Below are 70,479 nucleotides of genomic sequence, written 5' to 3'. Positions count from 1 at the left end.
CATCTCTCCATTCCTCTGCCAGGACAAAGACTTGCAACCCCCCGGGATCTCAGGGTCAGCCTCCAGGAGATCATGTGCTTCAAGCAAGAGACCCTCCGGAGTGCAACTTCCAAGAGGAGAGAGTAAGGCAGGGCACTCCATGTTAGGCCCCACACATCCCCACGCCTTTCCTGGGGGAACCATGTGATTCCTCCCACAGCCCGGCTTGTCCCCAGTGGAGGTCAGTCCATCTGCTCATGGATGCCCTTGAAGGGTGGAAACTGCCCCATCCAGAGGCTCCCCAGGCCCCTGCCCACCTGTATGCCTTTTGAGAGGTGAAGACGGAAGAGACTAACTCTCTGAGAGGAAGAAAGGAGGAGACATCAGAATACAATTTCCACTGACTCTATTTCCCCAGCCCCACCCCTCTCAGGGATCTCAACTTGAACTCAGATCCGAGGGACACCTAGCTTTTGCTTATTTCCAAAAAGCAATTCAGATTTTAAAGGCCGCCTTCCTGCCCGCTTACCACCAGTTGAGAACCACTGATCCTGTCTCCAGCGACAACTTCCCTCCCTAGGGTTTTCTTTCCTTCCTGAAATAGAACTAATAAGCCAAGAGCATAAGAGAAGAGCCCCCAGGAGCTGAGATTGCAGGTTGGAGGGAGATGGATACCCAGGAGGGGTGATGGGTGATGGAGACTGCTGGGGATGGGTAGAGCTGGGACTAGTGGCAGTCGTGTAGATCAATGTCAAACCCTGGCTGTGAGTGGAAAACACCTGCTGTCCCTACAGCTGGTGAAGCAGGGGGCTCTCTCCATTGGGCAAGGAGCCCCTGCCATGGTGGTCACCTATATGGGCAAGGGCAGCCCCACTGAAATGAGTTATCTCCCAGCAAACTTGCCTACAGCAACAGTATTGTGTAGGGCCTCTGGGACCCATCCTGTCACCAAAGGAAAAGCCCCAGCAATAATTTCTGGGGTTGTCGTGGTAACAATACCATGCAGGGAGCCTTGGGCCAGGTGCCACCTGGATCTGAGTTCAAACTGGGACCCCTGAGAGGGGTGTGGCTGGGGAAATGGAGCCAATGGAAATTATGTTGTGTGCCTCCCCCAGCCGCACCGTGGCCATAGTGTCTATGGAGTCTGGCCACTTGAGTCCAGGGATGTGACCTGTGTGTGTGGTCCTCTAAGATACAAAGGGCTCCTGTGTGGCCACCTCCTTTGAGCTCACAGCACTCCTGGAAGGACAGGGCAGGGGTAACCATCAGCCCCATTTGGCAAGGGAAGAAACTGAGGTCCAGAGCCAGGTGGGAGAGTTGCCTTGAGAGGCAGGTCTTGGCTAAGTCATGGCTGGTGGCAGGACTCAGACCTCTGGCTCCAGTTCACAGTTTCTCTTGGTCCGATCTGGGGCCTCCTATTTCTCTCAACTGTGCTCCCTGTCCCCTTCTGTCTTGAGCCCACCAAACACCACCCTGACCAGCCCTGTGTCTCTCCTATAGTCTAGTGCGGCAAGAGGTGCTGGGGATTCAGCTTTTCAATCTGCTGAACTCTGGGCATTGACAGGCTGGACTAGGGGTGCCCTTCTGCCCTGTGCTACCTCCAACTCTCTTCCTTCCCCTCCAGGCTGTACCCCTGCTCCTCTGGCTGCTTAAGACCAGGAACAAAGACTCTAGGGAGACTCTGGGCAAGTATGGAGGGAAATACGTTCCTCACAGAATGGCCTCCAGGAGCCCCTTCCTGTGTTGTTGGGAGTGTGGAGCCACTATTGCCAGGACTGGCTACATAATTTGCAGCACCCAATGCAAAATGAAAATGTGGGGCCCTTTGTTCAAAAATCATAAAGAATTTCAAGACCTCAAAAACAGAGCATTGAACTAAGTACAGGGCCCTTCTGAGTGCAGGGGCCCTGTATGACCGCACAGGTCACATGGCCATAGCTCTGCCACCAGCACCAGAAAACAGTCATAGCAGGAAGGAGTTCAAGAAGTGGCTTCAGGAATTCCTCAAATCACAGAGATTTAAATCATCTGGGAAACATAACAACATGCACTTAAGACTTTATTTATTGGTTTGGTAAAGTCTTCTTTAAGAAATTAAGGGCTGGGCGCAGTGGCTCACGCCTTCAATCCCAGCACTTTGGGAGGCCGAGGTGGGCAGATCACGAGGTCAGGAGATCGAGACCATCCTAGCTAAGACGATGAAACCCCATCTCTACTAAAAAATAAAAAAACTTAGCCAGGCGTGGTGGCAGGAGCCTGTAGTCCCAGCTACTTGGGAGGCTGAGGCAGGAGAATGGTGTGAACCCGGGAGGTGGAGCTTGCAGTGAGCCGAGATCGCGCCACTGCACTCCAGCCTGGGCGACACAGCGAGACTCTGTCTCAAAAAAAAAAAAAAAAGAAATTAAGAAAGAGCTCTAAACCCATACATTCAAGCGTGTGACCAACAACACTGACTATTGCAACTTTCCATTGTCCAGAAGGGGTAACTGAGGCCCTCAGAGAACAAGGAGAAAAGGGCTTGGCAAAGCCCCAGGTGGGGCGTGGCCATGCTGGGGTTCAACCCCATGCCAGTGCTCCTTCTGCCTGCTGCAGAATTAGGAGCACCCCCAGCCACCCGAACCTAGCGGGCAACTGGGAACTTGGAGAGCTGGCCTGTGCCCTCCTCTCCAGCCCAGTGCCCTTGGAACCCATGCAGGCATAGAAACTTGCCTTCCCTGGGGCCTACACACAACAGGCTGGAACTTCCCTTGGCTGGAACACCCTCCTTCCACCCTCATCCCAGCCTCTTTGACAAGGACCCCCTCTTCAGGAAAGCCTAGCTCAGTTGGCCTAGGGCTCCTGGGCCCTGCGCCATTGTTTCAGCACTTTCCCTGCAGTAGAATAGCTGTGGAAGTCACGAAGAGCAAACAGTGTGAGAATATTGTGACTGCAAAGCAAGTACTCAATGTCTCTTGGGGGATTCTGCGGAAATCCTCAATAAGCTGCTGCTGCGGGAGTCAAAATGAGACTTTGTTTTGGTCCTGAGAGGGCAAGGCAGAGAAGGATGGGGGAAGGAGCAGCAGGAGGACCCAAGGCAGGAAAAAGGGGTTTGAGGCTGGGGCTGGGAGACCCCAAGTGACATGGAGTCATGTCCATTTGCTTGTCTGTCTTCCTGCAGACTGTGGGTTCTCCAGGTTCTGAGTGTGCCCTGGACCACAGAGGCACACAGCATGGGGTGGATAGATGGGCACTCGGCCCTGTGAGCTCAGAAGGGACACTCGGGATTTCCTCAAGCCCACCCCTCAGAGAGGGCCCCGGAAGTTGAGCCAGGAAAGACACAAGCATCCCAGACTCCAAAAATATCTTTCTCAGCTTTCCCATGAGGCAATGTCCCTGAGGAGAAACTGGGAAAATTTCTGAAGGAAGTGGATGAGCCTTCTGCTCTCCCGGGGTGGGACAGATGGGACAGGCTCTAAGGAGGTTGATTCTGATGAAGTCCATGCTATAAAATGCGCAAGAGCATGGACACCGGAGCCAAAGGGCCGGAGTTCAAGTCCCAGCTCTGACACTTTCTTGCTTTGTAACTTCGGACAAGTAGCTATGCAACCTCTCTGTGCCTCCATCTCCCCCTCTGCAAAACTGGCCTTGGAAAGCACAGATGTCGGGTGAGTTTTGATAAAGGATGACGTCTAATAAATAAGTCAGTGTGAGTAAAGAACTTGGGACATGGCTGTTCCGTAATGGATGCTACAGAAACAGCAGGTGTTCTTAACAGCAGGTTTTCTCAACAGGGCAGGAAGCCATCCCCAAGGGCTAGTTGGGACCTTAGACCCTGGAAGTCAGGCAGACATGGGTTTGAATCATTGGTTTGCCTCTTTGCCTCTCACACTCTGTGACTTCTTTAAGCAATTTGTTTGTCTTCTCCATCACATTTGAAATAAAGAGAAAAGTTTTGGCAGGCAGGGCACGGTGGCTTCCGCTTGTGATCCCAACACTTTGGGAGGCCAAGGAGAGTGGATCACTTGAGCCCAGGAGTTCAGGACCAGCCTGGGTAACATAGGGAGACACCATCTCTACAAAAAATACAAAAGATTAGCTGGGCGTTATGGCGTGCACCTGTAGTCCTGTTACAGGAAAGGGGTCCCGATCCAGAGCCCAAGAGAGAGTTCTTGGATTTTGCACAAAAAAGAATTCAGGGCGAGTCCACAGTGCAAAGCAAAAGCAAGTTTCTTAGGAAAGTAAAGGAATAAAAGAATGGCTACTCTATAGACAGAGCAGCCCCAAGGACTGCTGGTTGCCCATTGTTAGGGTTATTTCTTGGTGATATGCTAAGCAAGGGGTGGATTATTCATGCCTCCCCTTTTTACACTATATAGGGTAACTTCCTGATGTTGCCATGGCATCTGTAAACTGTCATGGCGCTGGTGGGAGTGTAGCAGTGAAAATAACCAGAGGTCACTCTCATGGCCATCTTGGTTTTGGTGGGATTTAGCCCGCTTCTTTGCTGCAGCCTGTTTTATCAGCAAGGTCTTTATGACCTGTATCCTGTGCTGACCTCCCATCTTATTCTGTGACTTAGAATGCCTTAACAGTCTGGGAATGCAGCCAAGTAGGTCTTAGCCTTATTTTACCTAGCTCCTATTCAAGATGGAGCTGCTCTGGTTTAAACACCTCTGACATTTCCCCCCATCCTTTTATAAGAGAACCCTTAATCCTAAGGGTTGCAGAGGCATGAAGATCCATCTTCTCTAACTTCTTCAGGCTGCATAGGGGCAATGATATTCCTGCCTAACTATGAGGGTCTCTTGTATTCAGGGTAGAGAGGAGCTTAGTCAGAAAGCACCAGTATGGTGACGGCCATTCATAACTTTTGAGTTCTGACACAAGGTGACATCTGAAAGATTAATAAGTGTTCAATTTAAGAAAATGTTGAGGCTGGGCGCAGTGGCTCACTCCTGTAATCCCAGCACTTTGGGAGGCCGACGGGGGTGGATCACTTGAGGTCATGAGCTCGAGACCAGCCTGACCAACATGGTGAAACCCCATCTCTACTAAAAATAAAAAATTAGCTGTGTGTGGTGGCGCACGCCTGTAGTCCTAGCTACTCGGGAAGGCGAGGCAGGAGAAACTCTTGAACCCAGGAAGCGGAGGTTGCAGTGAGAGCTGATATTGCACCACTGCACTCCAAACTGGGAGATTGCAGTGAGCTGAGATCGTGCCATTGCACTCCAGCCTGGGCGACAAAGTGAGACTCCGTAACAAAAAAAAAAAACACACACACACACACAGAAAATGTTGAGTAAGGGGCCAGGCACAGTGGCTCATGGCTGTAATCCCAGCACTTTGGGAGGCAGAGGCGGGCGGATCACCTGAGGTCAGGAGTTCGAGACCAGCCTGGCTAACATAGTGAAACCCTGTTTCTACTAAAAATACAAAAATTAGCCAGGTGTGGTGCCACATGCCTGTAATCCCAGCTACTCGGGAGGCTGAAGCAGTGAAGCAGGAGAATTGCTTGAACCTGGGAGGCGGAGGTTGCAGTGAGCCGAGATTGCATCATTGCATTCCAGCTTGGGCAACAAGAGCAAAACTCTGTCTCAAAAAAAAAAAAAAAGAAAGAAAATGTTGAGTAAGCTTGTTCTGCATTCCTACACAAGGAGTACAACAGCAATATATTCCACAACAGTAAAACAAAATAAGTAAAATTATCCAAGTAAACTAAATTAGAAAGCTTTCCATGAACTGGGCAACTGTTGGAATCAAGTTGATATGGGGTTGCTAGCTCATTGCAATGTGCCTAATATGGGGTTGCTAGCTCATTGCAATGTGCACAGAATTAGAATATTGATCCAGATTTTTACATCATGCATCCCTCTTGTTTCTTCTGAGCAGCAGTTAGAGATCACCGGTTGGGTCACAGGAATAAGCAAGGTTAGCCTAAATTGCAGAAACAAACTTAAAAACAACTGATGAGACTAGAATTTACTAACAAGTGTACCATAGTTCTTGAAACATAATTTATTTCTCCAGTTTCCCATTTTTACTAAAGACAAATTGTGGTAAGACCAGTTTGTTTTATTATACTTGGCCTGATTATTTGTATAGTGCACCAAGGATAATTATTTTTCACATAAGCTCTTTTTAAATTGGCTTTGATGGAACTCTGATTCATAGAAGGAATTTTAGATAAGACTTTTTTAGAGCTGAGCACTGCCATGGGTTTGTTTCTATGAGTTGAGTAAATTCCTCTCTTCTTGGGGTCCCAAGATAACTTGGGGCTCCTGGACCTGTTAGAAAGTGACATTCTTTACTTATAGGCCAGAAACCTTATACAGAGGCTGTTGTAGACAAGGGATGAGACCACTTCCCTAAGAGGCTTTTACTGGCTTTACAAGTCAAGTCTGATTCCTTAAAGGAAAGCACACCATTCCAGTCAAAGCCTTGGTAAAATAATCAGTTGTTCCAAATGTGTCCTGTTGCAAAAGAAAACAGATTCTTACTGCACTTTTGCAAATAACTATATTGCCATAAGTTAAAAATACGCACAACTAGTTTCCAAATTCTGGAGAAATCGGGTAGAGAAAAACAAATATGCTCCAAATTTTGTTCACAGGAATATACTTTACTTAATTGCTACAAGCTGTAAATAGCACAAAAGAAGTTTCCTTGATTCTGAAAAACAAAATAAAGAATCACCAGCGTTTTAAGCAAAAAGTTAAAAAGATTATTTTAGACTTCTATTAGTTTAGTCCATTCAGTTAACATTTGTTTGACATTCATGAACATTTCAGTTCTCCATGAGAGTTCTGAAAGTTTTTTCCACTATTCTAATGTCACAATTTCCAAAGTTATCAGAAACCTGCATTTAAGAACACCTGTTGGCCGGGCGTGGTGGCTCACACCTGTAATCCCAGTAGTCTGGGAGGCCGAGGCGGGTGGATCACCTGAGGTCAGGAGTTTGAAACCAGGCTGGCCAACATGGCGAAACCCCGTCTCTACTAAAAATACAAAAATTAGTTGGGTGTGGTGGCATGCACCTGTAATCCCAGCTACTTGGGAGGCTGAGGCAGGAGAATGGCCTGAACTCAGAAGGCAGATAGAGCAATGACCAAAGATCATGCCATTGCACTCCAGCCCCAGTGACAGAGCGAGACTCCATCTGAAAAAACGAAAAATAATAAATAAAAGAAAACACCTGTTAGAGTGCCATAGTTGATTACAAAACCACCTTTTTTTCCCTTTTTTCTTTTTTTTATTTGAGATGGGGTTTCATTCTTGTTGCCCAGGCTGGAGTGCAATGGTGCAATCTCGGGTCACTGCAACCTCCACCTCCTGGACACAAGCAATTCTCCTGCCTCAGCCTTCCGAGTAACTGGGATTACAGGAATCTGCCACCATGCCTGGCTAATTTTTAACTTGTATGTTTAGTAGAGATGGGGTTTCACCGTGTTGGCCAGGCTGTTCTCAAACTCCTGACCTCAGGTGATCCATCAGCCTTGGCCTCCCAAAGTGAAGGGGTTAAACATGTGAGCTACCATGCCCAGCCTAAAACTACCTTTTTAGTTGTTGTTTTTCCGAGACGGAATCTTGCTCCGTCACACAGGCTGGAGTGCAGAGGCATCTCCTGGGCTCACTGCAACCTCCGCTTCTTGGGCCCAAGTAATTCTCCTGCCTCAGCCTCCTGAGTAACTGGGATTACAGGCGCACGCCACCATGCCTAGCTAATTTCTGTATTTTTAGTAGAGACGGGGTTTCACCACGTTGGCCAGGCTGGTCTTGAACTCGACCTCAAGTGATCCGGCCGCCTGGGCCTCCCAAAGGGCTGGGATTACAGGTGTGAGCCACTGCACCCAGCCAAAGCCACCTTTTAAAGAAGATTCAAACAAGACAATTGTTTGTGGATGACAAAACATCTTAGGACAGCCACTATTAAAAACACAATTGGGTCGGGCGCAGTGGCTCACGCCTGTAATCCCATCACTTTGGGAGGTCGAGGTGGGTGGATCACCTGAGGTCAGGAGTTCAAAATCAGCCTGGCCAACATGGTGAAACCCCATCTCTACTAAAAATACAAAAATTAGCTGGGCGTGGTGGCGGGTAATCTCATCTACTCAGGAGGCTGAGGCAGGAGAATCGCTTGAACCTGGGAGGCAGAGGTTGCAGTGAGCTGAGATCACGTCATTGCACTCTGGCCTAGGTGACAAGAGTAAGACTCTGTCTCAAAACAAAACAGGCCAGGCATGGTGGCTCATGCCTGTAATCCCAGCACTCTGGGGGGCAGAGGTGGGCGGATCACGAGGTCAGAAGTTCGAGACCAGCCTGACCAACATGGTGAAACCCCCATCTCTACTGAAAATACAAAAATTAGCCAGGCGTGGTGGAGCATGCATGTAATCCCAGCTACTCGGGAGGCTGAGGCAGGAGAATCGCTTGAATCCAGGAAGTGGAGGTTGCAGTGAGCTGAGATCGTGTCACGCCTGGGCAACAGGGAGAGACTCCATCTCAAAACAACAACAACAACAACAAAACAAAACAAAACAAAACAAAAAAATGCAATTGACAGGCAGGGCTTAGTGGCTCATGCCTGTAATCCCAGCACTTTGGGAGGCCAAGTTGGGTGGACCATGAGGTCAGGAGATGGAGACCATCCGGCCAACATGGTGAAACCCCATCTCTACTAAAAATACAAAAATTAGTTGGGCGTGGTGGTAGGTACCTGTAGTCCCAGCTACTCGGGAGGCTGAGGCAGGAGAATCACTTGAACCCGGGAGGCGGAGGTTGCAGTGAGCCAAGATCACACCACTGCACTCCAGCCAGGGGACAGAGCGAGACTCCGTCTCAAAAAAAAGAAATTTGGTTACCTCTGTGGCATACAATGATTTTATGTAACAATTATAATTATTAGTAACAAACACTAAGCCATATCAGAATTATAGGAGTATTCCATAATTTGGGAACACATACCAATAACATATTTATACAAATACAGCCCAAAGAAAACCAAACGCCATTTTATATTTGACAATGCTTTTGTATGACTTTCTTTTTTTTTTTTTGAGACAGAGTTTTGCTCTTGTTGCCCAGGCTGGAGTGCAATGGTATGATCTCAGCTCACCACAACCTCCACCTCCTGGGTTCAAGCAATTCTCCTGCCTCAGCCTCCTGAGTAGCTGGGATTAGAGGCATGCGGCACCACGCCCAGCTCATTTTTGTATTTTTAGTAGAGATGGGGTTTCTCCATGTTGGCCAGGCTGGTCTCAAACTTCCAACCTTAGGTGATCTGCCCACTTCGGCCTCCCAAAGTGTTGGGATTACAGGCGTGAGCCACTGCGCCCAGCCTTGTATGACTTTTAAACCAAATAAGCCAAATGTTACTGTTGCATTAATGCATTATTGATGTCAAATCCAATTTTTCTTTCTTTCTTTTTTTTTTTTTTTTTTGAGACGGAGTCTTGCTCTGTCACCAGGCTGGAGTGCAGTGGCGCAATCTCGGCTCACTGCAACCTCTGCCTCCCGGGTTCAAGCGATTCTCCTGCCTCACCCTCCCGAGTAGCTGGGATTATAGGCGCCTGCCACCATGCCTGGCTAATTTTTGTATTTTTAGTAAAAATGGGGTTTCACCATATTGGCCACTCTGGTCTTGAACTCCTGACCTCGTGATCTGCCCGCCTCGGCCTCCCAAAGTGCTGGAATTACAGACCGTGAGCCACCACACCCAGCAAACCCAATTCTTAATTAAACCTTATAGACAAATATATTTTAATCTTAGTCAGTTTGACCATAAGGTAAGATTTTCATAAACCTTTTATAGCCCTTTACAAATTTTTGTTAAAGAGCAGATCATCATGGCCAGGACCAGTGCCTCACACTTGTAATCCCAGCACTTTGGGAGGCCGAGTCGGGCAGATCACCTGAGGTCGGGAGTTCAAGACCAGCCTGACCAACAGCAAAGAGTGCAAGGCAGATCAATCCAAAGAGAATAGCAGTTAACATCCTGTAATGCTAAACCTGTTCTTAGCTGAAAGGGAGTTTACTGAGAGTAGCCTCCAACTCCCTTAATCTTAAAGGGACTCTAACCCTTCTAAATTGGGCCTCTAACCCAAGGTCAGTCAAGCATTCTTGCCTTTTATTTTTATTTATTTATTTATTTTTGAGACGGAGTCTCACTTTGTTGCCCAGGCTGGAGTACAGTGGCATGATCTCGGCTCCCTGCAACCTCCACCTCCTGGGTTCAAGTGATTCTCTTGCCTCAGGCTCTTGAGTAGCTGAGATTACAGCCTTGCACCACCACACCCAGTTACTTGTATTTTTAGTAGAGATGGGGTTTTGCCATGTTGGTCAGGCTGGTCTTGAACTCCTGACCTCAGGTGATCCACCCACCTCAGCCTCCCAAAGTACTGGGATTATAGCCATAAGCCACCGCACCTGGCCTCCTGCCTTTTATTAAGAAAGGGGCCTCTAATCCACTCTGACTTAGGAGAGACTCTAAGTCCCCTAAATTGGGCCTCTAACCCAATCCCATTCTTTACCCGGATATAGGCATCCCACTTACCCAAAGTCCACCAATTAGTCCTGCAGTCCATTTCCTTTGGGGCAGGTAGTTTCTTCAATATTGTCCTTTCAGGATTCATCAGAAAGATGTTACCAGACCCCACCACTTACACAGTTAGCCTTTGGGTTGAGGATTTCCACACTATAGTCCCTTCATAGTCGCCAGAAAGATGCTACAGGAAAGGGGTCCCGATTCAGATCCCAAAAGAGGGTTCTTGGATATCGCACAAGAAAGAATTCAGGACAAGTCCACAGAGCAAAGCAAAGGCAAGTTCATTAGGAAAGTAAAGGAGTAAAAGAATGGCTACTCCGTTGACAGAGCAGTCCTGAGGGTTGCTGGTTGCCCATTGTTATGGTTATTTCTTGATGATATACTAAGTGAGGGGTGGATTATTTATGCCTCCCCTTTTTAGACCATATAGGGTAACTTCCTGACAATGCAATGGCATTTGTAAACTGTCATGTTGCTGGTGGGAGTGTAGCAGTGAAAATGACTAGAGGTCACTCTCGTGGCCATCTTGGTTTTAGTGGAATTTAGCCGGCTTCTTTACTGCAACCCGTTTTATCAACAAGGTTCTTTTTTGTTTTTTTTTGTTTTTTTTTTTTTTGAGACGGAGTTTCATGCTTGTTGCCCAGGCTTGAGTGCAATGGCGCGATCTCGGTTCACTGCAACCTCTGCCTCCCGGGTTCAAGGGATTCTCCTGCGTCAGCCTCCCAAGTAGCTGGGATTACAGGCATGCGCCACCACGCCCGGCTAATTTTTTTTCTTTTTTTGAGACGGAGTCTCGCTCTGTTGCCCAGGCTGGAGTGCAGTGGCGCGATCTCAGCTCACTGCAAGCTCCGCCTCCCGGGTTCATGCACACCATTCTCCTGCCTCAGCCTTGAACCAAGTAGCAGGGTCTACAGGCGCCTGCCACCATGCCCGGCTAATTTTTTGTATTTTTAGTAGAGATGGGGTTTCACCGTTTTAGCCAGGATGGTCTCGATCTCCTGACCTCGTGATCTGCCCGCCTCGGCCTCCCAAAGGGCTGGGATTACAGGCGTGAGCCACCGTGCCCAGTCTAATTTTGTATTTTTAGTAGAGATGGGGTTTCTCCATGTTGGTCAGGCTGGCCTCAAACTCCCGACCTTAGGTGATCTGCCCACCTCTACCTCCCAAAGTGCTGGGATTACAGACATGAGCCACCGCGCCCAGCCCCAGTAAGGTCTTTATGACCTGTATCTTGTGTCAATCTCCTGTCTCATTCTGTGACTTAGAATGCCTTAACTGTCTGGGAACGCAGCTCAGTAGGTCTTAGCCTTATTTTACCCAGCTCCGATTCAAGATGGAGTTGCTTTGGTTTAAATGCCTCTCACAGTCCCAGCAACTAGGGACTGAGGTACGAGGATCAATTGAGCCCAGGAAGTTGAGGCTACCAAAGTGCTAGGATTACAGGCATGAACTGCCACACCTGGCTCAATCAAAAGTTTGTTGTTTTTTTTTTTTTGCTGGGCACGGTGGCTCACGCCTATAATCCCAGCAATTTGGGAGGCCAAGGCGGACAGATCACCTGAGATTGGGAGTTTGAGACCAGCCTGACCAACATAGAGAAACCCCATCTCTACTAAAAATACAAAATTAGCCGGGGATGGTGGCGCATGCCTGTAATCCCAGCTACTTGGGAGGTTGACACAGGAGAATCGCTTGAACCAAGTAGCTGGGATTACAGGCATGCGCCACCACACCCAGCTAATTTTGTATTTTTAGTAGAGATGGGGTTTCTCCATGTTGGTCAGGCTGGTCTCGAACTCTCGACCTCAGGTGATCTACCCACCTAGGCCTCCCAAACTGCTGGGATTACAGGCGTGAGCCACTGTGCCAGGACTGCTTGGATTTTTTTTTATAAGAAGACTATGTCCTTTAATAACAGTTATAATAATTTTAAAGAAGGAAGGGGAGAATAAGAAAGAGGAATAGAGTGGAGAGGAGGGGAAGGATGCGTGGAGAAGGAAGAAGAGGAGGAGAAGCAGAAGCAGCAAATTCAGGGTGACAAAATCCAGGACTTGCCTGTGGGGAGGGGCAGTGAGGGGCCTGGAGGGGCAAGATTCCCTGAAAGGCCAGGTACTGCCTGCGGAAGGGTGATGGGGCAGAGACAAGTGGATTGCACAATTGGCAAAGCTGGGGCCACCACAGGTGAGGGTCCCCTGTGTTTCCTGAGAGAAGCCCCATCCCACTTTACTATGAGAGTCTTTCTTCCTTTCCTATTATGAAAAGAAATATACAAGAAACCTAGTGAAAACCCCAAATAATAAGAAAGGGTACACAATGAAAAGTGAGTCTAAGCCCAGACCCACTCCCCAGAGACAGCCACCATCAAGCTGGCTCTGTGTGTGTTTCCAATATGTCTCAAGGTCTTTTGATTCTTAGGCCTTGGGCCACGTGTATTATGGTGGCCATAGAGGCGATTCCGAAGTAGTCACTGCCCTGGGGAGCTCACCATTCGGCTAGATGATCAAGAACACAATGTTGCTATTAGACAGGGAGGGCTGCTGTGTGAGAGACCGTGAAAGGTAGTACTGCTGCCCCCAGGGACAGGTAGGACATCGTGTGGGTGAAAGCACAGCAGGTGGGGACGGTGTGAGCCAAGGTATGATGGTGAGAAGATCACCACAGATTCCATGAGCAGCAACTAATTCAGTGTAGAGTGCAGCATGTGCACAGGTGGGAGCGAGCTGGCCAGCCTGGGGACCTGGAGGCCATGCCATCGCCATGAGGTTGTTGAGCTTTCATGGACATTCAGCAGCCGCTAGCCCTGGCCAAGTCAGAGTCAACCTCTTGATTTTTCTTTTTTTTCTTTTTTTTTCTTTTTTTTTTTTTTTTTAAGACAGGGCCTTACTCTGTTGCCAGGCTGGAGTGCAGTGGTGTGGTCACAGCTCACTGCAGCCTCTAACTCCTGGGCTCAAGCGATCCTCCTGCCTCAGTCTCTCTAGGGGGTGAGACCACAGGTGCACTCCACCACACCCAGCTATTTTTATTTTTATTTTTTTCATAGAGAGGGAGTCTCGCTATTGCCCAGACTGGTCTTGAATTCCAGGGCTCACATGATTTGCCTGCCTCGGCCTCCCAAAGTGCTGAGATTACAGGTGTGAGCCACTGTGTCCAGCCTTGATTTCTAATACATCCATGAAAGCTGAATCTCAATCTCTTGACCAGAGGAGCTATGGAAGAGAAAATTGGAAAGAGGTTAAAGATGAAGAGGGTTGTGGTAGGGGTTGTGGTGCTGAAGGATGGGGTGCAGGGGGACAGTTTCCACCTCAGGGAGACAGGGCAGCCAGACCACAGACTCAGCTGAAAGAGATCTGACCCAATACGATGTCCTTTTGTGGCCTTGGACAACCCCCTCTCTACCTCAGTTTCCTCCTCCACCAAATGGGAACAGTGGTGACCCCTGCCTTGAACTCACAGGAGTGCCCTGAGCAGGGATGAGGGAGATTATAGAGAAACCCCATGCACACATCATGTCCTGGCACAGGTGGCCAGAGTCCATGTGCAACATGTCCATGAACAGAACACGGGTGCCCTCTCAAGGTGTTGTTACCATGACAACCCCCAAGGACTTGGGTTTTTGCCTTAGTGGTGGGAAGGGCCCCAGTGCTGCCTTGAGGGTTATTTTCAAGCTCACTGATAGGGCTACAGAGAGGAGAGTACTTCCTCCTCCCCTTCATGGGAAATCTCTCCCCAGTACAGTAGAGGTGGCCTCCAAGGTAGGGTCTTGCTCAGCAGAAACAGTCACCCACCAAACAGTTCTTTTCTTTTTTTTTTTTTTTGAGGCAGAGTCTCGCTCTGTCACCCAGGGTGGAGTGCAGTGGCATGATCTCAGCTTACTGCAACCTCTGCCTCCTGGGTTCAAGCGATTCTCCTGCCTCAGCTAAAAATACAAAAAAGTAGCTGGACATGGTGCCTGTAGTCCCAGCTACTCAGGAGGCTGAGGCAGGAGAATCTCACCACTGCACTCCAGCCTGGGCAACAGAGTGAGACTCTGTCTCCAAAAAAAAAAAAAAAAGAAAAGAAAAAAAGAAAGTACGGGCCAGGTGTGGTGGCTCACGCCTGTAGTCCCAGCACTTTGGGAGGCCGAAGCGGGTGGATCACCTGAGGTCAGGAGTTTAAGACCAGCCTGGCCAACATAGTGAAACCCCATCTCTACTAAAAATACAAAAATTAGCTGGGCGTGGTGGCATGCTCCTGTAGTCCCAGCTACTTGGGAGGCTGAGGCAGGAGAATCGCTTAAACCTGGGAGGCAGAGGTTGCAGTGAGCCAAGATAGCACCACTGCTGCACTCTGGCCTGGGCGACAAAGCGAGACTCTGTCTTAAAAAATATATATATATATATTGTACATAGCAACTTTTTCTTTTCTTTTTTCTTTTTTTTTTTTTTGAGACAGAGTCTTGCTGTGTCACCCAAGCTGGAGTGCAGTGGCGCGATCTTGGCTCACTGCAAGCTCCGCCTCCCAGGTTCACGCCATTCTCCTGCCTCAGCCTGCCGAGTAGCTGGGACCACAGGCACCCGCCACTACACCCGGCTAATTTTTTTGTATTTTTTAGTAGAGACAGGGGTCTCACCATGTTAGCCGGGATGATCTTGATCTCCTGACCTTGTGATCCACCCGCCTCGGCCTCCGAAAGTGCTGGGATTACAGGCGTGAGCCACCGCGCCCAGCCCATAGCAACTTTTTCACAACAGTCAAAAGGCAAGAACATCCAAAGTGTTCATCAACATGTCCATGAAACTGTGGTACATCCATTCAATGGAATGCTGCTTGTCAATAAAGAGGAATGAACTAACCATACTTGCAGAAACACAAATAAGCCTCATAAACATTGCACTAAGTGAAATAAGCCAGATGCAAAGGTCACATATGGGATGATTCTATTTATACAAAATGTCCAGAAAGGACAAAACTATAGAGATAGAAAGTAGGGGCTGGGCGCAGTGGCTCACGCCTATAATCCCAGCACTTTGGGAGGTCCAGGTGGGCAGATCACCTGAGGTCGGGAGTTCAAGATCAGCCTGACCAACATGGAGAAACGCTGTCTCTACTAAAAATACAAAATTAGCCGGACGTGGTGGTGCATGCCTGTAATCTCAGCTACTCGGGAGGCTGAGGCAGGAGAATTGCTTGAACTCGGGAGGTGGAGGTTGCAGTGAGCCGAGATCGCGCCATTGGACTCCAGCCTGGGCAATAAGAGTGAAACTCTGTCTCAAAAAAAAAAAAAAAAAAAATTAGCCTGGTGTTGTGGCACAAGCCTGTAGTCCCAGCTACTCAGGAGGCTGAGGCAGGAGAATCACTTAAACCCAGGAGGCAGAGGTTGCGATGAGTCAAGATCGAGCCACTGCACTCCAGTCTGGGCGACAGAGCGAGACTCTACCTAAAAAAAAACAAAAAAACAAAAAGTAGGTCAGTGGTTACCAGGGGCCTGGGTTAGGAAGAGGAGACTAACTGCAAAGGGGAGTGAGGGAGCATATTTGGGACAATGAAAATGCTCTGTGTCTGGATTGCAGTGGTGGTTACACCATTTAGAACATTTGTCAATGATCATAGAGGTAGGTAATTTACATCTCAATTTAAAAAGTTGCGAGGTAGGGAGGTAAGTGTTGGTAATGTGTGGGGATGTCTTCCCAGGAAAGAGCACTGCTTCCTGTACTCACTGTCTTCCACGGCCAAGCCTGAGCTCACATGAGTGGGGTCTTGATCCCCCTGAAGATGACAGAAACGTATGAAGGTGAGGAAGAGGAGTAGCCCTGCAGCACCCACCTTGCTGCTCACTCCCGGAGGCTCTGAGTGTACACAAGGGAGGGAGGCCCAGGCTGCACTCAGGAGACCACCAACTCAGCCTGAGACAAGGGGCAAGATCCTTCCCATCTATGCATTCCTGTTTCCTCCTCTGTGAAATGAACACGGGGGCTGCATTGGATGAAATGGAAACTTCTTACAGTGTGTTCTATGGAACAGTGGTCTGCAAAATTCTCTGTGAAAAGGGTTCCTCATGCAAGGAAGTATGTGAAACCTCCCTCCTGCTGTTTCTTGAAGACTCACAATACACCACTTGCTAAAGGCACTGAGTAATGCCACAGAAAAGGAACCTGTTTCACTCTGATTAACCCTGATTTCTTCAAATCTGTTCCCATTTTCACAGAACATACAAACATCCCAGGAGGCCTGGGGCATGCCTTGGAGTCTGGATCTTAGGCTGGAAGGATTGGAATGGGCCTAGCCCCAACTCCTTCTGGGGCAAGCATTGCTTAGGGCTAGAAAGGGATAGGTTCTAAAACCCATGCCTCCAACCCCCACCATGCCATCCCTTTACCCTTCCCCATACTGCACTTTGCTTAATATCAATCAGGATGGTGCAAGAGGCTCTAACTCAACCAGGACAGGAAGGAATCCAGGAACAATTCACCTACCAGAGGCCCAAGGATTGAGAAAGGCCGGGACTGAGCAAAGACAGCACAGGTCCAGCTTGCGCAGGTCTCCAGCCCCCTCCCAGCCCCCAGCACAGGGTGTTTCCTCTCCTCTGAGTCTGTTCTGTGCAGGGGCACAGCACCCAGGTATAAGCTGTAAGGAGGGCTCAGATGCTGCCTAGGAACTCTGCCTTCCAGAAGGAGGGCCCCAGGAAACCTCACAAGAAAACTTAGCCCTTTGAAATGAAATCCTCACCCGATTCCAGAACCTGTTATGGCTCCCTACCACCCCAGTGGCCTCCGTTCACTGCCCACTGGCTCTGACCTAACTCATCATCTCCATCTACTGGGGAATCACCTTCCACAGAACGTTAAGGTTGGACACCCACTCAAAGCAGTGTTCAGGGCCGAGCACGGTGGCTCACGCCTATAATCCCAGCACTTTGGGAGGCCGAGGTGGGCGGATCACGAGGTCAGGAGATCGAGACCATCCTGGCTAACACGGCGAAACCCTGGCTCTACTAAAATTACAAAAAATTAGCTGGGTGTGGTGGCGGGCGCCTGTAGTCCCAGCTACTCGGGTGACTGAGGCAGGAGAATGGCGTGAACCCAGGAGGCGGAGCTTACGGTGAGCCGAGATCGCGCCACTGCACTCCAGCCTGGGCGACAGAGCGAGACTCCGTCTCAAAAAAAAAAAAAAAAAAAAGCAGTGTTCATGAGTGTAGCGTCACACACTCAGTAGTGTGTGTCAGTAAAGAGGAATGAACTAACCATAGATGCAGAAACACAATTAGCACAGGGGTGGGGTGAGGGGGACAGTGAGGATTAGCAATCCCTCGAATTTCTTTCTTTTTTTTTTTTTAATATTGAGACGGAGTCTCGCCGTTACGCAGGCTGGTCCGGAACTCCTAGGCTCAGGTGATCCTCCTGCTTCAGCCTCCTAAAGTGCTGGGATTAGAGGCATAAGCCACCACACCTGGCCAACCCCAGGAATTTCTCCGGTACATTTTATTTCAACCACTATCTCTACTACTTACTCTGTTTTCTCTTGCTGATGCCTCTGTGTGGGAGACCGGCCAGGGGCCATTACTCCCATTTTCTTTTCTTTTTTTTTTGAGATGGAGTCTCACTCTGTCGCCCAGGCTGGAGTGCAGTGGCGCGATCTCCGCTCACTGCAAGCTCTGCCTCCCGGGTTCACGCCATTCTCCTGCCTCAGCCTCCCGAGTAGCTGGGACTACAGGCACCTGCCACCACGCCCAGCTCATTTTTTTGTATTTTTAGTAGAGACAGGGTTTCACCGTGTTAGCCAGGACGGTCTCGATCTCCTGACCTCGTGATCCGCCTGTCTCGGCCTCCCTAAGTGCTGGGATTACAGGCGTGAGCCACTGCGCCCGGCCATTACTCCCATTTTCTAGAGGGGTACAACTGAGACCAAGAGTCGTCAAGAGGCTGCCACAGGCCAGGTGCAGTGGCTCACACCTGTAATCCCAGCACTTTGGGAAGGACAGGGGGGTGGATCACTTAAGCTCAGGAGGTTGAGGCTTCAGTGAGCCAAGAGATTGCACCACTGCACTCCAGCCTCAGGTGACAGAGTGAGATCCTGTCTCAAAAAAAAAAAAAAAAAAAAAAAAAGAGGCTGCAACATAAGATAAAGGGCCAGCTGAGACCAACAACACAGGTGTAAGGCTCCTGGCCCTGAGCATGTCCCACCTTGCAGAAGGCTCTGGAAACATCCCAGAAAGAGGGGTGTATTTGGTTTCTCACACGTGTGCTAAGCTTTATTCTTTTCTACCAGCAACTCTCAATTTGTTCCCAAATAATGGTCTCCTGAGAATATAGTGCCCTCCCGTGGCCTTCCTGGGTGCTACATCAATGCCCTCCGATGGGAAGAATGGGATGAAAAGTCCTTCCTCAACCTTCTGGGAAGAGAAAAGAACCCTAGGAACCCACCTCACCACCCCAAGCCATAATCCAGTCTATCTTCCATGGGGAAAAAGAGGGGAGGGAATGATGGCTTCTCAGAGATTCTTTCTAAATCCACTGCCTTCAGGATAACATTCAAAGTCTTATTCTTTATTCACTCCACAAACATTTCTCCTAGTCGCCATGAGCCAGGCTCTATGCTGCTGCTGGGAACAAGGGACCATAGTGCCCCGAAGGAGCTCCCAGCTCCTGCAGGAAGTCCAGGGCTGGCCTCTCCTGCTATGCCTGGATGCCTGCTTCCCACCTTCAGGGGCCAATGGCTTCCTTCCATCATGACCTCTCCACGGCATCATTTTTTTTTACTTTTTTAGGAGCAACTGGAGAGAGGAGGAAAATCTGAGAGTGGTGCTCTGAAAACCTAGCAAAGCGAATGTTTCTAGGAGTGGCCAAGCATGCAATGAGGATGATGGGTGGCTGCTGGGTGGAGTAAAGCTAGGACTGCAAATTGGTCACTGTATTCAGCAAAATGAAGGTTCCCGGAGAATTTGACAAAAGCCGTTTCCACCCTGGCACAGTGGCTCATGCCTGTAATCCCAGCACCTTGGGAGGCCAAGGCGGGCAGATCACTTGAGGTCAGGAGTTCGAGACCAGCCAGTGAAACCCCATCTCTACTAAAAATACAAAATTAGCCAGGCGTGGTGGCGGACACCTGTAATCCCAGCTACTCGGGAGGCTGAGGCAGGAGAATCACTTGAACCTGGGAGGTGGGAGGCGGAGGTTGCAGTGAATTAAGATTGCCACGCTCCAGCCCGGGCGACAGAGTGAGACTCCATCTCAAAAAAAAAAAAGCCACTTCCATGGAGTGGGGAAAATCAATGTCTGATGACAGTGAGTCCAAGAGAAAATGTGAGGAGAGAAATTAGAGATGACTTTTTTGAGGAGTTTTACTGTGTTTTGTTTTTTGGGCTTTTTTTTTTTTTGAGAGGGAGTCTTGCTCTGTCTTCCAGGCTGGAGTGCAGTGTCCTGATCTCTGCTCACTGCAATCTCTGCCTCCCGGCTCAAGCAATTCTCCTGCCTCAGCCTCCTGAGTAGCTGGGATTACAGGCGCCCACCACCATGCCTGGCTAATTTTTGTATTTTTAGTAGAGATGGGGCTTTCTTTTCTTTTCTTTTTTTTTTTTTTTGAGAGGGAGTCTCGCACTGTCGCCCAGGCTGGAGTGTAGTAGTGCCATCTCCACTCACTTCAACCACCGCTTCCCAGGTTCAAGCAATTCTCTTGCCTCAGCCTCCCGAGTAGCTGGGATTACAGGTGCCCACCACCACGCACCACTAATTTTTTGTATTTTTAGTAGAGACGGGGTTTCACTATGTTAGCCAGGCTGGTCTTGAACTCCTGACCTTGTGATCCACCCATCTCGGTTTCCCAAAGTGCTGGGATTACAGGCGTGAGCCACCATGCCCGGCCAAGATGGGGTTTCACCGTGTTGGCCAGGCTGGTTTTGAACTCCTGACCTCGGCCTCCCAAAGTGCTGGGATTACAGGTGTGAGTCACTGTGCCCAGCCAGGAGTTTTACTGTGAAGGGAAGGAATGAATATAGTTGGAGGGGAAAGTGGCATCAAGGAAAGGCTTTTTATCACTAATAATAAACATTTCATTGAAATACACCATTCATACAGAACAGCTAACAAATCTTGAGTGTGTAGCTCAATGAATTTCCACAAGGTGAACACACTCAGGTAACCAGCACCCAGATCAAGAAACGGAAAGTGGCCAGGTGCAGTGGTTCATGCATATAATGCTAACACTTTGGGAGTCCAAGACGGGAGGATCGCTTGAGCTCGAGGGTTTGAGACCAGCCTGGGCATCATAGTTAGACTCCCGTCTCTAAAATTATATATATATTTTTTTCTGAGACAGAGTCTTGCTCTGTTGCCCAGGCTGGAGTGCAATGGCATGATCTCAGTTCACTGTAACCTCCGCCTCCTGGGTTCAAGTGATTCTACTGCCTCAGCCTCCCAAATAGCCGGGATTACAGGCGTGTGCCACCACACCCGGCTAATTTTTTGTATTTTTAGTAGAGACGGAGTTTTGCCATGTTGGCCACACTGGTCTCGAACTCCTGACCTCATGATCCACCCACCTCGGCTTCCCAAGGTGCTGGGATTACAGGCGTGAGCCACCATGCCCAGCCAAAATAAAAAATAAAAATTTTAATTAGCTAGGTTTATGGGTGCATGCCTGTAGTTCAGGCTACTCAGGAAGCTGAGGTGGGAGGATCACTTGAACCCAGAAGTTCGAGGCTATAGTGAGCCATGATCATGTCACTGCACTCCAACCTGGGCCACAGAGCAAGACTCTGTCTCAAAAAGTGAAAAATAAATAAGAAACAGAATATGACCAGTTGCCAGTATCCCCTTCATGGCCCCTTGCAGTCACCACCATCTTTCTGAAAGGTAACTAGTACCATAACTTTTTTTTTTTTTGAGACGGAGTCTCGCCCTGTCACCCAGGCTGGAGTGCAGTGGCTCAATCTCAGTTCACTGCAACCTCCACCTCCTGGGTTCAAGCAATTCTCATGCCTCAGCCTCCATAGTAGCTGGGATTACAGTTGTGCACCACCATACTTGGCTAATTTTTGTGTATGTATATATGTGTGTATATATATGTTTGTGTATATTACATATGTGTGTATATATGTATATATACATATATGTATATTGTGTATATATGTATATATACATATATGTATATTGTGTATATATGTATATATACATATATGTATATTGTGTATATATGTATATATACATATATGTATATTATGTATATATACACATATGTATGTATGTTATGTATATATACACACATATGTGTGTGTGTGTATATATACATTTTTTTTTTTTAGTAGAGACGAGGTTTCACTATGTTGGCCAGGCTGGTCTCGAACTCCTGGCCTCAAGTGATTCGCCTGCCTCAGCCTCCCAAAGTGCTGGGATTACAGGTGTGAGCCAGACCTAAACAGCATGTTCTCTTTTGTGTCTTCCTTCTTATGTTTGACATTGATGTGAGATTCACTCCTACTGTGGGTAGCGCTTCTGTCCTTTTCATCACTGTATAAAATAACTTTGTTCTATTTACCCATTTTATTGTTGATGGGCATTAGGGTTGCTTTCTGTTTGGAGCTAAAATGATTAACATGGCCATGAATATTTGTGTACATGCATTTTGGCACACTTGAACTGTATTGTAGCTTCTGTGCCAACTTTTCCCTTCCCATGGCCTTCTGTGGCCACCTCCTCGCCTTCCTACAGGATTTCCATAGTTGCCCATGACCTCATTCTGGCCACCTTCAGTGACTCTCCTGGGTGCACCTCTGAACTATGGACTCGGCTACTCCCTTGTGGTTTCTATCTCAGCCCCAGCTTTGCGGTCCTGTCTCACTACATCAAGTCCTCAATGCTGGTGCTCCCCAGATCCAGGGTCCTAAAAACCCTTTGTACATCCTCAATGGGCATTACCATCTTCATGCTAATCAACACCAAATCTGCCTCCTGACTACACCCCCCAGCCAGTCCACCAGCACAAAACTGAGCTCATCAAATTCCTCCAAGAAGTATGCCTCCAATTGTTGAAATGTTACATCCACCCAGGTACTTGAATCATTACCTAAGAATCATTCTAGCCTCCTCCCTTCCCTCTAGCCCCCTACAATCTTAACTCTCAATTATCAAAATCTGATGAGATCTACCTCCTTCAGGGCTGCCAGGATCATTCCCTTCCTTTGTCTCTAAGGCCCCCACCTTGCTTCAGAATCTCCCAGACTTTTGGGACAGCCACCTCCTTTTTCCTCAGGCCTCCCCACTCTCCTCCACTGATCCACCCTAAAGCAAATCTGATCCGGTTATCACACACCCTCCACTGTCCACAGGATAAGGCCAAACTCTTCAGCAAACTCCAGTCCTTTCAAGAACTGTCCCTCACAGCCACTCCCATGTGCCCATTCTAGAACCGACTGGATCAACTCAGGAGTAGCTCCCGGCAAGTACGGCGTTCCTCCTCACCTCCTGGCTGCCGAGGGCCGTTTCCTTAGAAAGCACTTCCCCCCAGCCCCAAGCTCCCCTTCTCCAGCAACCTTGACCTTTAGCTTTAATCTCCTTTAGGACGTGCCCCCCACCGTACTGCCTTCCCCAGTCCCCGCCCCTCCTCTAGGTGCCCACCATCCCTCCACAAACCACAGCTATTTTCATGGTAATAATTCCATTATTAGAAGGAGCTTTATGCTCAGCGGACCAGAGCTCCCTGAGAGCAGGGATTGTGGTATTATTTCAAGCACTGAATTTGTTCTAGTAATCCTTGAATAAACATATGTTGAATGAATGAATGCAGTAACAGGAATGTTGAGCCAAGTTTTGTTTTTGTTTTTTGAGAGGGAGTCTCGCTCTGTTGCCCAGGCTGGAGTGCAGTGGCTAGGTCTCGGCTCACTGCAAGCTCCGCCTCCCGAGTTCAGCCATTCTTCTGCCTCATCCTCCCGAGTAGCTGGGACTACAGGCGCCCGCCACCACGCCCGGTAATTTTTTGTATTTTTAGTAGAGCCGGGGTTTCACCATGTTAGCCAGGATGGTCTCGATCTCCTGACCCCGTGATCCGCCCGCCTCGGTCTCCCAAAGTGCTGGGATTACAGGCGTGAGCCACCGCTCCCGGCCTGTTGAGCCAAGTATTAAAACCACATAAAACACAGGAGGAGAGGAAAGTATTCAGAGATACGACAGAGAGAACTATTTGAAACAGTGGGACCACAGACCATGTGAACTGTGCAGAGAGGCCTAAATAGCCTGGGGTTTCTGGAGGGAAGGGAGGTTCCTGGGTGGTGGAGCACTGGTGCACAGAAAAGGAGATGAATCCTGAGAGAGAGGTTCCTCACTGTGAAGGGTCTGGTGTTGGGGCCAAAGGTTTGGGGTTTCCACCTGTCCAGCATGGCTTTTCAAACTGTAGGGTTTTTTTTTTTTTTTTTGAGTGGGGGGCAGGGGGTGTCTCACTTTGTTGCCCAGGCTGGTCTCAAATTCGTGGGCTCAGGCAATCCTCCCACCTCGCCCTCCCAAAGTGCTGGGATGATAGGCGTGAGCCACTAAGCCCAGCAGTAGGTTGCAATTAAATCATGCACTTATGGCCCTCAAAATCCGTCTAGGAGCTGCCACAGGTGCGGCGCTGTAAAAGTAAATATGCCCACTTAGAAAATAGGGATAATTCCTATGTCACAGAGTTGTAAAGATTAAATGAATTAATACAGATTAACACACTGGGAACAGTGTCAAGTGCATAAGCATTATGTAAACTTTAGCTATTATTTGCTATTATTGTGTTTGCTGTTATTTCTCTCTAGGAGCTCCCAGGGGGCTAAGAAGTGGTGGGAAAGAAAGAAATGATTCTAAGAGCATCCAATAAGGGCTAGAATGGAAGTGAGCAAAAAATGCTGAGGCCCACAGCACAGGTTGTACTGCGGGGTTCAAATCCCATGAGGCCAGCAGCACCCAGGGTCTGTGAGCCCTCCAGAGTTGGGCCCTGGTGGTCGAGTCCAGTCCTGGGGGTCATTGCATTCCCTCCCTCATTATAAAATGGGGCCTGGAGGCCCGGGGCAGAAGAAAGGGGTCCACAATACTGCACGGTTAGAGGCCGAGCCAAGGCTGGATCCGGCCAGACCTCCACAGGTCTTCCTTAGCCTCCACATTGCCTCAGAGTGTGGGGCGCCCGGCTGGGGGCGAGGTAGCGGAGGCCCAACGGGGGCCGAAGCTAACTGGACGGCAGCTCGCGATGGGAACTACGCTTCCCAGCATGCGACGGGGCAAAGGGGCCTTTCAGCCGCGAGCAGCGCCTCGCAGGTTCTGCTGGGAGTTTTCATTGACCTCTGATCCCCCTCTCATTTTGATCCGCGCTCTTCTGCTCTGGGCTCCGCCCCCTTCTGAGAGCCGATGACCTGGCAGAGTCCCGCGAGCCGCTTTCTTCTTCCCCTCTCATTGGCCCAGCCTAGCTGCCTTTCGGTTGCGAGGAGGAGAAGTTGCTTACTGATTGGTGGATTCCGTTTGGCGCCAACTAGGAAAGGGGGGCGGGGCAGCAGCTGCCCCCACTGAGCCGCTATTACCGCGAAAGGCCGGCCTGGCTGCGACAGCCTGGGTAAGAGGTGTAGGTCGGCTCGGTTTTCTGCTACCCGGAGCTGGGCAAGCGGGTGGGAGAACAGCGAAGACAGCGTGAGCCTGGGCCGTTGCCTCGAGGCTCTCGCCCGCCTTCTCTTGCCGACCCGCCACGTTTGTTTGGATTTAATCTTAAGGTTGCCGGCGCCCGCCCGCCCGCTGGCCTCGCGGTGTGAGAGGGAAGCACCCGTGCCTGTGGCTGGTGGCTGGCGCCTGGAGGGTCCGCACACCCGCCCGGCCGCGCCGCTTGCCCGCGGCAGCCGCGTCCCTGAACCGCGGAGTCGTGTTTGTGTTTGACCCGCGGGCGCCGGTGGCGCGCGGCCGAGGCCGGTGTCGGCGGGGCGGGGCGGTCGCGGCGGAGGCAGAGGAAGAGGGAGCGGGAGCTCTGCGAGGCCGGGCGCCGCCATGGAACTGGGCCCGGAGCCCCCGCACCGCCGCCGCCTGCTCTTCGCCTGCAGCCCCCCTCCCGCGTCGCAGCCCGTCGTGAAGGCGCTATTTGGCACTTCAGCCGCCGGGGGACTGTCGCCTGTCACCAACCTGACCGTCACTATGGACCAGCTGCAGGGGCTGGGCAGGTAAGGAGAGACCGGCGGGCGGTGCTCCAGGCCCCTGGCCTCGGTGTCGGCCTCGGGGAGATCAGGCCAGGAAACGGACCGGGAGAAGGGCGAGACCCGTCCGTCCGGGTTCGCCGCTCGGGGACAGCCGGGCTAGGGCCTGCCATGTGCACCCCCGCCTGGGCGGAATGTTGGGCGGGAGAGGCCGTCCGGACCTCCCAGGGGAAGAGGTGGAGATCCTCGGGCCTAAGCCCGAGCCAGGCCCACCTTCACCCCTTTCGGATTGCTCCGTACTCTCCTTCTATCTCTATCCCTGGAAGCTCTTTGGAATCTACCCCCGCGGGGAAAATCAGGCTCTTCTAGGCACTCACTTTCACCCTTTGCTAAACCATCCTCAGGATCTTAGTTTGCTGTGATCTTTGTTCCTTCTCAACAAAGGACCATGGCATTTTCTTTCCTGGCGTTTATGTAAAATCATCTCAGTCCCTCGCCCTGTGCACATTCCTGATGTCCACTCTGCTGCTTTCCTAAGGCCAGGTCTTTTTACCCAACTTTCAGAAAGCTTCCTGGGCTTTTCCTGATAGCAAAAAATGCATCCCACGGTGTTTCCCGCGGAAGAGCTACTTTCCCTTCAATCTCTGGCATCCCGTTTGCTAAGCACATGTCTTGTGCGTTTCCCAACTTCTGAAAAGCACAAAGTGTCCTGTTCAACTTTCATCCCGACTCTGTCTCAGTACTTAGAACACATGCTTTTATTTTAGGAAATACCCCAACATTTGCCATAGCCATCATAACCTGCAATGTGGTCCAAGGCCATGCCCACCCACTCCTTTTTTCTCCTTTGCCCAAGTGCTAATTGGGTGTTCAGAGTGGCAAAGTGGGATCTTTGCCACTTGTGGTGTGGCCTAGAAATGGTTTCTGGCAGCCTGGCTGCTTCTTAATCTCATGGCCTATCTCCTGCATGTGACCTTTTAATTATATCCTATAAATCATTCATGGTTTATTTCTGTTGGTTTCAGTGATTATGAGCAACCACTGGAGGTGAAGAACAACAGTAATCTGCAGAGAATGGGCTCGTCCGAGTCAACAGATTCAGGTATTTAAGTCTGCTGTGTGGGGAGCAATACTCTGAATTTCCTGAAACATGCCTTTTCACCCAGGAGGTTAGTTTTGGTGAGAACTTGAGGAAGTCATGGCATTGGGTGATAAACTTTTTTTTTTTTTTTTTTTTTGAGACGGAGTTTCGCTCTTGTCGCCCAGGCTGGAGTGCAATGGCATGATCTCAGCTCACTGTAACCTCCACCTCCCGGGTTCAAGTGATTCTCCTGCCTCAGCCTCCCGAGTAGCTGGGATTACAGGCAGCACCACCACACCCGGCTAATTTTGTATTTTTTAGTAGAGACAGGGTTTCTTCATGTTGGTCAGCCTGGTCTCGAACTCACAACCTCAGGTGATCAGCCTTCCTTGGCCTCCCAAAGTGCTGGGATTACAGCGTGAGCCACCGCGCCCGGTGATAAACATTATTGAGAACAATATAAAGGAGCCCTTGTGGCTGTTTATGAAGAAAGGAAATAGGTTTCAAATGTCTATAAGGAGGTGGTGTGTGCTTGCCCTTGAAGGATGGGTAGTAAAGTATAATTCACCATACCACTGTAAGTGGCATTCAGGCAATCTTACTGGTTAAAATACAGGGTCAAATGATTGGAAGTACAGTGTCATGAAATCATTTCAGTGATGCTGCTATGGAGGAAATTGCCAGTGCATTTCATTCTTCATGAATTCATATTACTGCAGAGTTTATCTGTATTTGTACAGATAAGACCATTGGTGCAAAGATCCTTTAGGTTAAAGGAACTGCAAGAGCAAGTCTTAAAATGTAATGTAGCCTTCTGTATGTAGAATGTAATTTAATATAGAACTGGGGATAGGATTATCACTTGTAGCAGTGTGGTGAGCAAGGGCTGTAACACCTCACTTTCCATAAGGCTGCATAGACACATGAGCTATGGGTGGGTGGGTCTGCGTCATCTGAGCTGGCATATAAGTAATGCTGAACAGTGTCTCCTTCACCCTGCTGCCTTTTGTGAGATGGACACCTTGGTGTCATTTTGTTAAAGGCAGCAAGTGCTTGCCTTGCATGTCATGACCAGTAGTTGTATTTTTCTTTTTCATTTTGAGACAAGGTCTCAACTCTGTCACCCAGGCAACCTCTGCCTCCCAGATTTAGAGAATTCTTCTGCCTCAGCTTCCCTAGTAGCTGGAATTACAGGTGTGGGTCTCAAACTTCTGATCTCAGGTGATCCACGCACTTCGACCTCCCAAAGTGCTGAGATTACAGGGGTGAGCCACTGCACCTGGCCTTTTTTTTTTTTTTTTTTTTTTGAGACAGGGTCTTGCTCTGTTTTCCAGATCTCAGGCTGGTGTACAGTGGCACAATCAGGCAATCAGGGTTCACTGTAGCTTCAACTTTCCGAGCTCAAGCGAACCTCCCACTCCAGCCTCCCCAAGTAGCTGGGACTACAGACATGTGCCACCACACCCAACTAATTTTTTTTTTAATTTTGGTAGAGTCAAGTCTCGCTATGTTGCCCCAGGCTTGTTTTGAACTTGTGGCCTCAAGCCATCCGCCTGCCTCAGCCTCCCAAAGTATTGGAATCACAGGTGTGAGCCACTGTGCCTGGTCAGTAGTTGTATTTTTCAAGCCTCATATGATTTGACAAGGTAAAACGTTTAAAAACTATGCCAAGAAAATCTGGTACCTATTGTTTCTATGGTTGGAACTCACAGAAAGTTATCTGGGTCACCTCTATCTGAATAACCAAACAATCATGATATGAATCAGTTTTATTCACCCTCTTCTCAAATCCTATTTCCCTTGATGTTATTTGCAAATAGGAGAAAAAACAGTAAATACACTATGAAAATATTAAGACTTGTACAAACATGACATTTTTGACAATCTAATAGACGTAACATCAATTCTGGCAAAAGTACAAGCCATGAATATTTGTTGCCTGACTTAAATAAAGACCCAGGTACTTTGTTTAGTGTTTTAATTTTAATGACAAAATGGTGTTTTTTGTATTATTTCTTGAGAGGTTTTTTTTTCCCCATAGGTTTCTGTCTAGATTCTCCTGGGCCATTGGACAGTAAAGAAAAGTACGTATTCACTGCTTTCAAATGTTTATACGTAGAAAAAACGTGTCTAAACTTAAATACCTTATTTAAATGAAGTTCTTCATACACTGGACTGGAGCCCTGGATTTACCTGTGCCTAGAAACACTCTGGAATCTCAAGAATGAATAGTTTGTGTCAGCAATTTTCAGAACTTTTTCTCCTTTATTTTAGCTATAATTTTGGTGTTCTGTTTGGGTCTTACCCAAACCCTTACTCTGTGCTCTGACATCATAGCCTTACAAGAACACGTGGGTTTTTTTTGTTTGTTTGTTTCTGAGGCAGAGTCTCACTCTGCCGCCCAGGCTAGAGTGCAGTGGCTCACTGCAACCTCCACCTCCCAGGTTCAACCGATTCTCCTGCCTCAGCCTCCCGAGTAGCTGGGACTACAGGAGTGCACCACCACACCCGGTTAATTTTTGTATTTTTAGTAGACACGAGGTTTCATCGTGTTGGCCAGGCCAGGAGTTCGAGACTCCTGACCTCGTGATACACCCTCCTCGGCCTCCCATAGTGCCCATAGTGCTGGGATTACATGTGTGAGCCACCGCGCCCAGCCGAATGTGTGTATTTTAAGAAAAGACATGGGTTTGTTTTTTTTCACCTAGAAGTCTAGTGTTGGGGGTGCTCCTGAGAACAGGACAACTTCAGAAATTTATTCTCCCATCTCTTGCCTAAAATGGGAGTCTGTGACTGTACCCCCAAGCTACAGGCTAAACACTATCTCTCTGCTAATATGAATACCTCTTTACTTGTTTTATTCTCATTATTTACCTTCTGATCTCATTACAGCCTTGAAAATCCCATGAGAAGATTACATTCCCTACCTGTAAGTTAGTTCCTTGTTTATTTTGAGCTAATACCTGTTATCTGTTCCTTAGCTACCAGCATGACCTTGATAGGAGACTTAATTTAGAGAGTAAAAACTGCTTTTCTTTAGTCTCTTTTGAGACAAGGTCTTGCTCTGTCACCCAGGCTGGAGTGCAGTGGCAAAATCTTGGCTCACTGCAACCTCTGCTTCCCTGGCTCAAGTGATCCTCCCACCTCAACTTCCAGAGGAGCTGGGACTATATATAGGTGCACACCATCACACCCGGCTGATCTCACTCTGTTGCCCAGGCTGGTTTCAAACTCCTGCCTCGGCCTCCCAAAGTGCTAGGATTACAGGCAAGAGCCACTATTCCCAGCCTTTCCTTAGTCTCATAAGTACTGAAGATGTTCGGCCTGGAGGAATTTGTCCTCCATCTCTAACAGAGCTTTATTAAACCAGGAAGGGTTCTTTTGATGCAAATGTTATTTGGGGATTGATTTGGCACTGTAATCCCTGTTGAGGGGGGCACTGTAGACCTTGTGAGGTTAGCTGTAAACCCATGGAATGGAAACTTCTATGCTGTGTCCTGGCAAGGTGGATTCCTGGCCACATTTACTGGTTACCTACTGCAGTGTGTGAGGAGCTAGTCTACCCCCTATTCAACCCCCCTTTTTTTTCTTTTGAGAACTGAATTTTCCACTGAAATTTTATTTGTGTGCCTTAATTATTTTCCTTTTTTACTTTGATAGCAGAAGCTGTTGGGATGTAGTCCAGCTCTGAAGAGGAGCCATTCTGATTCTCTTGACCATGACATCTTTCAGCTCATCGACCCAGATGAGAACAAGGAAAATGTGAGTGTGACTTCAATGTACTAACCTGAGGCAGAGGTGAAACCCACAGGCTGTCAGTGGCTTAGAAGTGGCTGGGCTGCTTTCTGGGAGACTAAACTTGGCCATTATGTGCGGTCTTTGGAGTCAGAGAATTCTGGGTTTGGATCCTGCTTACTAGCTGTGTGATGTTGGCAAATTCTTCTCTTTTTAATCTTTGTTCTTTTGTAAAATAGGAGTAGTAATACCTTTTAGGGATGTTGTGGCAATAAGTAAGATTATGTATGAAGTATTGAAAATGGTGCCTGACAGGCAGGAGTTGCTCAGATGGTAGCTCACAAGAGTAATTACATGTACAAATAGTGTTTGTCTGGAAGGCTCTGCCCAGGCTGTCCTTGCCTCTTTGCTCTGACCCTGAAATGAATTGTAAGCTTAGGAAAAGGCTCTTTGGCAGTATTTGTAAGAACAAGGTCAACAAGTTCTAGGGAATCTCAGAGTAACTGAAATGGTGGCTTGGAAGGTGAATTTCTGGTTATCTACCCTGAATGAGCCTGGCTTTTTTGTTCTTTTAGACATTGCACAGAGTAGGCATCCAAAACAGTTGTAATTTTTTCAGCCTTCTCTCTACTGTATTTCTATATATTTACTTTCTCCCCTTTTCCATTCCTGCTGAAATGCCACAGTTCATAATCCTTGTCCTTACAATCTTCAGGTTTAGTGTGAAACCCACTGCCTCCATGAACTCTCCTGATGATTTCTTTATCAACCTGGGAAGTGTCATGAGAAAGAATATGGAAATGAATTCCAGCCTTGAGTGCTTGGAACAGTGTATCAGCCTCTAGTGCTTTTTACCAGGGCAAAGCTGTACTGATGCCTGGTTTTCCCCCGAAATAGCTTCTCTCGGGGTTGCTTGCCTGGAGCTTTGTTTTAAAGGGAAAACAGCATAGATGGTGGTTAAAGAGCTCTCACTCTGGAGTTGTCCTGTTTTACTTCAATATTTTGGGCACATTCCTTAACCTGCAAGGTCTAGTTTTCTCACCTGTAAAATCGGGACAATCAGGTTGTATTTGATGGTTAAAAAGTTAATGCACAGAAAGTACTTAGTACTGTGTTGGCATAGAAATCACTGTAATATTAGCCATTACTGCTTTTTTTTTTTTTTGATTCTTCACGGTTTTATTTCTCTCAGAACTTTAAAATGTGAACATTCTATAATTCAGCCAGTCTTTACTTCCAGGTAACTTCTTTATTGGGTCGCAATTCCCTTTTAAATAACATGCTCTTGTTCCGGAAGGTAGTTAGCCGTTCATCACTCTTTCTGTCTAAATAACATCCAGTGACAAATCCCATAGGGACAAGAACATGAACCCAGTGGTCCCGCACAATCTGAAGTAAGTTCACCATGATAGCTGCAGCCTCAGTGCCGACCGCGACCCCGAGACCAAGGGCAATGGGGAACTCAGCCACCCACGCCAGTGCTAGCCATTACTGCTTTTAATACTTAATTATGAGTTCTTAAGTGAATATTTTAGGGCAAGGGACCTGTGAGTGTTTTCATTCCATAAAGTGGAATCATACAATATGTATTCTATCATATCTGGCTTTAAAAAACATTATGCTTGTAAGAATCGTCCACGTTGAGTAAACCAGTAGGGCTTTTTTTTTTCATTGCTTTTAGTATAGAATAGAATAATTTTAAGTAGAAAAAATTATCTCCAATTGGTAGGAAGAGGTGGAAAATATGAAGCCCTGAAACAGATGGACCTAGATGGAAAATTTTGACAACTATTCACAGGCAATTATATTAGATTTTATTTATTTTTGCTTTAGATTTCAGAAAGTTTGTGATTTAGCTTATTCATCGTGTTTTGTATATTTGGCAGATACTTGTGTTAGGAAATACAGTATGACAAGAAAAAGATGTTACTTTAGAAGTTAGCTGTTGACAGAGCCTTGGAAATTCTTAGTTACACAGATCTATTGTTGGAATTAGGTGAAACTTTAATTTGGAGGCAGAAAGGTGATCAGTGCCTACTTTCTTGCCTCTTTCACCCAAGCTGAGGCCCGAGTTGGTTTTCATGGGCAGTAGATGTCTCAACTATGTCTTGCAGGAAGCCTTTGAGTTTAAGAAGCCAGTAAGACCTGTATCTCGTGGCTGCCTGCACTCTCATGGACTCCAGGAGGGTAAAGATCTCTTCACACAGAGGCAGAACTCTGCCCCAGCTCGGATGGTATGTGCTCTGGCTTTCATAGGGGAATTCCTGACAGGAAGAAAGGATTAAAACACCTTCTTTCATCCAGAATTGAAGGCACTACAGTAGCACTAGCTGTTTTTACCTTGACTTTGTCTTTTGAAATTAGACTGTCAAGCATTCTTGGTGGTTTTGCTGTGTCTGGAGAACAGACAGGCAGTAGTTAAGAGTGGGAGATGGTGTTTGAAATATTGGAGTTGTGCAAGGAATAATCGACCTTGTTAATCTGGGAAATCCTGGGTCATCCTAAATGTATGTATGGTGGGATTAGATCTCTTCCTATTTTTTTCTTTTCTTTTCTTTTTTTTTTTTTTTTAAGGGCTTTCTGGCAAAAACCGGAAAGCCTGCGAGACAAATTTTAAAAGAGCCGTAACACTAGATCTCTTACTTAAAACTTGGTCTTTTACTATGCATTCTAAGTGCTTCTCAAGGAACTGGAGAGAGAGCACTTGACTTCTTCCAAAGGTGGTTTGTTAAGAACAGTTATGGACCAGGTGCCATGGCTCATGCCTATAATCTCAGCACTTTGGAAAACTGAGACAGGAGGATCGCTTGAGTCCTGGGCAGCATAGTGAGACCACATCTCTATTTTTTTTTATTTTTAATTTTTTTAAAGAACTATTATGGATTACAGTGAATGCTCAGGCTGCTGGGCAGTTTTGGGGTCACTCGTTTCAGGGCTATGTATTTGCCAGACAGGGACTGTCATTACTTCCAAAGTTTCCTGCTGTTGGTCTGAATTGGATTAACTGATAGCATCTATAGATTGGAGAGGCCCAACTTGAGCAAGATGACCACATTTGGCTTCCAGGTTTACCTAGGATCTTAAATCTGAAAATATACCTTTCCAATCTGCTTTGTGTTCTGAGGTTCAGCCAGTATTGTTACTCTATCATTTGCACAAAGCACTTTTATATGTTCTTGTCTTGTGAAGTGGAGTTAATCCACTTGAACAGATTAGGAAAGTACCACTAGAGAGGTTTGGATGATTTACCAAAGGATATACATAAGTAGGAAACCAGGATTTAATGATCTCTGGCTGGGTGTGGTGGCTCATGGCTGTAATCCCAGCACTTTGGGAGGCTGAGGTGGGAGGATCACCTGAGGTCAGGAGTTCAAGACCAGCCTGGGTAACATAGTGAGACCCTATCTGTACAAAGTTAAAAAATAAGCTGAGTGTGGTGGCTTGTTCCTATAGTCCCAATTACTCGGGAGGCTGAAGTGGGAGGATTGCTTGAGCCCAAGAATTCGAGGCTGCAGTGAGCTATGATCAGACCACTGTACTCCAGCCTGGACAATGAATCCCTGTCTCAATAAGCAATCTCTAAATTCCCAAGTACACAGTAATGCTTTAAGAGTTGGGTGTCAGAAACAATATATTTGGTGTGTGCTTAGCGACTAGAGCCTGTATCACATCTGCACCTAGGAATCCCAGAACATACCTCACAAATGTTGGTGTGATATAGTGTGAGCTTTTGTGATAAAGGTACTGCCCCATAATAAAGTTATCTACCCCTAGGCTCAGCTGGCTAAAAAAATTTGCCATTTCCCAGAGTGTGCACTTGGGGAGGACTAGAGACTGCTCAGAACTTGTTTTATATTGTGAAGCAAAGCTAATGCCAGAACCAGAATAGGCCAGCTGCAGAGAGGATTCCTTGGTGCATGATCCACTCAGAAAATCAGAGGGCCACTTAACTAACAACAGATTCATACCCCAAAGAGATTTGGACTTTAAGGATTACTTGTAGGTCATAACACTGGGACTACCCTGCTACTGTGAAAAAAATAACTCTAAACTTTTTTTTCTGGATTTGAAAGTGCCTAGAAAATAAATAATTCAGTATTAGCAGTGTTTGTATTGGTAGGATTTATCTTCAGGTGTGGATTTATGAGCAGTTTTTCTAAATTTTCTATATTCCATGTTTAGAGGTTTCCCAAAAAAAGTATGACTGTAGGTTGGCTAATGAGGTACTGCCATTTTAATTCCAGGAATGGTTTTCTCCTAGGGAGATAGTGTGGTGAGAAGAGTTTGGATTTTGGAGTCAAACAGATGAGGTGTATAATCTTGGTAACCTCTTAAGCACCAGTTTCCTGATTTGCTAAAGAAAAAGGAAAGGATTAGCTACCTTTAGTGTATTGTGAGGCTTCTATTGGATTATATGTATAAAGATTATATCGTAGTATCTGGCACACAGTAATTCCTCGTTTAAAAACTGAGCATTTAAATCCCAAGTCTAAAGAATGAGGATAGATTTTATAGAAGGAAGTTACCCTTTATTCCCCCCTGTCAGAACTGGAGTTATATATAAGTGCATTCTCTAGGCCATTTTATGGTCTTTATAGAGATTTGCATCTGCTTGCCCTAACTCATTTCAGCAGATTCTCATACTGTCACAGTCCTCAATGCTGATCGGTGTTCACTGATGCAACCTTCTAATAAAAGAAACCTTGTTCTTCACAAGAGGCTATCTCTAGTACCCATTATAAGGTGAATTGCTTCTGGCAAGAGTTCTCTGTAAAGGCTACTGACTACTCAGGGCTGTGTGTGGTCATCAAATCATTTATAATCTTGGGATACATTTTCATATAATCAGTAATGGCTAAAATTTTGCTTTGTATAACAAGTATAACATAGTATGTTTTCATCATAAAAACTAGTGACCCATTCAAGGAAATGAAAGTGGATCAGAGCTCTCATTATTAATCCATGAATTTTGTCTTACAGCTTTCCTCAAATGAAAGAGATAGCAGTGAACCAGGGAATTTCATTCCTCTTTTTACACCCCAGTCACCTGTGACAGCCACTTTGTCTGATGAGGATGATGGCTTCGTGGACCTTCTCGATGGAGAGAATCTGAAGGTACCGTGTGTGTGTGTGTGTTCCTATTTGTTCTACTAATTAATTACCTCTGGAGAAGGCATGTGATGTGAAAAAGAACAGCAACAGCAGTTCCCCGGGGCTTGCTTAGCTGATACTTTTGTTCATTTGGTGATAATTCATTTAATAATAGGGCTACCAGCCTTATTAAATCCTTTGGATTGGGGGATGGGGGCATCAAAAGAAGACACATGATCCTTCTTACCCTGAAGGAGCTAACTAACAATCTATATGCAAGAAACATGAAATCAGAACGGTATAGGATGGTACATTAAGGATACTTCCTATCCAGGCCTATCTGGTATTGTTCAGGGAGAAACACACCTAAAGCACTTAAACAAATGTTAGTCTCTACAGGCTCTTTTTAAAATCAGTTTTTCTGTTTCTTTAGAATGAGGAGGAGACCCCCTCGTGCATGGCAAGCCTCTGGACAGCTCCTCTCGTCATGAGAACTACAAACCTTGTGAGTTGTTCTAGTGTGTCTGGAGGAAGCCCTGAGTGATTGGGGCACTGGACAGAGTAGTCCTTAGTTGAGTATAGCCAAAGATTGAAATGAATGATAGGATTTGGGGATCTGGGTTTTAGGCCTCACTTTGGCTACCTACAAATTATGACCTTTAGTCATGATATCTCTCTGCATGTCTCCTGATCTATAAGGAGTCTGGGTTAGGAGGGACCATGGTCATTCCTAGCTTTTACCATCTAGTCAGTTTGAAAAAAGCCTATCTGAAGCCTTTAGCCTGAATACTTTACTTTTTTTAGGTTATTCTCATTTATATTCCACAGAACCTAGCATAAAATTAGACAAGCAACAGTAACTCACAGGATTTTTTTTTTTGTTTCTGTGTTTTTTGTTTTTTTTTGAGACAGAGTCTCGCTCTTGTTGCCCATTCTAGAGTGCAGTGGCACAATCTTGGCTCACTGCAACCTCTGCCTCCCAGGTTCAAGTGATTCTCCTGCCTCAGCCTCCCGAGTAGCTGGGATTACAGGTGCCTGCCACCACACCCAGCTAATTTTTGTATTTTTAGTAGAGACGGGGTTACACTATGTTGGCCAGGCTAGTCTCGAACTCCTGACCTCAGGTGATCTGCCCACCTTGACCTCCCAAAGTGCTGGGATTACAGGCATGAGCCACTGTGCCTGGCTGGATGTTTTTTGTTGCTGTTTTGTTTGTTTGTTTTGTTTTGTTTTGTTTTTCATTGAAAATACCTACCTGAGGCTGGGTATTTTCAGGTAGATATTTTCGATTTTAAAAATTACATATAATATATATTATATCTATATATATACTCACACACACACATACACAGTATAGATTTGTGTTTCCATCAGGGATACTTTCAAACAGAAAGCATAGTATATGTAGATACAGAATCTATAGTGTATGTGTGTATATATATTCAAAATCACATATATATACACACACATACACACGCTATAGATTCGTGTTTTCATCATAGGGATACTTTCAAAGTTAGAAGCAAGAATGTGCCTATACAGATATATACACCTGTATGTTCAGAGATATACACCCTTAGGTACACATCTAAATTGATAAGTTCATATTTTTAAATTCTCAATAACCTGAACTATAATTACAGAACAAATGAACTACAGTTTTTTTGTTTGTTTGTTTTGTTTTGTTTTTGAGACAGAGTCTCCCTCTGTTGCCCAGGCTGGGGTGCAGTGCAGTGGTGCAGTCTTGACTTGCTGCAACCTGTGCCTCCTGGGTTCAAGTGCTTCTTCTGGCTCAGCCTTCTGAGTAGCTGGGACTACAGGCTTACGCCACCACTCCCGGCTAATTTTTTTGGTATTTTTAGTAGAGACGAGGTTTCACTATGTTGGCCAGGCTGGTCTCGAACTCTTGACCTCAGGTGATCCATCCACCTGCCTCCCAAAGTGCTGGGATTACAGGCATGAGCCACCGCGCCCAGCCAAGCTACAGTTTTGAGATCACTTACGGATTATAGTACATTCATGTGCATAGCTTTTGAGAAAATATGTTAACCCAGTACAAATGTTATGAGTAAATTTACCAGGTCATTTTGATAGGCATAAAATTACATAAAATGTGAGAACACTTTGGAAGTGGCTGTTAGTTTTATAGATTTGATTTTAGAATCATAAGCATGGGCTTGTAAGCTCTTAATAGTGGGGAAATGTCTTCCACAAATGGTTATTACAAACTAACCATTGCTGGGAGCTGTAATGGAAAATAAACTTCAGACAAAAGAGGGAGAAAATCCCCGGTCTCTATGGGAGCAGATGTGGGAGTGATCCATTCTACTGGGGACTATCAGGAAGATTTCAAAGAAGTGACATTGAAATGTTAGCATCAACTTGAAAATGAATGGTTTACTGAGATGTGAAAGGACATTCTGTGCAGAAGGAAAAGCCAGGCCAAGACACATGGAGTCGAGAATAGGCTGAGATGCGTTTAGAGAGCTGACTCTCGCTACCACTGGTCAGATTGGCTTCCCTTGGGCTCTGGAAAATTTGTCTTTACTTATTTATTTATTTATTGAGACAGAGTCTTGCTCTGTCACCCAGGCTGGAGTGCAGTGGTGCAAATCTTAGCTCACTGCAACCACCACCTCCTGGCTTCAAGTGATTCTCGTGCCTCAGCCTCCTGGGTAGCTGGGATTAAAGGCACGCACCACCACACCTGGCTAATTTTTTTGTATTTTTAATAGAGATGGGGTTTCTTCACGTTGGCCAGGCTGTTATTGAACTTGTGACCTCAAGTGATCCCACAGTGTTGGGATTACAGGCGTGAGCCACCGCACCCAGCCTGGGAAATTAGTCTTTAAAAGACCAAGTAGAAAAAAAGACTTTGAACACAATTTTGAAAGGCATTTGCTACTCTGCCCATCCCCACTCCCTCCAAATTTACCATCTTAACTATACCTTAACCAAAGATGCCCCCATTTTTATTATAACCTGGCTACTGTGCATCTTTTCTGGATTTAAGTGGGGTATTTAAACCCGTTGACCTGCTTAATTAAGCAAGGTGCAAGTAATAAAATGGAGGGGAAGATAGGCAAGCCAAAAATGTGTTCCTGACTGGAAGGTCGCACTTCTCTTGAGGCAGGATTATGTAGACAGTTTTTGTGAGGGCAAAGGACGTTTTGCTCATCTCTATATAATGTCAGCTGAGTATATATTCATTGAGCACTAAGTGCTCAGTGCCTACTATGTGCCAGGCCCTGTGAGAGTTGCTAGGACTAGATGAATCGGCAGTGTCTGTTTGCTAATTTAGAATTGATCTTAGATCATCCCAGGAAACCTTCAGTTTATTTGTCTTACCATTCAAGTGAACAGGTTTTAATGAAAGATGGGTCTGTCTGTTTTTTTTCCTGTAAGGACAACCGATGCAAGCTGTTTGACTCCCCTTCCCTGTGTAGCTCCAGCACTCGGTCAGTGTTGAAGAGACCAGAACGATCTCAAGAGGAGTCTCCACCTGGAAGTACAAAGAGGAGGAAGAGCATGTCTGGGGCCAGCCCCAAAGAGTCAACTAATCCAGAGAAGGCCCATGAGGTTAGTTTCCTAGGTTCCTTTTTGCTCTAGCACAGACACTGTATTTTTCAGTTCTAAAAATTTCTACTTAGTGGTTCATTTATTTTCTTTGCTAAGATTTGCTGGGGTTTTGTGGGGTTGTGTGTGTGTGTGGGTGTGTGTGTGTTTCTTTTAATAGAGATGGGATCTAGCGATGTTGCCCACACTGGTCTTGAACTCCTAGCCTCAAGCGATCCTCCTGCCTTGGCCTCCCAAAGCACTGGGATTGCAAGTGTGAGCCACCACACCTGGCTGATACTTGGCTGTTTTCATGTTGGTTTTTCATTTGCTTTGAGTATGTTCATAATTGCCTGTTGAAGCATTTTTAAGATGGCTGCTTTAAAATCTTTGTAAGACAAATCCAACATCCATCCATAGTGTTGTTGGCATCTGTTGATTGTCTTTTCCTGTTCAAGTTGGGATTTTTCTGGTTCTTGGTATGACCAGTGATTCTTCCATTGTCTCCTGTATATTTGTGAGTCTCCGGTCTATGTAAATTTTATGTTTTAGCAGGCTTCCTCTGATACTGCAAGAAAGGCATGGGTGGAAGTCCGGGTTCCCCAGCACAAACTCCATTGACACCTTGGGTGGGGACTTGTCTCATTATTGCTGGGAGGGAGTGGAAGTTCATTCCATCCCCGTGGGGTGGTGACTGGGGCACTGTATGACAGCTGGGCAAAGGTGGAGGCCCCCGCTTGCTGTTGGCCATAATTGTTTCTGTGTTGACTAGTAGAATGATTATTGTCTAAAAGTCTTCTGCCTCAATAGGCCATCCTTTGCCTAGGGAGAGCAGGCTTTTCTTGGGGCTTGTTGTGTTGCTGTCTCCAGCTTCATGAGTTGAATGGTTAACTCATTCGTTTTTAATTTTCTTATTTCTGGATAAATCTATTTGAATCTATGAATTTCCCACTGCTTTAGATTTGTCTCATAACTTTTGACCTGAAATGTTTTTATTATCATTTGTTGTAGATATTTTATTTCCTTTTAATCCAGACCTATCATGGCCTATTAAATACTTGATTTTTATAAAGGTCTGTCTTTTTTTTTTTGAGACGCTCTGTCGCCCAGGCTGGAGTGCAGTGGCGCAATCTCAGCTCACTGCAAGCTCTGCCTCCTGGGTTCATGCCGTTCTCCTGCTTCAGCCTCCCAGTAGCTGGGACTACAGGAGCCTGCCACCACGCCTGGCTAATTTTTTGTATATTTAGTAGAGATGGGGTTTCACAGTGTTAGCCAGGATGGTCTCGATCTCCTGACCTTGTGATCCGCCCGCCTCGGCCTCCTAAAGTGCTGGAATTACAGGCGTGAGCCACCGCGCCCAGCCCTGTCTGTCTAATTCTTCAAGTTAATTCATTGCATTGCTCATAGTTGTATAGGCTGTTTTGTTGTTTCCTGTTTCTGAGACAGGGTCTCTCTGTCACCCAGGCTGGAGTGCAGTGGCATGATCTCCGCTCACTGCACTCTCCACCTCCCAGGCTCAAGCAGTCCTCCTACCTCAGGCTCTCAAGCAGCTGGGACTATAGGTGTGTGCCACCAAACCCAGCTAATTTTTGTATTTTTTGTAGAGACAGGCTTTCGCCATGTTGTGCAGGCTGGTCTCAAACTCCTGGGCTCAGGGCAATCCTCCCGCCTTGGCCTCCCAAAGTGCCAGGATCATAGGTGTTAGACACAGCACCTGGCATGGGTGAGCTAGTGTCATGGTTGTCTGGGCCTAAGTCCTATGGTCCTTTGTGTTATTTTTTCTATTTATTCTGTGGCTAGACACACAAAACACTGGTTTATTTGTATGTTTTTCCTTCATTATACTGTCCTTATATTGAGGTTTGGTATTAAGCATTATAAAATGGTGAACTGCCTGTGTTTTCTGTGGCATGAAAAGGTTTAAGTAAATCTCATCACAGTCTTAAAAGGTTAGAGAGATGACAGCTAGGAAAACATTTAGCATTTAGGCCTACTGCCTTATCGTATCTGCTTTTGTTTTTAATGCTTTATGAATGTTTTTAAAGTATTGTTCTAAAAGAATATTTTAATAATTGCATAGTATTTTTGTTTTGGGAGAGTTGTTTGGTTTTGGTTTTTGTTCTTTTTGTTTGTGGGGGGCACAGGGTCTAGCGCTGTCACTCAGGCTGGAGTGCACTAGCATGATCACAGCTCAGTACAGCCTCCATGGGCTCAAGCACTCCTCCCGCCTCAGCCCCCCCTAGCAGCTGGGACTACAGGCATTCACCACCATGCCCAGTTAATTTAAAAAAAATTTTTTTAAATTTTTTGTAGAAAAGAGGTCTTACTGTGTTGCCCAGGCTGGCCTTGAATTCCTGGGCTCAAGCAGTCCTCCCACCTCAGCCTCCAAAGTATCTGGGACTACAGGCACAGGCCAATGCACCTGGCTGATAGTGTTTTGACTTACAAGTATACTAGAAATAATTGAATAAATCACCTTCTGGACATTTAGAATTTCCCTTCCCCTGATTTTCCTTTTATTTCTAATTAAAAATGAAATTCTGGGTTATAAGGGCAAGAACATTTGTGAAACTTTACATTGTATACATGTCAGAAAATATCTATCAATATTTAATAATATTCTGGCTGAGTGCTGTGGTTCACTCCTGTAATCCCAGCACTTTGGGAGGAAAAGGCGGGTGGATCACGAGGTCAGGAGTTCCATACCAGCCTGGCCAATATGGTGAAACCCTGTCTCTACTGAAAATACAAAAAATAGCTGGGTGTGGTGGCATGAGCCGGTAATCCCAGCTGCTCAGGAGGCTGAGGCAGGAGAATCGCTTGAACCCGGGAGATGGAGGTTGCAGTGAGCAGAGATCACGCCACTGCACTCCAGCCTGGGTGATAGAGTGAGATTTCATCTCAAAAAAAAAAATGAATATTCATTTTCTTTTTCTTTCTTTTTGAGACACGCTGGAGTGCAGTGGCAGGATCTTGGCTCACGGCAACCTCCGCCTCCCCAGTTCAAGCAAGTCTCTGCCTCAGCCTCCTGAGTAGCTGGGATTACAGGTGCCCACTGCCACGCCTGGCTAATTTTTTTTGTATTTTTAGTAGAGGCGGAATTTCACCAAGTTGGCCAGGCTGGTCTTGAACTCCTGACCTCAGGTGATATATCCGCCTTGGCCTCCCAAAGTGCTGGGGTTACAGGTGTGAGCCACTGTGCCCGGCCAGAATATTCATTTTCTTTTACCGTAATAGAGATTGACCTTTTTATTTCCATATTTGTAAAACTTTTCTTGGATAAAATAATACTGTTAATAATTATTTTGTATATATATTGGCCCTCATGTTTTGGTTTATTTTCATATATTTTAATTTTTAGTATTTTAAATTCCATTGTGGAGAAAATGTCAAGCATTGCTAGAGTACAGTTATCATACCTGTGATATTGTGAAATATATATTTAGTCTTCTTCCCCTTCTTTCATATAACTCCTAAAATCTTTGGAATATCCAAGGTCATATCTTTTTGTATACTAATGATTGATAGCTTCAGGGTGGGACTGGTCACTGGAAAGACAGAGACATGATTAGGGGTTGGAACTTTCAGCCCCACCCTCCAATGTCTATGGAAAGGAGAGGGGCTAAAGGTCAAGTTGATCACTCATGGCCAATGGTTTAATCAATCATTTCTATGTAATGAAGCCTCCCTAAAACCTTGAAAGGACAGGGTTCAGAGAGCTTCTGGATAGCTGAACACATGGAGGTTCCTGGAGGTTGGGGCACCCAAGGAGAGCATGGCAGCTCCATGTCCCTTCTCCCATACCTCACCCTATGCATGTCTTCTTCTATATCCTTTGAATATCCTTCATAATAAACTGGTAAATGTGTTTTCTTGAGTTCTGTGAGCCACTTCTAGCAAATTAAACCCAAAGAAGGGGTCATGGGAACCCCCACTGAAAGCTGGTGGTCGTAGATCAGAAGATCCAGAGGCCCAACTGGTGTCTGAAGGGTGGTGTGGTTTTGAGGACTGGGCCCTCAACTTCCTGATCTGACGCTCTGCAGGTAGATAGTGTCAGAATTGAATTGGACGGCACCCAGCTATTTTCCACTGCAGAACTGCTTGCTTGCTTGCTTGTTGGTAGGGAGAAATCCCCTCATATCTGGGGGTAACAGCACTTCTATCTTCTGTTGCTGTTGAGTGAGGGAATAAGAAAAATCACTTTGAGTTTGTGGGGTGTTTTCCTCACACAAACATATCATACAGGGCTAAATTTCTGGGTGGTTTTTTTTTTCTGTTTTGAGACCAAGTCTCGCTCTGTCGCCCAGACTGGAGTGCCATGGCTCGATCTCTGCTCACTGCAACCTCCACCTCTCAGGTTCCAGCAATTCTCCCGCCTCAGCCTCCCGAGTAGCTGGGACTACAGGCGCCCACCACCACGCCTGGCTAATTTTTTATATTTTTAGTAGAGACGGGGTTTCACCATGTTGGCAAGGCTGGTCTCGAACCCCTGACATCAAGTGATCCACTCACCTCGGCCTCCCAAAGTGCTGGGATTACAGGCATGAGCCACCACGCCCGGCAGAGCTAAATTTCTTACTATCAAATGTCAAATATCCAGTCTGGGTTCAGTTTTCCCCAGTTGTCTCCTAAGTACTTTTACAGTTTATTTGTTAAAATCTGGATCCAAATAAAGTCTATACACTGTAGTTGGTCAATAGGTCTCTTACTCTTCAGATTTCAGTGCTCCATCTGTTTCCCTCTTGCATATTTTTATTTGTTGAAGAGCTCAAGTCATTTGTCCTGCAAAGGTTCCCACAGTCCTGTGGGGTCTTCAGACATTGTCTTCTATCCCCTATATTGCCTTAACCTAACTCTGGAAAGGATGGATTGAATTCCAGTTCTATTTGTTTGGCAAGAATATCACATAGGTGATTTTGTCTAGTTTGATCAGGAAGTATAATGTGCCAGGCAGCCATTGGTGATTGCTGCCCAGATTTTTTACTTCATTTCACCAGGGTTTCAGAAAGATGATACTGCAGTTTTTACATTCTTTCCTCATTAATTAGCTAGAATATATCTATAAAGAGAAACTTACACTCATCAAACACTGTGGTTACCCTTGGGAAAGGCAGGATGAATATTGGATCTCTTTATTTGCCAGTTTCCAAATAATGCCCTACCAAGCATCTTCCAAAGTTGAAAGCAAGACTTATAGTTGTTTTTCAATAATAATCAGGAATTCATGGGTTAAAACATTTAATGTGTTTCTGTGTATTGCAAGTATTATCCTTTTGCTCAAATTATCCCCTTTTTAACAGCTGGCTTCCTCTTCTCAATGAATAAAGCTAAGACGTAGGCCGGGCGCGGTGGCTCACACCTGTAATCCCAGCACTTTGGGAGGCCAAGGCAGGCAGATCACCTGAGGCCAGGAGTTCAAGACCATCTGGCCAACATGGTGAAACCCCGTCTCTACTAAAAATACAAAAATTAGCCGGGCGTGGCGGCGCACACCTATAGTCTCAGCTGCTCTGGAGGCTGCGGGAGAATCGCTTGAACCTGGGAGGCAGAGGTTACAGTGAGCCAAGATCACACCACTGCACTCCAGCCTGAGCGACAGAGCGAGACTCTGTCTTTTTTAAAAAAAAAAAAAGCTAAGACATACTTTTTCTAAACTTAATCCTAGTTTTAACCCCCCTTGTTTCTTTCTCTTTTTTTGGAGATAGTTTCACTCTGTCACCCAGGCTGGAGTGCAGTGGCACCATCACCACTTGCTGTAGCCTCGACCTCCCCAGGCTCAGGTGATCCTCCCACTTCAGCCTCCCAAGTAGCTGGGACTACAGGCACACACCACCATGCCCAGCTTGTGTGTGTGTGTGTGTGTAGACAGGGTCTTACTCTTTGATCTGGTCTGGAACTCCTGGGCTCAAGCGATTCACCCGCCTTGCCCAGGCTGGTCTGGAACTCCTGGGCTCAAGTGATTAACCCACCTTGGCCTCCCAAAGTGCTGGGATTACAGGCATGAGCCAAACCACCTGCACCCCCTTTTTTTTTTTTTTTTTTTAAGGAAGGAAGGAAAACTTAGTTTCAGAGCAATTCGGTTAGACACTGGAATAATAGGAGACCTAGTCAATAACCCACATCTGTTTTTGTTCAGTCCAGATTCAATAAAATAAAATAAAAACTTCTTACTAAATGTAGGCATTAACATTTTAGTCTCCTCGAGACATGCTCCAAGTGAATGTTTTCAGAAGTTCCATTCAGAACCCTTGTCTCATTCTCTACCTTTGATTTGTTACAGACTCTTCAGTCTTTATCCCTGGCATCTTCCCCCAAAGGAACCATTGAGAACATTTTGGACAATGACCCAAGGGACCTTATAGGAGACTTCTCCAAGGTAATTGCAAGCAGAGCTGCTCTGGCAAGTGTAGGAGGGAGTGTGGGTATTTAGAATCCCACTCAGCCTGTCTCCCTCCCCAGGGTGGTTCCTGGCATACCTCCAAAAGGGCACAGTTAAAAGAATGTTAAAGGTAGGGAAGCAAACTTAGTTTCTCATGATCAGGTATATGTTGGTTTCTGAGACTGTAGATATCACTATAGCTGATGGGCAGTTTTAGGTAGGGAGCTGTCCACCAACCACCTTGATTGTAACCCAAAGACTAGGCTCTCTGGGAACTGTGTTATTATAAAAATAGTAATTAGCAGGATAGTGTACAGCAGAAATAAATCTGTAGCCACACTACAAGTCTGCATGTTGAAAGGTTATCTTAGAAGGTCTGGGATTGAGACTGAATTTCTCCGTTCACAGAAGCTTGGCCATTGAGGGAAAAGACCCTCCAGGAAGTCTAGAGGAAGATCTTCTAATAGCCTGATATAGTACATGAAGGCTTGGCTGCAGTAAAATACAAGGCTAGGACAGGGAATGTGTCAATAGCAGCTTCTTTAATCACATTTTGACTTGAAGGTTACCAGATCAATGTTTTATTCATTAATTTAGTTAACATTTATTGAAGCACTTATGTGTTAGGCAGAGATTCCAAAATGAGATGCAGTTCCTTCCCTCAAAGAATTTAGCATGTGGTTGGAGAGGTGAGACATGAACTACATGTACCACATGGTAGACTGAAATAAATTTTAGTGAGGTGTAAACATAAACAGCATGCCGTGAGAAGTAAAAGGGTTTGTCTTGGCTAGGGGGTTGGGGAACGTCTGGGGTTGGGCCGTTGATATTTCAGCCCAAATGGGTTTTGAAGGAACAGAGAATGAAGAGAACAAGCAAAGATCCAGCTGTATCCTCAGTTTTGGAACCTTCTCTTGTTTGGCAGGGAGAGATGTGGTCTTACTATGTTGCTCAGGCTGTAGTGCAGTGGCTATTCGCACATGCTATCATAGTACACTGTAGCCTCAAACTTATGGCCTCAAGTGCTCCCCCTGCCTCAGCCTCCCAAGTAGCTGGGACTACAGGCATGCACCACCACACTCAGTGGAATTTTCAACTTGAATTGAGGCCTGGTTATATTTGTCTTAATGGGCCTATGCATGGGGATAGATGAACTCTTGGCTCAGCCAGTCGCCCTAATGAGTAATTGCTAATGTGTGCATCTTCCTCCTCAAGGCTGGGCTAGGTCTCTTTTTTTCCTATCCCCAGTGCCTGGCACCATGCTGGACATAGCAGGTGCTCAGTAAATGAGTGAAATCTGTATGTTTAAGTGCTATTCGCAGTCTAACTACTGACGTGTGGATTCTTGACAAAAGCAGGAGGAAAATGAGATTACCTGAGGTTTCTTTATTTAAATCTGCCTTACTAGCTAGGTAACCTTGGATAAGGTGCTCAAAATGGGGATAATATACCTCATTGGTTTGTGTGAAAATTAAATGTCAGGATGTTAATGAAGTAACTAGAAGAGTAACTAGTGTGTACTAACTAATGTTTGTTTGCTTGTTTGTTTGGTTGGTTTTTGAGAGGGAGTCTTGCTCTGTCACCCAGGCTGGAGTGCAGTGGTGCAATCTCAGCTCACTGCAACCTCCGCCTCCTGGATTCAAGCGATTTTCCCACTCCAGCCTTCCGAGTAGCTGGGACTACAGGTGCATGCTAACGCCCGGCTAATTTTTGTATTTTTAAAAGAGTTGGGGTTTCACCATGTTGGCCAGGCTTGTCTCAAACTCCTGACCTCAGGTGATCCACCAGCCTCGGCCTCCCAAAGTGCTGGGATTACAGGTGTGAGCCACTGTGCCTGGCCATTAATGTTTGTTTTTTAAAAGATGCCTCCTACCAGCCAGACAAAACAGTATAAGTGTGAATAATATATAGGCTTTCAGATTCTCTAAGTATCTTTTTTTCTTTTTAAGGGTTATCTCTTTCATACAGTTGCTGGGAAACATCAGGATTTAAAATACATCTCTCCAGAAATCGTAAGTCCATCCTTTTGAAACCCACCACATATCGGGTACTTGAATCTAGTTTTCCCTGACGGTCAAAGTTGATTCTCCCTGATTTTCTCTCAACAGATGGCATCTGTTTTGAATGGCAAGTTTGCCAACCTCATTAAAGAGTTTGTTATCATCGACTGTCGATACCCATATGAATACGAGGGAGGCCACATCAAGGTATGGATTCCTGAGACTTGCTGTAGAAGGAGCCCTAAACAGGATCTGTGGTTTTAAAGTGGGGAGGACAGTGACACCTGGCCGCTTAGCTCATATGCTAGTTGTTAGAATTTTGAAACAATACAGTGAGTGTGGAAGGCATTTGATTCCGGGTGCTCTTAACGAATGTTCCCTTGTCTGCAATACTCTCTACCACCTTGTGCTACAGTTACTCTTCATGTTTGTCCCTCACACCATCATTATCAAGGACACTTGTAGGAGGTACCCACTGATGTTTAAGTCATTCGGGGGACAAGAATGGGTTTCGTAGCATTTAAGAGGCTTGGGTACCAATGTCTGAGCACCCCAGGGCTCCTGATGAGGAGAAGCCCATCTCTGGCAACATGTCCCAGTGTCTGTGCCAGGCTTAGTGATGCCTCCAAAGTTGATTGTTCAGCAAGCTGCCTGGTGGAGGGGCGTGTTGGGACACACGTTCCCAAGAAGAAAGGAACTGATTTTGCCATTTTAATCTTTTTTTTTTTTTTTTTTTTTTTTTTTTTTTTGAGACAGAGTCCGCTCTGTCGCCAGGCTGGAGTGCAGTGGCATGATCTCGGATCACCACAACCTCTGCCTCCTGGGTTCAAGCAATTCTCCTGCCTCAGCCTTCCAAGTAGCTGGGACTACAGGTGCACGCTGCCATGCCCGGCTACTTTTTTTTTTTTTTTAGTAGAGACGGGGTTTCACCATGTTGCCCGGGCTGGTCTCAAACTCCTGAGCTCAGGCAATCTGCCCGCCTCAGCCTCCCAAAGTGCTAGGATTACAGGCATGAGCCACGGCGCCTGGCCTGCCATTTTAATGTTTTACCCGATTAATAGTGTTTAAATATAGTAAGGAGGTACTTTAAATACGATGTTACTGTTTGCCATTGTCTTGTGGCTTTTGAAAATCCCCAAATTTATAAAACTACCTATAAAGTGTACCATTGTCATATTTGAATTGCCCATTTCCAGTCCCCATGTGCATTACTGTATGATGAACGTGTACGGACCCACAAAGCTCCATTGAGATACAGGTGCCAAATGGTCTACTGGGCTATTCAGCCAGAAGAACTGCAAAAATCACAAACTGGTCTTGTGGACTTAAAGATCACTCTTGATGAATCATTACATCTTGCTGAATCATTACTTCATGTGTGAAACGTGCAGGTTCCAAGGGTCTCTGTTGTCTTCACAGGGTGCAGTGAACTTGCACATGGAAGAAGAGGTTGAAGACTTCTTATTGAAGAAGCCCATTGTACCTACTGATGGCAAGCGTGTCATTGTTGTGTTTCACTGCGAGTTTTCTTCTGAGAGAGGTCCCCGCATGTGAGTGCTGCACGGAACTGGGTTCTGGGGCACAGGCTCCATGATGCTTTTGTGGGACATGGTGGTTTGTGGCTTGCACTTGGAGCATATTTTAGCATATCAAGCAATCTCTGGCACATAACAAGCCATTTTCATATGTAATTTTATCCTGAGGTGAACTTTGGCTCTTCCAGTCTCCCCGACTGTCCTTAGTCTGATCTGTGGGGCTACTGTTCTCATGTGACCTCCTTCAAGTACAAAGTGACCATTCCTTATGCAAATGCCAGAAAAGTGTGAAGTTCTCATTCTGTAAAACCTGATATGATATGATGCTTTGAAACACTTGATATTATTACCAATTTCAGGGTGAAAAGAAAAAAGGGGGCCAAAGAGCTGCCCATCAGTCATCTGTGTCCATTCTAAAAGGATTGCAAGCCTGCTGTTTGTCAGGCACTGACAATAAAAATGTAACTACAGTAAAACACAGTACAGTAAAAATACCACAGCGAGCAGGACCAACAAGGACCCTACTGCAGCAGAGATCCAAGTGGGGATCCATATAAATGCTAGGAGAACAGGAGGACAGGCAGAGAGGTAGGACAGAGAGTGCAGCTTAACTAGGATGGTCCAAGGGAGACTTCTGCAGGACCATGTTCTTATGCCACCTTTTTATTTTGAACCAATTTATTTTAAAAAACATTTTTAAATTAAGAAATTTCAATTTTTTTTTTTTTTTTGATGGAGTTTTGCTCTTGTTGCCCAGGCTGGAGTACAGTGGCACAATCTCTTCTCACTGCAACCTCTGCCTCCCAGGTTCAAGCAGTTCTCCTGCCTCAGCCTCCCAAGTAGCTGGGATTACAGGCATGCGCCATCACGCCCGGCTAATTTTGTATTTTTAGTAGAGGCAGGGTTTCTACATGTTGGTCAGGCTGGTCTTGAACTCCCGACCTTAGGTGATCCGCCTGCCTCAGCCTCCCAAAGTAGTGGGATTACAGGCGTGAGCCACTGCATCTGGCTTTTTCTTTCTTTCTTTCTTTCTTTCTTTTTTTTTTTTTTTTGAGGCGGAGGCACACTGTTTTCACCCAGACTGGAATGCAGTGGCATGATCTCGGCTCACTGCAACCTCCACCTCCTGGGTTCAAGCGATTCTCCTGCCTCAGCCTCCTGAGTAGCTGGGATAACAGGCGTGCACCACCACGCCCGGCTAATTTTTGTATTTGTAGTAGAGATGGGGGTTTCACCATGTTGGCCAGGCTGGTCTTGAACTCCTGACCTCAGGTGATCCACCCGCCTTGGCCTCCCAAAGTGCTGGGATTACAGGTGTGAGCCACCACGCCCAGCAGAAATTTCAAATTTTAAGATGGGGTCTTAATATATTGGCCAGGTTGGTCTCGAACTCCTGGCCTCAAGCTATCCTCTCTTCTTGGCCTCCAAAGTGCTAGGATTGCAGGCATGAGCCACTGTGCCCACCCCTTTGAACCTTTTTTTTTTTTTTTGAGACAGAGTCTCGCTCTGTCACCCAGGCTGGAGTGCAGTGGCACAATCTCGACTTACTGCAAGCTCCGCCTCCTGGGTTCATGCCATTCTCCTGCCTCAGCCTCCCGAGTAGCTGGGACTACAGGTGCCCACCATCACGCCTGGCTAATTTTTTTGTATTTTTAGTAGAGACGGGGTTTCACCATTTTAGCCAGGATGGTCTCCATCTCCTGACCTTGCGACCTGCCCGTCTCGGCCTCCCAAAGTGCTCGGATTACAGGCGTGAGCCACTGCGCCTGACCTGAACCATTTTAAAGCTCAAGAAGAGGTGAGGTTATGGCTGGGCACAGTGGCACCTGTAATCCCAACACTTTGGGAGGCCGAAGCAGGAGGATCACTTGCTCGGGAGTTTCAGACCAGACCAACCTGGGTAACACAGTGGGACCCCACCTCTACAAAAAATAGGTGGTGGGAGGATCGTTTGAGCCCGGCAGGTCGAGGCTGTGGTGAGCTATGATCATGCCACTGTACTCCAGCCTAGGTGACAGAGTGAGACTCTGTCTCACACACACACACACACACACACACACAAAGGTTATACTTGCACACACTTCACCTGATTTTATTAATTTTTAACATTTTGTCACATTTGTATGTACATGCTCTACACACAGGCAACTACAGTACAACTTGACACTTTTGACTGTCATCTCATAAGTCCTTCAAACATCTGTCTCCAAAGGATGCTCATTCATGAATGGAATTATTCACTCAGCAGTTTTTTTGTTTGTTTGTTTGAGATGTAGTCTTGCTCTGCCACCCAGACTGGAGTGCAGTGGTGCGATCTCGGATCACTGCAACCTCCACCTCCTGGGTTCCAGCAATTCTCCTGCCTCAGGCTCCCAAGTAGCTGGGACTACAGGTGCATGCCACCATGCCAAGCTAATGTTTGTATTTTTAGTAGAGACGGGGTTTTGCTACATTGGCCAGGCTGGTCTCGAACTCCTGACCTCAAGTGATCTACCCGCCTCAGCCTCCCAAAGTGCTGGGATTATAGGCCTGAAACAAACTAATCTGGACACACATACACACACATGTAAATTGTTTTTAAACCCACAAAAGATGCTGCTCTCTTTTTTTTTTATTTTTGAGTCAGGGTCAGTCTCTGTTGTCCAGGCTGGAGTACAGTGGCAGGAGCACAGCCCACTGTAGCCTCTGCCTCCCAGGCTCAAGTGATTCTCCCACCTCAGCCTCCCAGGAAGCTAGGACCACAAACATGCATCACCATGCCTGGCTAATTTTTGTATTTTTTGTAGAGACAGGGTCTCACTGTGTTGCCCAGGCTGGTCTCAAACTCCTGGGCTCAGGCAATCCTGGCCTCCCAAAGTGCTTGGATTACAGGTGTGAGCCGCCATGCCCAGCCCAAAAGATGCTATTCTCTTAATTCTCTCATTTCCCCATCTTCCTCTTTAACACCTCTAATATAAAGGACATTATTATACCATATTGAAACTTCACCTAGATATACAGAAAACGCCCCATCTCTGTATTCTGTATTTGCAAGCTGCATGTTTATATCACCATCTACAGATACCCCTTACACTTCATTCCCCTCTTGAGTTTCGCCATCACTGGCTTTCTGTTGTTCCACTGGGGAAAGATTTGGGATTCACAGGTGAATGTTGTTTTTTTTTTGTTTTTTTTTTTTTTTGAGTTGGAATCTTGCCCTGTCGCCCAGGCTGGAATGCAGTGGCACAATCTCGGCTCACTGCAGCCTCCTCCTCCCGGGTTCAAGCATTTCTCTGCCTCAGCCTCCCAAGTAGCTGGGATTACAGGCACCTGCCACCACACCCAGCTAATTTTTTGTAGTTTTAGTAGACACAGGGTTTCACTATCTTGGCCAGGCTGGTTTTGAACTCCTGACCTCGTGATCCACCGCCTCAGCCTCCCAAAGTGCTGGAATTACAGGTGTGAGCCACCGCGCCCAGCCAAACTCCTTTTAACCACAGGCAAATGGTTTAAGCTACGTGCTGCAGAGGAAGCTGCTGCCCATCCCTCATGAGCAGCTAACAAAGGCCCCAAACCACTGAGCTTCAAGAGAAAATCAGCAGATACTCTTGGCTCTTGTGTACCAGATAACTTTCTAGATACTGAGGGAGAAGAGCAGTGAACAAAACAGACCAAAAAATCTCTGCCTTCATGGAACTTACATTTCAGAGTGGACAGGAGATCGAGACCAGCCTGGCCAACATGGTGAAATCCCGTCTCTACTAAAAATACAAAAATTAGCCAGGCGTGGTGGCGGACACCTGTAATCCCAGCTACTTTGGAGGCTGAGGCAGGAGCATCCCTTGAACCCAGGAGGCAGAGGTTGCAGTGAGCTGAGATCGCGCCAGTGCACTCCAGCCTGGGCGACAGAGTGAGACTCCATCTCAAAAAAAAAAAAAAAAAAAAAAAAGGTGACTGGGTGCGGTGGCTAACTCTTGTAATCCCAACACTTTGGGAGGCCAAGGCAGGTGGATCACAAGGTCAAGAGGTCGAGACCATCTTGGCCAACATGGTGAAGCCCCGTCTCTACTAAACATACAAAAATCAGCTGGGCGGTGGCACGCGCCTGTAGTCCCAGCTATTTGGGAGGCTGAGGCAGGAGAATTACTTGAACCCGGGAGACGGAGATTGCAGTGAGCCTGAGGTCACGCCCTTGCACTCCAGCCTGGTGACAGAGTGAGATTCTGTCTCAGAAAAAAGAAGGTGCTTCAGAGAAAAATAAGGCCAGTGGTGGAGCTCCCAGGCAGGCTGGAGGAACAGTAGTGGGGCTGCAGGGGCTGGCGTGGGGTGAACAAGGGGCAGAGCAGCAGTAGGGGCCTGTAGAGCTGTAGGCCTCTGAAGGACTTGGGGCCTGGGGCTTTTTCACCAAGGGCGAGGCAGTAAGCAGCCATTGGCTGGATATTGAAGACCATTCAGTCCAAGTAGAGGATAGAAACAGGGCCCCGAGGCAGGAGCAAGTTCAGCCTCTTTAAAAGCCACAGAAAGAAACAAGCCCACTTATGTAGAAGGAGGTGAGTGAGGGAGCCTGGCTGAAGAGAAGGCTGGGGTGGAGAAAGCAAGGGGAAGCTGGCTCATATAGTGAAAACTTGCCACAAACTGTGGTGGTGAAGGTGCTGGGCAGGACTCAGATGCTAGGATTGTTGGAGAAAGGAAAGTTGGGGAAGAGACCATCTACTGGCACTGGCTGTGAGTGCTGCTCACGTGGCCAGGAACTTGCAACTCAGCACTGATTGTTTCTAAGAATAAATGTCAAGTTGGGAAGATGTGTATAAGGGGGACTTAGACCACAGCTGCTGCTTTGACTGCGTTGCCTTGTTGCTGTGCTGGAAAAGCTAACCCTGCTTTGGCCTTCCTTCCCCTGACTAGGTGCCGGTATGTGAGAGAGAGAGATCGCCTGGGTAATGAATACCCCAAACTCCACTACCCTGAGCTGTATGTCCTGAAGGGGGGATACAAGGAGTTCTTTATGAAATGCCAGGTAAGACTGGGGTTGTGGAGAGCATCTCTCCTCCCCCGCCCCCAGTGGTAGACTAATGGATCTGTCTGGTGGTCATGACTTTCTTTCCAGGGGTCGGGGGACAAGGTGGGTATCTGCTGAACCCAAAGAAAGCCCCTGTAGAACTGGCTGCCTAGGTCTGCCTGGCCGCTTTCAGCCTTGTAGCCCTAGGCAGAGGGGAAACCAGGTTGTGGGTGTGAGGCAGGTGTACCCTAACCTTATTCTCTCCTGTCCCCTCAGTCTTACTGTGAGCCCCCTAGCTACCGGCCCATGCACCACGAGGACTTTAAAGAAGACCTGAAGAAGTTCCGCACCAAGAGCCGGACCTGGGCAGGGGAGAAGAGCAAGAGAGAGATGTACAGTCGTCTGAAGAAGCTCTGAGGGCGGCAGGACCAGCCAGCAGCAGCCCAAGCTTCCCTCCATCCCCCTTTACCCTCTTTGCTGCAGAGAAACTTAAGCAAAGGGGACGGCTGTGTGACATTTGGAGAGGGGGCCTGGGACTTCCATGCCTTAAACCTACCTCCCACACTCCAAAGGTTGGAGCCCAGGGCATCTTGCTGGCTACGCCTCTTCTGTCCCTGTTAGACATCCTCCGTCCATATCAGAACTGTGCCACAATGCAGTTCTGAGCACCGTGTCAAGCTGCTCTGAGCCACAGTGGGATGAACCAGCCGGGGCCTTATCGGGCTCCAGCCATCTCATGAGGGGAGAGGAGACGGAGGGGAGTAGAGAAGTTACACAGAAATGCTGCTGGCCAAATAGCAAAGACAACCTGGGAAGGAAAGGTCTTTGTGGGATAATCCATATCTTTAATTTATTCAACTTCATCAATCACTTTATTTTATTTTTTTTTTCTAACTCCTGGAGACTTATTTTACTGCTTCATTAGGTTGAAATACTGCCATTCTAGGTAGGGTTTTATTATCCCAGGGACTACCTCGGCTTTTAATTAAAAAAAAAAAAAAAAGAAGTGGGTAAGAAAATGCAAACCTGTTATAAGTTATTGGACAGAAAGCTAGGTGCTCTGTCACCCCCAGGAGGCGCTGTGGTACTGGGGCTGCTGCTATTTAAGCCAAGAACTGAGGTCCTGGTGAGAGCGTTGGACCCAGGCTTGGCTGCCTGACATAAGCTAAATCTCCCAGACCCACCACTGGCTACCGATATCTATTTGGTGGGAGGTGTGGCCCTGTTCTTCCTCACCCCAGTTCCATGACATTGGCTGGTATAGGAGCCACAGTCAGGAAAGCACTTGAGGCAGCATCTGTTGGGCCACCCCCGGCTCAGTGCTGGAATGTTGCAGTGTAGGTTTCCCAGGGAAGGGGGGTGGGGGTAGGTGGGCTCCACAGGATGGGGGAGGAGCATGTCCACTGAGTGTCTTCCTTATGTTGCTGTGATATTGATAGCTTTTATTTTCTAATTTTTAAAAAATGGTCATATTATGAGTCAAAGAGTATCAAATCAGTGTTGGATGGACCACCCAAGAGTGAGGAGAGGGGCTGGAAGCCCTGGGCATTAGGAGAAGGGAGTGGGTGCTGGCATGGACATGACTGGATACAATTTTCTCAGGAGGGAGCTTGGTGGATTTTGAAGGTAAAACTTTCTGGGTTTATCATGTTTTAATTTGAGAGACAGGGAGTGATGAATCATCACCCGTTGTCCCCTTATCTAACTCCATAAAAGTGGGAATTTCAAAAGAACACCTCATCCAAGGAGCTGGGGCAGACTTCATTGATTCTAGAGAGGCCTGTTTCACTGCCTACTCATCCCTGCCCTCTGGTGGCAGCCTCCTTACCATCACGGCTTCACTGAGGTGTAGGCGGGTTTTTCTTAAACAGGAGACAGTCTCTCCCCTCTTACCTCAACTTCCTATTCTTGGGGTTGGGGGGGGCGTGGGAATCAGTGATACTGGAGATGGCTAGTTGCTGTGTTACGGGTTTGAGTTACATTTGGCTATAAAACAATCTTGTTGGGAAAAATGTGGGGGAGAGGACTTCTTCCTACACGCGCATTGAGACAGATTCCAACTGGTTAATGATCTTGTTTGTAAGAAAGAGATTCTGCTGGTTGACTGCCTAAAGAGAAAGGTGGGATGGCCTTCAGATTATACCAGCTTAGCTAGCATTACTAACCAACTGTTGGAAGCTCTGAAAATAAAAGATCTTGAACCCATGCTCTCTGCCTAGTTCTTGATGGATTTAAGGAGAATTACATTTCCCTTTAAGGTCCTGGGACCACATTAACTAAAATTAGTGTTTGGGATAGCCACATTTCCTCAAGAAGCTCTGACTCCAAAAACTTGTGGTTCAGATTGATTTGCAAGATGAAATGGGCGCATAAAAAGTGTGCCTGAGGCCAGCCGCAGTGGCTCATGCCTGTAATCCCTGCATTTTGGGAGGCCGAGGCAGGCAGATCACTTGAGGCCAGGAGGTCAAGGCTGCAGTGCCCACACATAATGTGATGCTGGGGGCTACTGGGGACAAAATATATTGGGCTGAAGCACAGAGGGACGCCCAGAATAGAAAACACATGGTCCTTTATGTATGGATTGGAAAACTAGGGGTTCAGGCATATTTGATTATATTATATATACCTATATTTTTTTGAGACAGTCTCACTGTTGCCCAGGCTGGAGTTGCAGTGGTGTGATCTCGGCTTACTCCAGCTTCGACCTTCCAGGCTCAAGCAATCCTCCCACCTCAGCCTCCCAAAGTGCTGGGATTACAGATGTGAGCCACCATGCTTTTTAAAGTTTACTTTGAGCAAGTAATATTTCCCTGGATTGCTGCAAAGGCCAGCTAGCTTCCTGTCTGATCTATCCTTCCTAAAATTGCAAATTAAGTCAACCCATTATTGAGAATTTAATTTTTTTTTTTTTTTTTTGCCTGTAAAATGAAACGACCTCTTTAGCCCGTATGCTAAGATGCAACCTCAGCCTTAGCCTCTGCTCATTTTATGCTTCACTAAGAGGTCAGGATTCTGTTTCTAGAATGCCCCTGCTCTCTGAAACTTGCTTGTTAGAGCTTGAAGCCTGCCATGCAGAAAGTTTGCATTTACTATAGAAAAATTTATGTGTGGACACCCACAAGGTCAAGAGTTGGTTAACTCAAAACCATGGGCAAAATTTAACTCACTTTAATTTGGGGGGAAAACTATTCCATCCAAGGTGTGATCTGATTCAGATTTTAAAAATTTAAAGTATGCAAAGATGTACAAAAAATCAACACTCATATTTCACACACCAGCTTAAGAATGAACAGCTTAGCTGAAGCCCCTTGCCTACCCTGACTTCATCATAAACTCTTCAGCTGCACCCAACCCCCATAAAGGTAACACTTATCCTTCCCTGGTATGACTATTTCCTAAGCAAGAAGATAGATTCAGATTTTTTTTTTTCCTTTTTTTTTTTTTTTGAGATGGAGTTTCACTCTTATTGCCCAGGCTAGAGTGCAATGGTGCAATCTCGGCTCACCACAATCTCCGCCTCCTGGGTTCAAGTGATTCTCCTGCCTCAGCCTCCCGAGTAGCTGGGATTACAGGCATGTGCCACCACGCCCAGCTAATTTTGTATTTTTAGTAGAGACAGGGTTTCTCCATGTTGGTCAGGCTGGTCTCGAACTCCCGACCTCAGGTGATCCCCCTGCCTTGGCCTCCCAAAGTGCTAGGATTACAGGTGTAAGCCACTGCGCCAGGCCTCATGTTTTCAAACTTTACAAATTGTGCACCTATAATCCCAGCTACTTGGGAGGCTGAGGCATGAGGATTGCTTGAGCCCAGGAGTTCAAAACCTGCCTGGGCAATATAGTGAGACCCCATCTCTAAAACAAAACAATCTCCATTATGTGCTCATTCATCCGTGACTCACTTTGATTTTTATTTCTCTGCTTATCACACTTAAGGGCACTTGGCTCCAAGAAGGGCAAAGCATGAATCAATAGTGACTCAGGCTACATCTCTCCAGCAGAGAAACCTGGAGTAAGTCACTTCTCCCTCTGGGGCCTTTCTTCATAAATAACAAATGCATTTGAACTAGATTTTCCGGCCAGGTGCAGTGGCTCATGGCTGTAATGCCTGCACTTTGGGAGGCTAAGGTGGGTGGATTGTTTGAGCCCAGCAGTTCTTGACCAGCCTGAGCAACATGCCAAAACCCTGTAACTACTAAAAATACGAAAAATTAGCCAGGTATGGTGGTGCATGCCTATTGTCCCAGATACTCAGGAGGCTGAGGTGGGAGGATTACCCAAGCCCAGGGAAGTCAAGGCTGCGTGAGCCAAGATTGTTCCACTGCACCCCAGCCTGGGTGACAGGAGTGAGACCCTGTCTCAAAAAATAAAAAAAAATAAAAAAAAAAGAATTAGATAAGTAGATGTTCTCTGTGACTGCCCCTGTCCCAACATACCGTGGCTCTGGCATTTGGATGGCCCCTTTGCATATGGCCCCTTTGCATATGGCCCCTTTGCAATACCCACTTCAAATCTACTTGGAAGGGCCTCTATGGAGGAAAAGCTGTTTCTCTCATTCAATAAACGTTTGACTTGTGCTGAGCACTGAGGATAAGGAAGTGTGTAAGATGCAGGCTTTGTCTCAAGGCGTTCACTGGCTAGTGGGAGAAATAGTCACTAAAAATGACGAGGTCTTAGGTGTAACGTTTCCATGTAACAGAAGCTAGGATAGAGAGGGGTCCAGAGGACATGGGGCTCCAGAGCAAGCAGTGGACCCCATAGGAGGCGATGTTCAAATCTAACCTTCAGCAGGAGTCTCACGAGACAGGGTGTTCCAGGAAAAAGAAATTGTGTTCAAAGGGGAAATACCATGCATTCATACCTGTGAACAAGGTAGGAGAAGTTTGTGGTGGGCGGGGGGGAACCCTGAACGCCAGTCTGAGGAGTCTGTAAGCCTCGGGATCTATGAGAGCAGGACTTCTCAAACATGTGGGAAACTTGTTAAAACGCAGATTCTGATTCCACAGCTCTGGGTCGCAGCCTGAGGTTCTGCATTTTTAACAAACTCTCAAAGCTGCTGATCCTTTTGCTACCCTTTGAGCAGCCAGCCTGTAGAGGGTTTAAGAAGGGAGCAGTGTGAAGCCGTGTAATTGCTGAGAGCAAGACAAAGGATGGATGATAGGTAAGGAATGATGATAATTATAGTCATAGCAGAAGCTGGGGCATGGGAGGGAAGGGCTTTAGGTGCTGGGATCTGGTGATGGATGGGTAGATGGGAGTGAGGGAGAGGGATGGATTCAGGATGGTCTCTTGGCTCCTGACCTGAGGAAGTGGCTGGACCACTGGTACTCAGAGCAAGAAATCAAGAAATACATGGCCAGGCACAGTGGCTCATGCCTGTAATCCCAACACTTTGGGAGGCCGAGGCAAGTGGATCACCTGAGGTCAGGAGTTCAAGACTAGCCTGACCAACATTGTGAAACCCCGTCTCTACTAAATACAAAAAATTAGCTGGGTGTGGTGGTGCATACCTGTAATCCCAGCTACTTGGGAGGCTGAGGCAGGAGAATTGCTTGAACCTGGGAGGCGGAGGTTGCAGTGAACTGAGAATGCGCCGTTGCACTCCAGCCTGGGCAACAAGAGTGAAACTCTGTCTCAAAAAAAGAGAAATAATACACAAGGAAAGGAAATATTGAAAAAGCCTAAGTTGAACTTTATAAAATTACTGGCCTGCATGTTTTATAAATATCAGTGTCATACATGACCAAAGAGAGGCCCAGGAACCGTTCCAGATTAAAGGAGACTCAAGAGACACGACAACTAAATGAAATGTGTGATCTTGGATGGGATCCTGGACCAAACCGAAAAAGAGTACTATAAAGGACACTTTTGGAACATTTGACTACATTGAAATATGAACTTTAATTAGGTAAAATTATTATTATTATTATTATTTTGAGACACAGACTCGCTCTGTTGGCCAGGCTGGACTGCAGTGGCACGATCTTGGCTCACTGCAACCTCCGCCTCCTGCGCTCAAGCCATTCTCCTGCCTCAGCCCCCTGAGTAGCTGGGACTACAGGTACCTGCCACCACACCCAGCTAATTTTTGTATTTTTAGTAGAGATGGAGTTTCACCATCTTGGTCAGGCTGGTCTCGAACTCCTGACCTCGTGATCCACCCACCTCGGCCTCCCAAAGTGCTGGGATTACAGGCATGAGCTACTGTGACCCGCCAGGTAAAATTAGTAACTCAGTGTTAAGTTTCCTGAATTTGATAATTATACTGCAGCTATGTATGAGAACATCCTTGTTCTAAGGAAATAATACACTGAAATATTACAGGTTAAGTGTGTGTGTGTGTGTGTGTGTGTGTGTGTAAGAGAGAGAAGTAGACAGAGTCAAAGGGAAGAAAGCAAATGCAGCAAAATTTGAAAACGTTAAAATGTATGACTCTTGGCAAAGGGCATAAGGGAATTCTTTGTACTATTCTTGCAACTTTTCTGTAAGCTTTAAATTATTTCAAAAGAAAACATTTTAAAAAGGGGCTGGGCCGGGTGCAGTGGCTCATGCCTGTAATCCCAGCACTTTGGGAGGCCAACGTGGGTGGATCACTTGAGGCCACGAGTTTGAGACCAGCCTGGGCAACATAGAAAGACGTCTTCTCTATAAAAATAAAAATTGAAATAAGTAAATTAAATAAAAAAGAGGGGCTGTCATGCTGAGCTCCTATGTGGACGGGGGGATCTGGGCAGTGACTGTCCCGATGCCTGAGTGGTCAAGTGTTGAATGTGAGGAGTGCTCCAGAGAAATATCCAGGCTGGTGACAGCAAGTTGTCACACGTATCCAAATGGCAGTTCTACCAATGTAGAAGACAGGGAAGCAGAGAGAGAGGTTAGAGGCAGGATGCCAGGAAGCCAGGCAGGGAGGGGTAGGGAGCAGCCACAAGGAGGTCTCAGTGAGGGTTAAGCTCGGCTGCCTGTGGTGGGACATATGTCACTGGTGACCTTGGGACACAAAGCCTGCCCACGCTAGGGTAGGGTGGGGGAAGGACAGGGAGGCGAGGCAGAAACAGCAGCAGGGGAAGACTGGGTGGCATTGGGCATGGCATTGGGCGTGCTCAGCCTCTGTGTGACTGTGACCTGGCAGCTGGGATGGGGGTGGATTACCTAGATGATTCTAAGACCTTAAGATCTTGGTCATTCTGATTTCTAAGCAATGACTCCTGGAAGTTGTGCAAAGCCCAGTCCAGAGTCCCTGCTTGCACGCTCCCAGAACAGAGGAGGCAGAGTCCCTTCCAGTGCTGGCCAGAGCAGGACAGCTCTTCCTCAGGCAAAGTCAAATCCGCACCTCCATACTGTGGCTACTTTGTATATGTTGATTCATTTTCCATTTATGTTTTCTGTTTAGTTTTTCAATATGGATGTCTTTCTTCAATATGAAGTATTTCAGACATACCCACTGTCTGGGAGTACCCACCGTCAAGGGTAAATAAAAACTTCCACCGATAGGCTTTCTTTGCCCTCTTGTTTCACTCTGCTGCCAGGCTGCCACGGGGCTTGGGGCTGTGACCACTGCAATGGCCATAGGAAAACATCAGGTGGCAGTGGTGCCCCAGGTTTGTCTCCTCAGGTATCTCTGCCTTCTAGCTCCTCTCCTCCAGAGCCAGTCAGTAACTGGGAGGAGCTGGGGTTTCTCCAGGAGCTTCCCACCTCTTCCCCTGCCCTGGCTTCCAGCTGCATTTAATGGCACTTTGCCTGCTCTGAGTACAGGAAAAGCTGTGGCTGTTCCTTGTCTAAGCTGCAGTTCCCAATGGCCTAGTCCAAGCATGTGTTTCATGCACCACAGTGCAAGGGCTCCCAAAGGGGAAAAAAGGGAAGAGGGCTGGTTTGGATTATTAGCATTTTGTATTTTTAATAAATGCATCAATGTGGTCATCATGGAAAAATGTCCGATCTTTGTGGGGTTTCTTTACACTTCCTTCCTAGTTTACTTTGGATGACGCAGGGTGGATTATAGGCCTTAACCTTCTAAAGCACAGCCTCTTTCCCCTGGCGGCTTCCTAGACTCTAATGAAGAAATAAGGCCTACTTTCTGATTCCGGTCTGCCCCTGACCAGTGGTGTGACACTGAGCAGAACACTTCACTTCTCTGGACCAGAGGTCTCAAGTATAAAGGATGAGCTTGGGCAACATCCCCATCCTCCCCCAAGGACTCCTCACTATTCCTGTTCTTTGGGACCTCCTTACCTTTGCTGACACCTGCAGAGAATGCCTTTCTTTTTCCACAGAACTCTTTTTTCTTTTTTGGAGACAGAGTCTCACTCTTGTTGCCCAGGCTGGAGTGCAGTAGCAGGATCTCGGCTCACCACAACCTCTGCCTCCCAGGTTCAAGCGATGCTCCTGCCTCAGCCTCCTGAGTAGCTGGGATTACAGGCGCCTGCAACCACTCCTGGCTAATTTTTGTATTTTTCGTAGAGACAGGGGTTTCACCATGTTGTCCAGGCTGGTCTCAAACTCCTGACCTCAGGTGATCCGCCTGCCTCAGCCTCCCAAAGTGCTGGGATTACAGGCATGAGCCACTGCTCCCCGCCTTCCACAGACTTATTCTTTTTAGGAGGGGTGGGGATGGGGAATAGGGTTTCGCTCTGAGTAGCTGGGACTATAGATGCACACCATCACACCCAGCTAATGTTTTTTTAAAATTTTTTTTGTAGAGACAAAGATCTCCCTATGTTGCCCAGACAGGTCTCAATCTCCTGGCCTCAAGTGATCCTCCCACCTCGGCCTCCCAAAGTGCCGAGATTATAGGAATGAGCCAATGCATCTGCCCTCTGATTCATTCTTGTAAACATAAATAATATAATTGTCCAGCTGGGTGCAGTGGCTCACACCTGTAATCCCGGCACTTTGGGAGGCCTAGGTGAATGGATCGCTTGAGCTCAGGAGTTCAAGACCAGCCTAGGCAACATGGCGAAAACCTGTCTCTACAAAAAAATACAAAAAATTAGCCAGGTGTGGTGGTGTGTGCCTGTAGTCCCAGTTACTCCAGAGGCTGAGGTGAGAGGATTGCTTGAGTCTGGGAGGTGGAGGTGGCAGAGAGCCGAGATTGTGCCACTGTACTACAACCTGGGTGACAGAGTGAGACCCAGTCTCGAAAATAAAAATAAAAATAAAAATAAATAAATAGGCTGGGTGCGGTGGCTCATGCCTATAATCCCAGCACTTGGGAGACCTGAGGTCAGGAGTTCGAGACCAGCCTGGCCAACATAGCGAAACCCTGTCACCACTAAAAATACAAAAATTTAGCAGGGCATGCTGGCAGGTGCCTATAATCCCAGCTACTTGGGAGGCTGAGAAGGAGAATCACTTGACCTAGGAGGCGGAGGTTGCAGTGAGTGGAGTTCGCACCACTGCACTCCAGCCTAGGCAACAGAGCAAGACTCCATCTCAAAAATAAAAATAAAAATAGGCCGGACGTGGTGGCTCATGCCTGTAATCCTAGCACTTTGGGAGGCTGAGGTGGGCGGATCGCCTGAGGTCAGGAGTTCGAGACCAGCCTCGCCAACATGGCAAAACCCTGTCTCCACTAAAAATACAAAAATTTAGCCAGGCGTGATGGCAGACGCCTGTAATCCCAGCTACTCGGGAGGCTGAGGTAGGAGAATTGCTTGAACCCGGGAGGGGCAGGTTGCAGTGAGCTGAGATTGCGCCATTGCACTCCAGCCTGGGTGACAAGAGCAACACTTTGTCTCAAAAAACAAAACAAAACAAAAAAAGCCTGGCCAACACAACGAAACCCTTTCTCTACTAAAAATACAAAAACTAGTCAGGCGTGGTGGCAGGTGCCTGTAATCCCAGCTACTTGGGAGGCTGAGGCAGGAGAATCACTTGAACCTGGGAAGCAGAGGTTGCAGTGAGCTGAGATCACGCCACTGCACTCCAGCTTGGGCGACAGAGTGAGATTCCGTATGGAAAAAAGGAATGTAAAACTCGATGGGATAAACTACAGTTTAGAATTAGATCCAACTGGGCCAGGCACGGTGGCTCACACCTGTAATCCTAGCACTTTGGGAGGCCGAGACGGGCGGATCACCTGAGGTCGGGAGTTTGAGACCAACCTGACCAACATGGAGAATCCCCGTCTCTACTAAAAATACAAAAATTAGCCGGGTTTGGTGGCACGTGCCTGTAATCCCAGCTACTCGGGAGGCTGAGGCAGGAGAATTGCTTGAACCTGGGAGGCAGAGGTTGCGGTGAGCCAAGATCACACCACTGCACTCCAGCCTGGGCAACAGGAGTGAAACTCCATCTCAAAAAAAAAAAAAAAAAAAAGAATTATTAAATCCAACTGGAGAGAGAGCTAATATGCTGGAGAAATGTGTTAGAAGATTATTTGGAATGGAATGAGATACATACTTATGACACTTAGGAAACCATGAAATAGGTGGAAAGAGACAGAACATACTGAGAAAATCTAACTATATCAAATTTGAGTCCCAGAAGGAAAGAAAAGAAAGCATAGGAGAAAGGCAATTTTTGTTTTTGTTTTTGTTTTTCTGAGACGGAGTCTCACTCTATTGCCCAGGCGGGAGTGCAGTGACACGATCTTGGCTCACTACAACCTCCACCTCCAGGGTTCAAGCCATTCTCCTGCCTCAGCCTCCCAAGTAGCTGGGATTACAGGCACGTGCCACCAAACCCGGCTAATTTTTGTATTTTTAGTAGAGACAGGGTTTTACCTTGTTGGCCAGGCTGGTCTTGAACTCCTGACTTCGGGTGATCCGCCTTCCTCAGCCTCCCAAAGTGCTGGGATTACAGGCGTGAGCTACCATGCCCGGCCAAGAAAGGCATTTTTTTATTTCTTTCTTTTTTTTTTTTAGATGGAGTCTCACTCTGTCACCCAGGCTCCATGGAGTGCAGTGGCACTATCTCAGCTCAACCTCTTCCTCCCGGATTCAAGCTATTCTCCTGCCTCAGCCTTCCAAGTAGCTGGGATTACAGGCATGCGCCACCATGCCCAGCTAATTTTTGTATTTTTAGTAAAGACGGGGTTTCACCATGTTGGCTAGGATGGTCTCGATCTCTTGACTGCGTGATCTGCCTGCCTCAGCCTCCCAAAGTGCTGGGATTACAGGCGTGAGCCACCGCACCTGGCAAGAAAGGAACTTTTTAAAGAAAGAATACCTGATGAACACCTTAAATCCCCAAAATCAAGAAATCCCATGAATCCCAAGCAGAGTAAATAAGAAATCCACATTTGGGTATGTAACGAGGACAGAATACCAAAGACACAGGATACCAAAGTGCATGCTGAATAGAAAGCCAGAGGACCAACACAGAGACAACACGTAGCTGCTGCTCAGCAGCAACAGTGGAAGACTACGGCAACATGGAAATACTGCAAGCCTCGCTGTACTCTCACCCTTCCTAATCCCATGTCCTCTGAAAAGATAGCCCCTATTAAGTTAGGGGTGTACCTTCTAGACCTTTTCTATGCATGTATAAATATACATAATGTATATGGATATGGATGTGTGCATCTATATTTATGTTTATTATTATTATTATTATTATTTTTTTTTTTTTTTGAGACAGAGTCTGACTCTGTCGCCCAGGCTGGAGTGCAGTGGCGTGATCTCGGCTCACTGCAAGCTCAGCCTCCCGGGTTCACGCCATTCTCCTGCCTCAGCCTCTCCAAGTAGCTGGGACTACAGGCACCCGCCACCACGCCTGGCTAATTTTTTGTATTTTTAGTAGAGATGGGGTTTCATCGTGGTCTCAATCTCCTGACCTCGTGATCCGCCCCCCTCGGCCTCTCAAAGTGCTGGGATTACAAGCGTGAGCCACAGTGCCCGGTCTATTATTTTTTTTTTTTTTAGAGATGGAGTCTCACTATGTTGCCCAGGCTGGTCTCAAATTCCCAGACTTAAGACACCCCTCTGCCTTAGCCTCCCTAATAGCTGGGACTACAGGCACACCCTAGGGTGTCCTGGCCTTTATCTATATTTAGGTATTGGTATGGTTTGAATTCTTGTCCCCTCTGAAACTCATGAGATTTAATTGACATGAAGCCTTTAGGAGGTGATTAGGTCATGATGACTCTGCCTTCATGAATGGATTAATGCTCTTATCATGGGAGTGGGTTAGTTATCTCGAGACTGGGTTTGTTCTCAAAGCGAGTTTAGCTGATTTCTTCTGTCTTCTGCACTTGCTTCCATCTTCTGCCATTCTCCCATGAGATGACCATCTCCAAGGTGCTGGCGCCATGCTCTTAACCTTCCCAGCCTCAGGAGGTGTAAGAAATAAATTTCTTTTCTTTCTTTTCTTTTTTTTTTTTTTGAGACATAGTCTCGCTCTGTCACCCAGGCTGGAGTGCAGTGGCGCGATCTCAGCTCACCGCAACCTCTGCCTCCCGGGTTCACGCCATTCTCCTGCCTCGGCCTCCTGAGGAGCTGAGGCTGCCACCACACCCGGCTAATCTGTTGTATTTTTAGTAGAGATGGGGTTTCACCGTGTTAGCCAGGATGGCCTCGATCTCCTGACCTCATGATCTGCCCGCCTCAGCCTCTCAAAGTGCTGGGAACAGGGATGAGCCACTGTGCCTGGCCAATAAATTTCTTTTCTTTATAGTCTTGGCTGGGCACAGTGGCTCACGCCTGTAATCCCAGCACTTTGGGAGGTCGAGGTGAGTGGATCACCTGAGGTCAGGAGTTCGAGACCAGCCTGGCCAACATGGCAAAACCCCCATCTCTACTGAAAAAAAAAAAAAAAAAAAGGCCAGGTGGCGGCTCACGCCTGTAATCCCAGCACTTTGGGAGGCCGAGGCTGGCAGATCACCTGAGGTCAGGAGTTCAAGACCAGCTTGGCCAGCATGGTGAAACCCCATCTCTACTAAAAATACAACAATTAGCCGGACATGGTGGCGGGCACCTGTAATCCCAGCTACTGGGGAGGCTGAAACAGGAGAATCCCTTGAACCTGGGAGGCGGAGGTTGCAGTGAGCCGAGATTGTGCCGTTGCACTCCAGCCTAAGCAACAAAAAGCGAAATCCCATCTAAAAAAAAAATAGCAAAACCCCATCTCTAGTAAAAATACAAAAATTAGCCAGGTATGGTGGCAGGCACCTGTAATCCCAGCTACTTGGGAAGCTAAGGCAGGAGAATCACTTGAACCCGGTGGGGTGGGGGGGTGGAGTGAGCCAAGATCACACCATTGCACTCCAGCCTGGGCGACAGAGTGAGACTCCATCTCAAAAAAAAAAAAAAAATTACAGTTTCATGCTTGAGGGGATGGGCACTCTATTGCCCATGATGCACTTATTTCACATTGCATGCCTGTATCAAAACACTTCATGTACCTTGTAAATATATACACCTACTATGTACCCACAAAAAATTGAAAATTTAAATAAATAAATAAATAAATAAATTATAGTCTCAGCTGGGCGTGGTGGCTCACACCTGTAATCCCAGTGCTTTGGGAGGCTGAGGCAGGACGATTGCTTGAGCCCAGGATTTCAAGAGCAGCCTGAGCAACATAGTGAGACCCCGTCTCTATTTTAAATAAATGTAAATAAATTACAGTCTCATGTATTCTGTTATAGCAGCATAAAACATATGTCAGAGGCCGGGCGCGGTGGCCTACGCCTGTAATCCCAGCACTTTGGGAGGCCAAGGCAGGTGGATCACGAGGTCAGGAGATTGAGACCATGCTGGCTAACACAGTGAAACCCCATCTCTCCTAAAAGTACAAAAAATTAGCCGGGCATGGTGGCAGGCACCTGTAGTCCCAGCTACTCAGAGGCTGAGGCAGGAGAATGGCATGAACCCGGGAGGCAGAGCTTGCAGTGACCTGAGATCACTCCACTGCACTCCAGCCTGGGCTACAGAGTGAGACTCCATCTCAAAGAAAAAAGAAAAAAAAAAACAAACATATGTTAGAATAACTTAGATATATTTGAATAATACAGTTGTCCCTTGGTATCTGTGGGGAGTTGGTTCCAGGACCCCCACTGATATCAAAATCCAAAGACGCTCAAATCGCTTATATAAATGGCATGATATGGCCAGGCACGGTGGCTCACACCTGTAATCCTAGCTCTTTGGGAGGCCAAGGCAGGAGAATCACTTGAGGCCAAGAGTTCAAGACCAGTCTGGGCAACATGGCGAAACCCTGTCTCTACTAAAAATACAAAAAATTAGCTGGGTGTGGTGGTACGCACCTGTAGTTAAACAATTTTCACCTGGTCTCTTTATTGCAGGGTTTCTCAGAGCGCTTGGCCTGCCAGCATGCATCATGAATTTCAAGAGACGACAGAGCATTTTCCAAACCTATTTGCCCATGGAGCCTTTTCTCCATGGAGTATCTCATTGGACTTAAGTTCCTGAGGACTAACTTTGGGGATGCTGTTTTCTCTTCTATGTGGCCATTTTCATTTGATTCTCACAGGATGGAATTCACCCTCATTTTATGGATGCAAACACTCATACTCATGGAGGTGGGTGAGTTGCTTCCGGTACTCAGTTAACAAACAGCAGAGACGGAAGTAGATGTTTGGGCTTCAGGTTCTAAGGCCAGACTCTTTGTTTTTCTTTTCTTTCTTTCTTTCTTTCTTTTTTTTTTTTTTTTTTTTTGAGACTCACTCTGTCACCCAGGCTGGAGTGCAGTGGTGCAATCTCGGCTCACTGCAACCTCCACCTCCCAGGTTCAAGCGATTTTCCTGCCTCAGCCTCCTGCGTAGCTAGGATTACAGGGATGCGCCACCATGCCCTGCTAATTTTGTATTTTTAGTAGAGATGGGGTTTCTCCATGTTGGTCAGGCTGGTCTCGAACTCCTGACCTCAGGTGATTTGACCTCCTTGGCCTCCCAAAGTGCTGGGATTACAGGCGTGAGCCACCGCGTCCGGTGGCCTAGACTCTTTCTTGACTTTCTCCCACTTTCAAGTCACCTTCTCAAGAGATGGGCTGCTGAGCTTGCTTCTCAGGGAGGTGGAGAGTAGGCTGACTGGTGGGAAGTTGGAAGGGGAAATTTCAGGGAGCCACCGAGCGCGAGCTTCAGAGTTAGTGATAGGGACAGAGCTCTGTGTTGGACTTTCCAGGCCTTAGCCTGGTAACTCCTGCTGCCACCAAACATGAAGCCTCTGCTCTGGCCCCACCTACCTCACTGACAAGCCCTGCCTCTGGCTGCAGAATGGTGAGTGAGACAGGGAAATTGTGGGATAGGTGGAGTTTCCAGGAATACTGGGGTGAGGAAACACCCCCAGGCCTGAGCCCCGATGGAAAGAGCCCCACAGGAGTGGGTCTGGAGGGAAGAAAATCCTTGAAGGCCTGAGCCATTGTCTCCTTTCTGCAGGACACTGGGTCCACCCCACCAAGGAACTCAGTGGTCCCTGAACAAATGGGAGATTATTTTCAGGGTCCTTTATAGCATTCTTTGGCTATTTTTGTCTTCTCTTTCTGTTAAAAGTACATTCACACAGGACATTTCCTTCCTCTAACACAAAGCAGCACAGAACGGTGGGAAGGGTGCTGGCTTGGCATCGGCCGCCTTGCCGAGCACTGGGACAGGTTGCTCACCTCTGGCCTTCAGTTCCAAATTTGGGCTTCAATTTACTGAGCCCAGAAGCAATCTCTTGGTGACACCAACATTAAATTTCTTCTTCTTTCTTTCTTTTTTTTTTTTTGAGATGGAGTTTCGCTCTTGTCACCCAGGCTGGAGTGCAGTGGTGCCGTCTCAGTTCACTGTAACCTCTGCCTCCCAGATTCAAGCGATTCTCCTTGCCTCAGCCTCCCGAGTAGCTGGAATTACAGCCATGGGCCACCAACCCCAGCTAATTTTTGTATTTTTAGTAGAGACTAAAGGTGATCCACCCTCCTCGTCCTCCCAAAATGCTGGGATTACAGGCATGAGCCACCGCGCCAGCCCAACATTGAATTTCTATGAGACTTAATTTCTGGCTGGGCGCAGTGGCTTACACTTGTAATCCCAGCACTTTGGGAGGCCGAGGCAGGTGGATCACTTGAGGCCAGGAGCTCAAGACCAGTCTGGCCAACATGGCGAAACCCTGTCACTACTAAAAAATACAAAAATTAGCTAGGCGTGGTGCTGGGCGCCTGAAATCCCAGCTACTCAGGATGAGGCAGGAGAATCGCTTAAACCCCGGAGGTGGAGGTTGCAGTGAGTCGGGATGGTGCCACTGCACTCCAGCCTGGGCGATGGAGTGAGACTCTGTCAAAAAAAAGAAAGAAAGAAAGAAAGACTTAATGTACTAATTTATGGCAGGAAGACCCTGCTTTCCCTCTCCTTCCTGACCTCATGATGGGTCCTGAACCAATAGTTGAGAATAAAGGAAGAGATTGGGGCCACTTGATCTAAGTTTGATGAGTGAGAGAAATTGTTACCGCATCTGGGCAGAGGGCACCTCCTGGGTACTCAGGTTCTTGGGCATCATGTCTCTCCCTCGATCCAGCTGGCCATGCACAGGCATTTTTGTTCTCCTGAGCCCTGGTTCTAGATGGGTTAATGCTGTGATTCAGCTGCAGTCTA

The 70,479-nt window shown here is 47.0% G+C and overlaps 2 protein-coding genes, 1 non-coding gene and 1 pseudogene across 7 annotated transcripts; 1 reads left to right on the top strand and 3 right to left on the bottom strand.

Annotated features, from left to right (window-relative positions):
- The first annotated feature begins 24,947 nt into the window (after positions 1 to 24,947).
- CDC25A (cell division cycle 25A) lies at positions 24,948 to 56,160 on the top strand. 5 transcript variants are annotated; one of them, XM_009445387.5, is made up of 16 exons: positions 24,948 to 25,036; positions 25,191 to 25,628; positions 26,627 to 26,703; positions 28,724 to 28,766; positions 29,575 to 29,611; positions 30,343 to 30,444; positions 32,532 to 32,651; positions 35,398 to 35,532; positions 35,942 to 36,013; positions 38,914 to 39,087; positions 45,344 to 45,439; positions 47,392 to 47,454; positions 47,551 to 47,649; positions 48,862 to 48,992; positions 53,862 to 53,973; positions 54,232 to 56,160. In XM_009445387.5, the coding sequence occupies exons 2-16, from the start codon at positions 25,459 to 25,461 to the stop codon at positions 54,370 to 54,372; spliced, it is 1,572 nt and encodes a 523-aa protein (XP_009443662.2). In that variant the 5' UTR covers positions 24,948 to 25,036; positions 25,191 to 25,458; the 3' UTR covers positions 54,373 to 56,160. The 5 variants fall into 5 exon arrangements, with proteins under 5 accessions (XP_009443662.2, XP_009443663.2, XP_009443664.2 ...); XM_009445388.4 differs by having other exon boundaries at positions 24,950 to 25,036; positions 30,346 to 30,444; XM_009445389.4 differs by lacking the exon at positions 32,532 to 32,651 and having other exon boundaries at positions 24,950 to 25,036; positions 30,346 to 30,444.
- LOC129143618 (NADH dehydrogenase [ubiquinone] 1 beta subcomplex subunit 1-like) lies at positions 31,622 to 31,876 on the bottom strand. Its single transcript, XM_054681813.2, has one exon. The coding sequence runs from the start codon at positions 31,822 to 31,824 to the stop codon at positions 31,648 to 31,650; it is 177 nt and encodes a 58-aa protein (XP_054537788.1). The 5' UTR covers positions 31,825 to 31,876; the 3' UTR covers positions 31,622 to 31,647.
- LOC112208796 (U7 small nuclear RNA) lies at positions 32,989 to 33,050 on the bottom strand. The gene has a single exon (XR_002943355.2). It is a non-coding gene; the product is annotated as a U7 small nuclear RNA (small nuclear RNA).
- On the bottom strand, positions 51,880 to 52,123 carry LOC104005553 (small nuclear ribonucleoprotein F-like; annotated as a pseudogene).
- Positions 56,161 to 70,479: the final 14,319 nt, after the last annotated feature.

Source organism: Pan troglodytes, chromosome 2 (assembly GCF_028858775.2).
Source record: "Pan troglodytes isolate AG18354 chromosome 2, NHGRI_mPanTro3-v2.0_pri, whole genome shotgun sequence".
NCBI lineage: Eukaryota > Metazoa > Chordata > Mammalia > Primates > Hominidae > Pan > Pan troglodytes.
This window is presented reverse-complemented; position numbering and strand designations above follow the sequence as displayed.

Bases quoted from the DNA above. Each gene is read 5' to 3' on its own strand.
- CDC25A (XM_009445387.5), top strand. From the start codon at position 25,459: ATGGAACTGGGCCCGGAGCCCCCGCACCGCCGCCGCCTGCTCTTCGCC. The intron at 39,088-45,343 runs GTTAGTTTCCTA...GATTTGTTACAG, and splicing joins ATCCAGAGAAGGCCCATGAG to ACTCTTCAGTCTTTATCCCT. The intron at 53,974-54,231 runs GTAAGACTGGGG...CTGTCCCCTCAG, and splicing joins AGTTCTTTATGAAATGCCAG to TCTTACTGTGAGCCCCCTAG.
- LOC129143618 (XM_054681813.2), bottom strand. From the start codon at position 31,824: ATGGTGAACTTACTTCAGATTGTGCGGGACCACTGGGTTCATGTTCTT.